Source organism: Odontesthes bonariensis, chromosome 10 (assembly GCF_027942865.1).
Source record: "Odontesthes bonariensis isolate fOdoBon6 chromosome 10, fOdoBon6.hap1, whole genome shotgun sequence".
Classification (NCBI taxonomy): Eukaryota; Metazoa; Chordata; class Actinopteri; order Atheriniformes; family Atherinopsidae; genus Odontesthes; species Odontesthes bonariensis.
Window position 1 is genome coordinate 29,142,833 of NC_134515.1, and position 52,588 is coordinate 29,195,420.

The window sequence follows — 52,588 nt, forward strand, 5'->3', positions numbered from 1 at the left end:
CAGATGCAGCACCAATCCTGCCACCTTTGTTAATACTACACGCAAGTGTGAATATCTGACACATGATTATGAAGCACCACTGCCCTGCAGTAGTATTCGAAATGTATCAGCAGCTCTCTGACCATGTCCCCTAGAGGGTCCTCATTATGGAGTGAGTGAGAGAGTGAACAAGTCGACAATATGAGCACAGCCTTAGAGTCCATGTTGGTCGGCTTTTTTCCAGCCACTGCTGCTAAAGACATCCAGTGGTTTCAGTATATTACCCCTTTAAAATCATGTGTCAAGAGGGGATTTAAAATTTGACATTTTAGTAATTTGGTACCACGATAAAGACTACACAGTAGCATTTCCTTTTTTTTTTTTTTTTTGTTAAAAGCAAGTGGAAATATCATCCGTGTGAACTATTTCTCATTAGCCTTTAAACACCTCTAAAAATGCCTCACTCCTCTCAGCTAGGTGGGAGAGGCCTGCCAGTTGGAAACCTGACAGAAAGTTGACGACCCTGTTTAACACCACTACAGGAGGAGTTAACTTGTAGTTAAGAGTGCGGTTAATCTTCTCCGCGCACTGCCACAGGCTTCAAAGTGCTGCCTCACAAGCTCCTCTCAGCCAGTCTGGAGTTCTTGTTCCCTACACAGAGCGAAACTTTACTCAGGGGATGAAAATATCTGTTGTGTCCAAGAAGCTGTGGTGCGTCCACAAGCAGCTGATCCTCCTGCTCACTCCACTCGTGTTTCTGCCTTTACTTTTTGCTCTACCAGAAAAGGTGAGTGACTTGATGCTATGTGTCTAACTTTATGATTCCATTATCTTCCAGGAACCATGTTCATTTGTCACAGTGAGGCAAAACGCAACTGTCTGCTCTGTAATTTATATATGACAGTAATGCAAATAATTGCTTTCAAAATATTTCTGAGATTAAGATTAGATTGACTTGCTTGATTTTAGTAATGTGGAGCTTATTCAAATGCAAATCATTCTTTTCTTCCCGTTTCTCAGATGAGTGGATTCACTTATTGTCCCATGTCACTTCATCACATGAAAATGAATATCTCTAAGATAAGGCTTCTGTTTAAGTATAAACAAGCATGATATTAATTGGGGATATTCTTAAAAGACTAAAAAAATACCAATCTAAAGCTGAAAGTTAGAGAATTTGATTAGGGTTATAGTATGGAAGTTTTTAGAGTATGTGTGTAGCTGGTATTCTGTTACTTATTTGTTATAAACACTAACTCAGTCAAATTTTCTGCAGACAGATGGGCATATGAATGTATTCTTTAAGATACACACACACACACACACACACACACACACACACACACACACACACATTTATATCATAATCCAGGAACTACCTGGTGACTGACCACCCTGGTCATATATACACCCTGGTATATATATATATATATATATATATATATATATATATATATATATATACATATATATATATATATATATATATATATACATATATATATATATATATATACATATACATATACATATACATATACATATACATATACATAGGTATACATATAGTTGTATCACTGAGAACCAGCACAAAGATGAAGTATAACATCAGCTGTGCCCCAAAATCCTGTGGGTCATTCAGCTCCCAATACTTTATTTACAATAATTGCAATACAATCATTTTTCTGGGTTTTGAGGTCAACTTTACATCAGCAATCATATGTTTCTCCCCTTCTAGGAAGGAAGATGCCTCTACGTGGTGTTGCTGATGGCTACATACTGGTGCACAGAGGCTCTGCCTCTGGCAGTCACAGCAATGCTTCCAGTCTGCCTCTTCCCAACACTGGGAATTCTTCCTGCCAAAAAAGTGTGCCCTCAGTACTTCATCGAAACCAACTTCCTCTTCCTCAGTGGTCTTGTGATGGCATCTTCCATAGAGGAGTGGGGCCTGCATCGCAGAATAGCGCTGAAGGTCCTTACTATTGTTGGAGTAAAACCAGCCTGGTAAGAACATTTCTTTACTGGAAGGCAGTTTGAGATTCTCTGTTTATCTTAATGTCAATAAAAATGTCAAAAAAGCTAAGCAGGCAATGACTCTATTCTGTCAACAAGGTACAGTATTGCCTGTTAGGAGCTCTGCTGTTGTCCTAAAAAGAAGTAAATCACACCAACAAATGCAGTGTTTACTCCTATATTAACAGGGTTTTTCCACAAAAAGAGTTTTTGGTGAAATGTATAGCTGAAAGTTGGACAAAAATCAGGTCTACAACTTCTTCAAATAAACTGAAATCTTCAGTCAGCATTAATTAGTCTTCACAGGCTTATAGATCAGTGCTGCGGGCAGGGTGGTGATTAGTGCTTATTGATTTTAGACAGTTAATTGAACTGTTTTCACAGGCTCATCTTGGGAATGATGATGACCTCATCTTTCCTGTCCATGTGGCTCAGCAACACTGCCACAACAGCCATGATGCTACCTATTGCGAATGCTATTCTAGAGAGCCTGTTTGGCGACCTGGAGACCTTGAAGCGAAAGTGCAAATCCCCTGAGGATCAAGACAGTTCTGTAATAAACAGTAGGTTGTACTCAAAGTCTTATTAATAACAAATGAAACACAGTGTCATAACTGTTCTAAACAATATTTCATTGATGGAAAATGAATGGTACATCTTAACATAGTAAAACAGCCTCTTTAAGCACTCTGTGTGATTAACACCCTTAAGAATGACCATCATCATTTGGCGCCACTGTAAAGTTTTGTAACTTTTGACCCATTGTTGGGGGGGGGGGGGGGGGGGTTCCAATCTGTGACTTTTAGTTCACATTTACAACTTTCATAGCTTCTCTGGCCCGCAAAAAAAAGAAGTTGTGATTAAGTCACGGCACCAAACAACAGACAGACAGACAGACAGAATCAGTTACTAGCTTGTAAATGTTGTAGAGCATTTATCTAGAAAGAGCTAAACATTTCCCAGAGGAGTTGGTGAAAATGGGAAGGTGGATGTGGATATTGGACATATCCCAACATGAATGAATCGCAACATTTCTTACATCAACTAAAAGGTTTAAATTAATCAGGGTCAGACACGAGTATTTTGTGTTGAGTTTGGTCCACAAAGATCTCTAAATATAGATTGGACAACGTTAATGTTGGTGTTTCACTTTTCACAAGATGTGTACCCAGACAAAGAAGATGGTTGTCATGTTGTTTTAACCTCTTCTTTAATATGTAATCTAATATGTGAACTTTGTGCAGTTTCTCCAATACATTGAGTCCCCAGATACAGAGTTAGTCAATCTCCAAGTAGTAATTGATTGATGTTCCTTCACCATATATCATATATTAAGTACTTTCAGTGTACAACCCTGTAAAATAACTTAGGTTTCTAATTTCACTAATGTTTAATTCTGCCTCAATTCTTTCAGGCCAGTCATCTGTTAAGCTGCATTCGCTGCCGTCAAAGCCTTCTGAAAAACAAATACTGTCAATGGATGGGTAAGGAGAACAGATAGTTCATTTGGTAGAGCTTTTGAAGGAATTCTAGCACTCTTGTCCTGGTCTGCTACAGCCAAGAGAGAGTTAGCTTAGCTTAGCATAAAGATAGGGAACAAGGAAACAGTTAGCTTGTTGGAAAGGTAAGAAGCAACACTTGTCATCCTTACTCTTCTGTTTTTATAGAAGAAATTAAAGAATAAAACTAAATTAATAAGTTTCAATGAGTGAAGTGAATAGGTGCATAAGTTTGTTACAAGCCATGCTACAGTATGTTCAATTACCCAAGCCTGGGGTTCTCAGGTTATATTTCAAATAAACACGTATGTTTAAAGAAAAGTTGCAAAACATTATGCAGTAGCAGAATGTTCCCTGCTTTTAACCGTTACACAGAGGTTCACAGGTTCACACAAGTGTTGGACTGGAACAATTATATTTAAAACACTCTAATTGCACAGAATCTCCTGGTGTTTAGCAAACCTAACTCTAATATCCTAAAGATTTCCAAAGATTCCTTGGAATGTAAGTGTTAGGGAACATTCCAAATAGGAATTTTTAGCAAAGGTTGGCTCAGGGTTCCTACATTACATACATTAGGAGAAAGCTGGGGAACCAAAAAAAATGCCAAGAGCATGACATTTACATCAGAAAATTATTGGTGAACTATACAACAAAACAAACTTTTGAGAAACATTCACACAACCAAAAAACATTCCTGGAATATTCTACAGACTGAAATGTAGCTGGGATCTTTTCCAGTTTTTATGTGAAGCGATGCCACCTGGCTGCAAACTGTAGCCTCATATATATGAGACAAGCGTGGAGTGCATGTAATAACTCACAGGTCATGTAAAAAATGACGTGTCTTTTAAAACTTCAGAAGTTCAGATGCAATGGAGCTGACTGACCTGAGGACAGCTGAGGAGATCCGATCAGAGTCGCAGTATCAACTGAAAGTGTGGAAGGGATTCTTGATCTGTATTCCTTATGCAGCTAGTATCGGAGGGACCGCCACACTGACGGGCACTGCACCGAACCTCATCCTGATTGGTCAGCTGAAAAGGTAACTTCTAATTTTGTGCTGTGTTCAACCCCAAAATAATTTTTTGCCTCGTGAAGACAACTCTGTTTGACAGTTGTGACTTGTTAATTTGTCATGACTTGTTGTCATTTGCAGCTATTTCCCGGACTGTGATCTTATAAACTTTGGCTCATGGTTTGCATTCGCTCTCCCACTCATGCTTCTGTTCCTGTTCTTGGGATGGCTATGGATCTCTTTTCTCTATGGGGGGTTGAATACAAGGTAATGTGATGTGGACTGTAATCTTAAACTAATTTAAATAAAAGTAAAGAAAAGAAGTACATTTTTATGTTTTATTTTGATATTTTTTTTATTCAGGCTGTGCTTCACAAAACATGACCACAGAGCCCAGGCAGAGGCCCGAGCCAAGGCTCTAATAAATGAAGATTACAGAAAACTGGGGCCCATAAAGTGAGGATTCGTGTATGTCTTCTTATCTCGTGCAAATGATTTGGAAAAAGTACATGTCTGTGACGGAGCATTTCATTCAATTTTACACTGCATGCTCAATTTCAGTTTTGCAGAAGGAGCCATCTCTTTTTTTTTTATTCTGTTTGCTGTTCTCCTGTTCACAAGAGATCCCAAATTTGTCACTGGCTGGTCTGTGTTTTTTAAAAAAGGGTAAGAAAGACACACTTGCAGTGTTATTAAACCTTTGGCTGTGCACCATATATGCACTTGGTTGGTGCCCGTTGGTTGTCTTTCTCTGGTAATTTTCTCCCCTTCTTCCCTGTCCTGCAGATACGTCTCAGATGCTGTCACTGGTGTGATCATTGTGTCCATCTTGTTCTTCTTCCCCTCACAGAAACCTTCTCTGAGATGGTGGTTTGACCCAAAAGGTCAGTGACCAGTAAATAAGTGCAAGTAAATGAACAAGCATGAGATACAACAATCTTGTGGGTTTCCATCAGGATGAGTCAAAAGTTAATACCTGTGACCAGATGCTTGTGAAATATTTATGCATTTCTCTGGAGCAACCATTGCGAAATACAGAAAATAGGCTGAGGAATGTTAATAACATAGATTACAGTCTTAGTAAATTTCCCGTCTGGAAGTGAAACTGTACTTTCTCTGTTTCGGTGATTAGAATAATCTCTCAAAGCTATGTAGTCACACATTTTGCATTTTGCATTGCTTACATTGGGGGACCATAGATCTGTTTACATGGTCACACTGTAGGGACTCGACTGTTTTTCAAGGAGAAAAAAACAAGTAACCTAAATCATAAAATATTCTAATGAAAAGTCAGAGATTTGGCAAGTATTATTTGGGGTTTTGGTCAGGGTAAGTGTCCACGCAATGAATGTAAATCAAAGTTATGTCCTCTGAAGTGAGGGTAGTAGAACTGTGTGTGTGAGAATGCACACAAACGTGCATAGAGCACATGTTTTGGGTCTGTTGAAGGCCACAGGCACGTGTGCATGCAATCGTGTATGTTATGTTCAGCTGGTCAAATAAACCACTGGACACCAGAAAAAAAAAAGCAAATCATGGGGTTCATCTGTCCCCCTCTCAGTGTGGGTTGAATATTTCAAAAGAATCAAATAAAAAAATCCTCATTGAACCAGAAAAAAGTATCAGTTTAAACTGCAGATTTTCTTCTTGGCTTTGATATCATTTTATTTTTGTACTGCCAAATGCATTTTATAATGCATCAGTGTTCAGTTTTGAAAATGTTCTAATTCTATCATCTTACATTTTTCCTCAGCTTTAAACACCCCATATGTTCCTCTCCTTTCGTGGAAAAAAGCCCAGGACTCTGTTCCCTGGAATATCATTCTGCTGCTCGGAGGCGGCTTCGCTATGGCAAAAGCTTGTGAGGTAAAGATGTTGGCCCAAGTGACATTTGCACTTCAATAATTGTCATACATTGCTAAATCCAATCAAGTCCTACTTGTTGAGTCTTCATGTTCTCTCATAACTCGACGCACCTATTTGTTTGTGATACATGCTCCTGTATCACAGGAGCATGGCTCATTCCAAGGAAAAACTTTGCAGAGAAATGCATTAATCATTTATCACCATCCATCACAAGTAAACTTCGATCAAATAGGTCAATGGAGCCAGCTGGTTTGTAAAACTCCGGAATCAGTAGAGTGAAACATCTGCTTCACTGAAAGAAGCACTCAGCGTTGTACTTTGCTTGTCTTTCTTCCAGGGAATTCTCTCCACAGTTGGTATAACTAATGCAGGAGCAGCATCCATGCTAACCTCTATAGAAACCCCTGCTGTATCTTCTAAGCTCTTCTGAGCATGAACTGTGGCTTCTCACAATCCCCACCACAGACTTTCAACATACATAAAGCAGGCATACTTTATTAAAAGTATCGATACTTTCACAAATCTGCACATATTTCGTTTTAACAGCTACTTTTTCTACACAGTACATAGTTATTTCACCATTTACAGCACCTATTCCCCGCCAGTCGCAGGGACAAACTTACATCTCCTGCAGTGAGTTTAATGGGATGAGAATGGTTGAGCATGTGGGCATGTCATGTGGATCTTTTTACATTTGAAACATGAGTTTGAAAATTGAGTTTGAAACACAGTTTTTTAAATTCCCGTCTTTTAACACATTAATGCTATTGTAAAAATATTGGTATTGATATCAGTATTGACAAAATCACCTTTAGTTTTACTTGGTTAACGGACCGAAATGAAATTAGTAATATCGCACATCAACAGTTTGTTTAGCGAGCAGCTTGAGTTCCCTGTGTCTTCAATTGTGATCTAAACTGGCAGGATTTATGTATAGTCCGTGCTTGTCTGGACTTTCCTAATGTTTGTCCATCAACTGAAGGACTTCAGTTTACATATTGACAATACCACCCTCTCACCAAAGACTTTGCTTCCTGTCTTGAGAGTTTTGGTTTTAAGCAGCAAGCCAACTTTCCCACTCATGCAAAAGTTTAGTTTGTTATTCCGATCTCAGCACCTTCAACTGTGCCGCTGAAGAACTGCCTATTGACGTTCATTTGCTCCTGTCTTTTATAATGTCAAACTCTCCCTCTCCATAACCAAGCTCTATATGATTTCATTATATTAAGAAAATTAACCCTCACAACCTTTCCTCTGGTAATTCTAGTCTCTCAAACTTTAGACAATCTATCCACCCCTGATGGTCCTGTTTTCCATTACAACAATAGTCTCAATAGCATTCTAAACTCTCTCATTCCTATGAAAACCAGATCTGTAGGGGCGGTCGGTGGTGTAGTGGGTTGTGCAGGCGCCCCATGTACAGAGGCTATAGTCCTCGCTGCAGCTGGCCCCGATTCGATTCCCGCATGTCATTTCCCCTCTCTCTGCCCCCTGCTTCCTGTCTCTCTTCAACTGTCCTGTCCATTAAAGGCATAAGAGCCCAAAAAGAAAAAAGAAAACCAGATCTCTTCTCAGTCTGCACCCTGGTTTACACCTGAATTAAGGCTTCAAAAAGCTAAGGGTTGACAACTTGAGTGTCTCCATCCCATTATCATCATATAATAAAGTGATATCCAATAATCACATTTTATATTACAAGGACTGTATTGCTCAAACCAAATCCATCTACTACTCCTAACACCAAGTCACTATTCTCCCTACTCAACACTATTCTCAGGCCCCCTCTACCCCCCTACTTGTACTCAGCTGCCTTCTGTAACTCCTTATTAGCATTTTTCAACGAGAAAATCCACAAAATCCAACAAGATCTGGGTTCAAACTTCACCCTCAGCACCTCCTCTGACACCCCTCTGCCATCACACCGACTCTCTGTTTTCCAGCTCCCCACTGCCTCAGATATCTCAGATCTCATCTGTAAGTCCTTCTACCTTTATTCTGCTATCATCCACTTCTCACTCACCACTGGAATTGTTCCTACCTCCTTCAAAACCACCACTATCAGCCGAGTTTGGAAGAAACCTAGATGCCATTTCCAATTTACCCTTCCTCTCCAAAATACTTTAAAAAAAATGAAACACAAATCCAACTCAAATCTTTCACTTCTCAGCCCTCCCCTGTTACTACTGGTGAGCTCCAGGGATCTGTCCTGGGGTCCCTTTTTTTCATTTTTTACCTCCTTTGCCATGGCAATATTTTCTTTAAATATAATATACATTTTCATTGCTATGTGGATGACAGCAGCTGTATCTCTCCAGTAAACCTAATTTCATCCTCCCACCTTCCTCCCTCACCCACTGTCTCAGTAAACTAAAATCCTGGTTTTCCTCAAATTTTTTTAAACTAAACAGTAAAGAAACGGAATTTCTTCTGAGCTGAACCAAATCTACACTATCCAAAACTGACATTTTTTCCATTACAATTGACAACTCCTCTGTTTCCCCCTCCCCTCAGGTCAAGAGTCTGGGTGTCCTCCTCGACAGTACACTGTCATTCCAATCCCACATCAATAACCTCACTTGGTCTACATATTTCACATCTATGCAACATTAATTGTCTTGTCCATATTGCCACTCCATCCTGCCCCCTCAGATCCTCCTCCTTTCTTCACCTCGACTGTCCCTTCACCCCGCCTCACCACCATTCAGTTGCTCTGCTCCTCGGCTCTGGAACTCTCTGCCACTGAACATCAGAAACATTAACCCTCTCTCTCTTTTCAAGACCAAACTCAAGACTCACCTGTTTAACATAGTGTACTCCACTCAATGTCTTCCTCAAATAAAATGTATTATTATTATTCTTATCTTGATCTTTTTGGAGCTGGTTTAGACAGAAGAGAACTAAGTTGTCAGCTTATGCATGTTTGAGTTTTGGTTGCAAGTTTTTCATTGACTGTTCTTTACCGGTTGCCAGAAATAAAGCTTAATATATTAAAGTGGTAGTTTTTCATTTAAGTTTCATCAGCAGGAAACTGATGCAAAAGCATTTCCAAAAAACACCAAAACAATTTCACAATTCAGTGATTAATAATGTCTCCTTGTTTTCCTTAAGATATAATCAAATGTGTCTCCCCTCTCCTCCGCTGGCTCAGTGCTCTTGTGCTTTGTTTGGGTCTGTTTTCCATTCTGGTTTATTATGTTGTGAGTTGATCTGTGACCCTTGACCTTGATCTTTTGGCATTCGGCAGGAGTCTGGCCTCGCCTCCTGGATCGGGGGCCACCTCCAGCCTTTGGCTGAAGTCCCCCCTGCAGCAGCTGTGATGTTGATCACTGCCTTTCTGGCCTGTTTCACTGAGTTTGCCAGCAACACTGCCACAATTATCATATTTTTACCTGTCATTGCTGAACTGGTAAGGCTCATCCTCTCTATAAAGATATGTAAAGCTGTTAATGTTTTTAGCTACTGCATGTGTTTCCTGGGTGAAATGGTCTTACTTGTGTGATTGGAGTTAAGCAACAACCCTGCAAAAATCCTGCAACAGGATACATTTTAATACATATTTATTTACTTATCTTAAGTGACTCTTACTAACTTGTGCTAAATATGATGGAAGTACCTGCAGTGATTAACTGGCTTATGTTAGACTTTAAGTTTGACTAGTTTTCATATCAGCATAATCACACTGATAAAGATGAAAGTCACAGAAACAAACTGGAGGGTTCTGTTAAAGATAAAGCAGTAGAAACTGATGAAGTGAACTGAGAGCAAGTCTTGTTGCTGACCTTGTCCTTTATGTTGCTCAGAGGCTTAGTGGGCTTGTTAAACTCTTGCAATAGATGTTCTCTTGTTTGTAGCCTGTTGGACATTAACTGCTGTTATTGGTAATCATTACCTTGAATTTTTGCATTTTGTTATCTTTACAAAACTTCAATAACCTTTTACAGGATATGTGGGTTAAATGAATTTGACTTAAAGGGCCAGTTCAACATAAACACAAGAAAAGTTGTCAGTTATCAACCACTGTCGTGTCAAAACTTTGTGTGGTACTTTAATCTATGATCAAATATGCTCAACTATGTGCCTTGTAATAGCAGAACACAGCAAACCCTACAAACCGAGACTGTATCTCTCCAGCCATCCCCTCCTATTAATTTGTCTCTTGCTACCTATATCTATGACCTTAGAAACAATGGGCGGATAGATAAGGGTTACCTGTAAGTAATAGAAAAATCTTTGTTCATTATTTCAGATGACATAGTTCACGGTGAATTATCCCTCATGTGAATAACTTTGAGGTTGACCATTAAAGGTTAGCGGAGATAAATCTTTAAAACTCACCACGTCATCTTACACCTTTACAATGGAGGTGGTATCAAGATCTATGTATAGTAGTACTGTGTAAAACCCAGTTTCTCCTCTATTCTGCTGGTGTATTGTCTTGTCACTAATTTTCAGTATTAAATCCCACCACTGAAAGCCAGGAAACTTTAGCAGTGCAGATGACAAAACTATCAACTTTTGTAACTGGAAATCTGTTCCACAACCCTTCACTTCTTCCCGTGTGACACCAAGAGGGTCTGATGAATTGAACTCTTTTTTTTTCAGCAGGATATTAAGAATTACATTTCTTGTATTTTAATTATTTTGTTCTCCATTTAAAGAGTGTAAATGTCTCTGCAGGCTATTCACGTCTCAGTGAACCCTCTGTACTTCATGATTCCTGCCACAGTGGGATGTTCTTATGCTTTCATGCTACCAGTGTCCACACCTCCCAACTCAATTGCATTTGCATCAGGACATCTCATGGTCAAAGATATGGTAAGAGGATGCTCTTATTGGCCCTTGACATTATTCACATTAATAACAATTTAAGCTATCCACCTGCTTTTTGTTCCTTTTTCTTTAGGTGAGAACTGGCATTGTCATGAACATCTTGGGTGTCCTCTCAGTCTCTCTAGCCATGAACACTTGGGGCGTCACCATGTTCGACTTGAACAGTTACCCAGAATGGGCTCATCCGATCAACAAGACTAACGTTCAGTTGTCATCTGTCCAGTCGCTTAATGCTACGCTCTGATTGCACTCCTAGGTGAAAATAAACATACAGTCATGCGAAAAAGAAAGTTCAATCCTAATGTGTCACAAATGTCATCTTAAAATGAAGTAAACACATGAAATTTTGCATACAAAATGCATTTTCTCATTATCTATGTAATAATTATTAGATCAAAATGCAGAAGCAGTTTGTGAAAAAAAGTGTACCTGATGATTCAGTAGATTGTAGAATTATCTTTAGCAGCAACAGCAAAACATTGTTATAGAGGACTTTGAGTCCACGCTTCATTACAGTGTTGCTTCAGTTATTAAGTCATTCAATTATGCACAGCTCACTTAAGGTCCCCCCCACAGTCTTTCAATCAGGATCAGGTCTGGGCTTTGACTTGATCATTGTAACATCTCGAATCCTATCATTTCAGACATTATGTTGTAGATTCGTTGCTGTGTTTGGGATCATTGTCCTGTTACATGAACCAATTTCAACCAAGCTTTAGCTTTTTGACAGGTAGTCTCACATTTGACTTTAGAATACTTTGGTATGCAGAGGAGTTCATGGTGGCCTCAATGATTGCAAGGTGCTCATGTCCTGTGTCTGCAAACAAGCCCAAATCATCATCATCCTCCACCACCATGCTTGACAGTTGATATGACGTTTTTATGCTGATATGCTGTGGTATGCTTTGGTTTAGACCAAATTTGATATGATAGCCAAACATCTCCACTTTGGTCTTATCCCATTTGTGAATTGTTTGCATGAAACATTGCAAACCTAAGCCATGCTATCATGTTTTTGTTAGACAGAAGAAGCTTTCTACTGCCAGCCCTTAAAAACAATCTATAGTTGTTCAGTCTTTTTTAAAGTGGACTGTCACAAACTTGAAATTGATGTGCTAAATGAGGCCTGTGGAGTCTGAGATGCAATTTCTCTGAGCATTTTATGGTCTGACCTTGGGGGGGAACTTTCTGGGATATCCACTCCTGGAAGGATTGGCAAGTGCTTGAATGTTTTCCACTTGTGAATAATGTTGGATAAATCTAGGTTGATGGATTCCTAATAGTTTGGATATGACATTATAACCCTTCCCAGATTGATGGGCTGCAACAGTTGCTTCTCTGAGATCATTGCTGATGTCTTTCCTCCTTGGCATTGTGTTAAAACACACCTGAATGCTCCAGACCAGCAAAATGTCTGCTTTTAAAAAATTGCTCACGCTTGGTAATGTTAAAGCAATACTATGTAACATTTCTACCTTAAAATAACAGCTTGAAAAAATTTGTGCGGCTAGAATGAGTTTTAATATTACGATTGGCCTGTCTCCTATGCCCTTCGGGAGTCTGAGTTGGAAAAACTGCGCTATGTAACTTTGCTGGACCGGCCCGGGAGTACTTCGACTTACTTTCTGGCACACCCACCGCAAAAACAAATAGACCCCTCTCACGCTCCCAGGTACATTTGATTACTCTTACCTTCTCGGTCGACATAGCTTGCACCTTCTGACTCCTCGCCGGTTCGTCAACAAACGTGAAACGTGAAATGTGAAAGCGAAAGGGTGTTGTATTTACGACAGTGTAACCGTACATTACCTCCAAGCCTGTAGGGGGAGCTCCATAATGGGCTTTTTGAGAAGTTACATTGTATTGCTTTAAGTTAATAAAGTACATTTGATTGCTATAATCTATTTTTTCTTATGGAGGCAGTAAGGGTATACTTAGTTCTTCACACAGTGCTTCTCTATTTTGGTTTATTCGTTGCTAAACCAAAAATGACACAATGTAATGTGCCATTTATTATTTTTCATAAGAGGTTTATTTACGGAATTTCAAGACCTAGAACAGACCAGATCTTTTTTTTTTTTTTAATTGGTGTTGTTTATATCCCAATATATAATTACCATAGAAGAACCATAAAAAACTTTAGAAATAAAATAAGGGTGTACTTTCTTAATTTCAACTGTTTTGGCCACTCCGAGTGTTTAAGATTTAAGATTAAATGGTTTAATATGATGCTGTAAGATAAATCCGAGACCATGGTCCTCGGCCGGAAAAGGGTGGAATGCCCTCTCCGGGTCGGGAATGAGATCCTTCCCCAAGTGGAGGAGTTCAAGTATCTCGGGGTCTTGTTCACGAGTGAGGGACGAATGGAGCAGGAGATTGACAGACGGATCGGTGCGGCGTCTGCAGTGATGCGGGCTCTGCACCGGCCCGTCGTGGTGAAGAAGGAGCTGAGCCAGAAGGCGAAGCTCTCGATTTACCGGTCAATCTATGTTCCTATCCTCACCTATGGTCACGAGCTGTGGGTAGTGACCGAAAGAACGAGATCGCGAATACAAGCGGCCGAAATGAGTTTCCTCCGCAGGGTGTCTGGGCTCTCCCTTAGAGATAGGGTGAGAAGCTCGGTCATCCGGGAGGGGCTCGGAGTAGAACCGCTGCTCCTCCACATCGAGAGGAGTCAGATGAGGTGGCTCGGGCATCTAGTGAGAATGCCTCCTGGACGCCTCCCCGGTGAGGTGTTCCGGGCCCGTCCCACTGGGAGGAGGCCCCGGGGAAGACCCAGGACACGTTGGAGAGACTATGTCTCTCGGCTGGCCTGGGAACGCCTCGGGGTCCCCCCAGAAGAGCTGGAGGAAGTGGCCGGGGACAGGGACGTCTGGGTCTCTTTGCTCAAGCTGCTGCCCCCGCGACCCGATCCCCGGACCAGCGGAAGATGATGGATGGATGGATGGATGGAAGATAAAAAACCCTGTTTTTTTTTTTTTTACTCAGCATCTTTCTAAAAGCTGGACCAGAGAAACATTTCAAATCTGCGGCAACAGCTTTTGATCTTTGGCTGCAGTGTTCTGTTTGTATTGTTACTACAGGGCCTATGTTGGAAGAACAAAAGAGACATCTGTGAATAACTCTCTGAATATATGCTTTGGTTAAAGTCACAAAGAGATGATGTTACATGTTTGTGAATTATATAGCACATGTTTTAATTAACCCAAACAATATTTTCAATCTTTTCTACTTTATATTGTGAATCCTGACTAATGAATGTGTACATTTTGTTATATAGTAAATTTATATAGTAAATCTAAATTTGTGTAATTTCTGTCACAAATAAATTGGAATTGTGTTATGCTGATTACATTGCATGTAATGAGTGGAAAGAGCAGACGTTTCCACACATCATGACACAATTTGGCCCTTGCAGACACAGTAAGCATGCTGTTGTAAAATCCTTACAGTGTTTGCTTGGTGTTGTAAATTGTCTGAAGTCACAAGGCCTGACAACAATGGCTAACTTGTGCAACACTTTGGAGGTTACCCAGTGTGTTCAGGGTCATGATAGACGGTCCATAGTATTTAGTCCAGTGATCAGGACTCATCACACCCACCTGTGCAACAGAAATAGCCTTTGATTAGAAAGTTTATACATTAATTCTCATTTGTCTCTGTTGAAATAATAAGTAGTTTTGAACTTTAACCTTAAGCAAGTGACGTTACTGTCTAAATCCAACAGGGAAGTGACAAAGAGTTTTAGTAAAGTGTCATCTCATTGACTGAATGTAACTCAGAAATGAGAAAACGGTTGTCACATGTCGTGCTTTGACTATTGCCGCACATTTGAAAACAGATGAATGATTTAAAGTGTTGCACTTAACATGCCTATGAGGATTTTGTGGCTCATTAAAGGAAAATATTAGCCAAACTGTTAGCTGTATTACAGCTGAGCATCTAATAGTTGTTCAATATAATAATTTTGAAAGTCAGTTTCGACATGTAAGGATTTTGCTGCCCAGAAAGAGTAATAATATGTTACTGATTTAAATCACTGTGTAAAAGATTTGCATAATTCCTGTCTTGTGTCTTTTAGTCACACCCTCAAACAGAAAATATCCACTCCCTTACAGTCTGCCATCATTATTTATTTGCAAGAGTTACTTGTTCCCATTAATATGTTTGAGCCAGAAGCAAACATCACAACATTTTGTTGATGATTTCCAAAGAGAGCATAATAATGTTCATGTACTCCTGACATTTGAGGGACCAGGACCCACGGGAGTGCTTCTATTTTTATTTTTAGAGGCACAATGGGACAGTCAGGAATTGTGGAAAGACAGATCTAAAAGGAAGAAACACAGAGAAAAGAAGAAAGATAAGAGGAAGAAAGACCGAGTATGGGTTACTGCGTTTTTATTTCACCGTTTGTACAAAAATATAAGCTAGTCAGCAGCCAAATGATGCTGTGAAGTAAATTATATTTACTTTTACATATATATATATATATTTATATACAGACATACTGCATATATTTGTCATAACATAGAATATACACTGATGTAACTCATTTCCCATTTTTGTAATTTCATCAGTATGATGTGTCACTCATGCATCACAATGAACAAACTTACTTACAATACATGTTAGAATATTATAGCCCCTGGTATTAGTAATATATAATTTTAGAAGTTGACACGGAGAGTTCAGTCCATTAAGTCAGAAAATGTTGAAAAAATGGAGTTGGCGTGATAGTGTTTTGACTGGGAGTCATCTGACTCTTGAGGTCACAAAGCCATTTTGGCAATCATCATCAAAACCAGTTTTCCACAAAATTATGCTGTCAATATTTTACATCCAGTGCAAGTTCTACACAGTCAGAGTTATCTGGTGTGCTCCCTATTAGAAATTTCCAGTCACATGAACATCCAGCTTGTACTGCCATGTGAGTGATGATTACGATCAGCTCCCACCATAAACTTCAAAATGCTGCTGTTTGATGGATCCATGAAATCAAATAAGCTAGAGTTTTTATTCACAACAACAGTTCCAAAAAGTTGGGACACTGTAAAATGTGAATGAAAACACAACGCAAGAATTTGCAAATCTCATAAACCAATTTTTTATTTACATTAGAACACAGAAACCATAGCGATTGTTGCTGGTGAGACCATTTAGAAATTCATGAAAAATATTAGCTCATCTTGAATTTGATGGCAGCAACATCTTTCAAAAACGTCGAGACGAGGTCAACACAAGGCTGGAAAGTAAGTGGTACTTAAAGAAACAGTTAGAGGAAGACATTACAGCTAATCAGGTTAACTGGTAGCAGTTCAGCTACATGAATGGCAATAAAAATGAGCACCTTAGAATTAAAGATTGGCAGAAGTTTAGCAATATGCAAAATACTGCATAAACATATTGTAAAACAATATTCTTCTCTGTAAAATTGTGAAGACTTTAATTATTCTTTCGTCCATAGCACATCGTATCATTAAAAGATTCTGAGAATCTAGAAACATGTTTTTCCGTAAGGGACAATATTGGATACCCATGATCTTTTGGCCCTCAGGCAGCACAGCATTAAAAACAGTCTGCTTGAACTGTCCTAGAAATCACTGCATGGCTTCAGGAAATCTTTCAGAAATCTCTGTCTGTGAACACAGTCCATGGTGCCATCCACAAATGTAGGTTAATGTTCTATCACACAAAGAAAAAGCCATATGTTAACACAATCCAGAAACACTAAACTTCTCTGGACCACAGCTCATTTGAAATGGACTGAGGCAAAGTGGAAATCCGTTCTGTGGTCAGACCAATTGAAATTTTAAATTTTTTTTGGAAATCAGTGTTATCATCAGTCAATTCAAATGCCTAAATTTCCGATGGTGTGGAGGTGCATCAGTTCCTGTAAAACTAACACCTTGCACATCTGGAGAGGCACCATCAATGCAGAAAAGGTCTATAGAGCAACATATGCCTCGTTCCACTATGCAGTCCAGTACGGGTCGGTTCAGAACAGTTCGCTTATTTCAATGTTTCCACTACCACGAAAGCGTACCGGTCCCATGGAACCCGTTACCATTTTTGTAACCCTTCTGCTTGGGGTACCTAGCACACAGGACCGGTTCCAGGCTCTGCTCTCCATTGTTGGTGAGGAGGCTGTGCAGTGGGAGCTCGATGGCGCTGTGCGAAACGAAAAAGTTTTCCAGCTGATTGCCGCAAAAATGGCAGAGAGTGGTTTCAACCGGACCGCTTCACATTAAGCGGAAGAAGCTTGGAGGTAGTTCGAAATGGATGTTATTTGTTATTTGCTGTTATTTGCTATTTACGCTTCGGCACGCACTCCACCCACCCCTGAGGGTCCTCTTTGTACAGTGGGAACGCAAGCTGACCCCAAAGTGACCCGACCCGTACCGTACCATTCTGAACCGACCCATACCGGACTGCATAGTGGAAACGAGGCTATATGCTCCCACCAGATTACATCTTTCCATCTCAGGGAAAGGCCATGCACATTTCAGTAAACCACGCACTGCATCTATTACAAAAGCATGGCTTTGTAGTAGAAGAGTCTGGCTCCTAGACTGGCCTGCCTGCATTCAAGACCTCTCACCATATTAAAAAATTTGGCATATAATGCCAAAGAAGACCCTGGACTCTTGAACAGCTAGAATCCTATATTAGGCAAGAACAGGACACCATTTGTCTCCCAAAAGCAACTGGTCTCCTCAGTTCCTAGACATTTACAGACTGTTGTTAAGAGAAGAGGTGAACGGTCCTGTCCCAAATTCTGAGACATACTGCTGCCATCAAGCTCAAGATGAGCTAATATTTAAAATAAAATAAAAAATAAAAAAATGATACAGTTAGCTGCAGATAATGGATCTTCAGTGCTGTAAATTGTTAACTCTGGCACGTGCATGACACACCAGCTATCAGTCTCATATGGTGTTGGGGAGGCAGTGTCCTGAGAAAATACTCAAAACAGGCGCAAATGGGAAGTGAATAAAAGCTGACCGTGTATGTTTGGTCAAAGATCTGACTGCTGTGTTCTACATAATCATCCAATCGTGAGTCATTCTGAAACTGCACTTTGAGTAATGTGACCTGTGTCACATTCTGCACTTGTATGCGTAATGCTCCTCTCCAAAAGATATAGTCACATGTATGGTTTGCATGAAGAGCAGCTGTCTATTTGTATTCCACGTGGGAACTCACTCAACCCACAAACACCAACATGACAGTGACTGTTCAGCAAAGTTCTGCTTTTCATCTTCATACTCCACCAACACATCCAAATCCAGTGTTTTTTTCCTCTTCGTAATTTCTGAGAGAAAATTAAGACAGTCATGGAGAAAGCTGTTTTTCCTGTCAGGTAAGAACTGTTCTTACTGGTACAATATTATCCATGTTACATATATTTCCATTATGTATCCATTATGGTTAATCCTTTAGCGATTATTCTTCAAATTCTCATATTCATTTGTAAACTCTCTTTTTTTTTTCCTTTAACTATAGAAAACTATGTGCTGTAGCTATTGCAAATATAGCATTTGGTTGTCATCTTCATTGCATCCACCACCAGATCTGCAACTTCCTTTTGTATATTCCTTTTAGTCCTCATTAAACTGGTGAAATAAAATCTGTTTATGAGCAATGCACCGATGTTGAATAGAAGTTTAGCAGGAGTTTAGTAGCCTATATGTCTAACTTTGAACAGAAGCTGCTGCTCCAGGCTTAATAATAGTAATAGCATCTATGCTTTAATGTCACTTACCCTCCTGGGTTAAAAAACAAGGACAGAGAGAAAAAAAAAATGCTAATTTGACTTGTTGCTGAGAGTTAGCTCAATGTCACTTTCATACATTTGTGTTAAAAATGAAGGTTTGGCCTGGATATATTAGCTTAGGCTGGCCACCTTCCAGCTAAAAATGCTGGCTCTACATTTTAAAGGGATAGTTTGGTTTCTTTAAAGTGTTGTTGTATGAGGTAATTGTGCACTGTCAGTGAATTACCTTCAGCAGATGTACTCAAAATGGGAGGTGGCCCTTCCCTGGAGGGATTCAAGTGGTTTCAGGCGAGGCTCTGGGAATGAAAAATTAAGCTGTAAAATAACATAAAATTTACGCTGGAGGAATTCAGGAGGGTTAGCAGTTAAATCAATTTTAGCCTACAACAAAAAGGCCCACGTAAAAAACAATCGAACTTGGAGCACACCACATCCTATGTGGTGTGCTCCAAGCTCTGCCTCTGAACCCATTCATGTCTAAGCACTGCAGAATGCAAGAATGGGTCTGCACTGCACAAAGGTCGGGCATGCCTTTCTTGTACTCTGCGCTGATGTTAAAACAATTTCAACTTGGGTGTAGAGCTCTCATGACAAAATCAATTGGAAGGATTCTGGGAGATCTCAACTAGAAGTAGCCTGAAGTAGACCTGGAAGCCTCATTATACAGCTGCAGCTCCTGGATGAGCCTATAAACTCATGTCTTGCCATGAGGATTTTATGAACTTACACCCTCTAAGCTGCCACATGTTCCCTCCTACCCTGTAACAGTAACAGAAGGGTTTTCCTCTCAGAGATACATCTTGCATCTATGTCTGCAGCTTGTAACAATTAGCACTGAACGTGGACACGATTTGCGTATTTCCAACCTTCTCTCCTGTTTTGTGCCCTAACCCTGCAGCGAACAATCATCAAATCTCATCCAAGTTTACCTGACAGAACATGCCAGTTCCTGCTCTACCTGAGCAGTTTGGGGTATTTTGTGATTTTGCTGTTTTAACATGTTGGTGCAGATTTAAACTAACCCTTTAAAAACCAAAGTACAGAAAACTTCTGTATTTATCCATTATGAAATAGATTTCTGTCAAGAGTCAGGCAGATACATTTTTCAAATTTACTTATCTTGTTTTTGATGAGCCTTGTATTTCAAGGTGGTTAGAGGTCCACTTTTTAGGGTGATGCATAACCAGACTTTTCAAATACGTGTAAACATGTTAGTCTGACTAAAATCATACAACATCAAGCTTCTCAAAGCTGGGCTAACTCAACCAGACAATGTCGCTAGGGTCATACACTCAACTAAACTGATATTAAAGTGCTTCATTCTTGCTCCACGGTTCCATGTTTTTTATCTTTTTGCAGCCTGTTTTTACAACAGTGAGATGTAAGTGTATATTAATACAGCCAAATTCCCAACAAAGTTGCTCGCGTTCACATATTGTTCTGTTTCTTTTCTCAGACTGCCAAAAATCAGCTCATTAGGACTATGTGTCAAATCGTAGTGGCTTAAAGTATTTCAAGACTGTCGCTCTTCTCTGATAAAATCCATTTTTTATAATTGCATCATCATCTGACAAAATCAGCACTAAGTAGCTTAAAGACAGCTTCTGTGAATTTGGTTAAACTTACATATGCAATGATTTCCCTCAGAGAAAGTTAGAATGTCAAAATGTCTTGAAACATAAACCATCGGACACACATCAGTTAATAAGCTAAAATAATAATCCTGTGCATGTGTAATGGAATAAGGACAGTGGTCCAATTCGAGCTTTACTGTTTACAGTTGCCTTTACTGTTACACAATAGAACTTAAAACAAGGTTTTTCCTGCTGACCGCATCCAACGCATTCATTAGATTCCATACTGATGCCTTATATAATGATAATTGATAATCACATCAAATAAAACCACTTAAAACAAACAAAACCACCAGTCATTTTAAAGGTGAGTATTATTCTTCCCCTAAACTTTTAGCAAAAGAGGAAATAAGTATATTTTCCACGATGATTAACTGTTCTTAACATATATTTCCTCCCTTTTAGGAACAGAGCAGGCTCCTGCAGACAGGCCCTGAAATCTCTTGTGTTTTACATCTGGGATGTTTACTCCACACCTACTCCTTCACGCAGAGACGCCATGGCTCTGCTGTCTGTGTGTTTCACATTTGCCATTATCACTGGTGGCCTGCTGCACCACTGGCTGTCAAAGACACTGAAATACAGCCACGATGCATCCATTCAGACTACCTGCTTCTACAGTCTGGCCATGTTCCTGCTCTCTTTCCTGTGCCACCCCCTGCGCTGTGTGCTGACAATGATCCTGCCCACTGTCTGCACCAAACAGGGTCGCAAGCTCCTCATCTCAGCTTCAATCATGATTTTAGTGTTGAACGTCATCCCCAACATCACAACCAATGTAGGAGCAGTGGCGCGCATCTTAAAGTGCACTGCTGAGGGTTTTACAAGGACTCTGTTAAACTCATCTGAACCCCTCAACAAAGCAAAGAAAGACCTTGTTGAGGAAGCCATCAAAGTGAAGAGGGATGATTTGAGCATTGTCACCAATTTGAGGACTTTAGATCATTTCACGCATGTTGATGTGTCTGAAGTCAAAAGCAGGTTTGCTGTGGTGATTGGTGAGATCGCAGGCAACATCTCACATGCGAGGAACCTGCTCAAAGAATGCAAACTGTGGTCAAACCGGATCCTTGCAGCTATTTTCGTTGCCTTACTAATTATTGAATCTGCACGCTACTTAATATCCTATCTGACATTAATTCATTTTGATAATGGCTTTCTCCCTAAAGTGCTCCCGCAAAAAATAAGCCATGCTGGGAATAAAAGGCAGACCAAAAATAAGATCAATGCTTGCAAAATAACAAGTCAGGAATGTACCTCTTGTTTCATAACGCTGGTTGTAGTAACATTATATTTCACTGCAATAACTTTAATAGTAGTTTTGGATCATGTTGTGTATCATATAGTTCAGATGATTTTGCCATGGGTACTGGATTTCCCACCTACAGCTGCCAGTATAAGTGTCAGTTATAAGGTAATAGTTTCACCACTGCAGCTCCAAATATATCTTCGCTTTTTCCTTTTTTTCCTTTTCATGTATTTGCTGTTTTTTTTTAGGTTTCCTGGTTCCCACCTGCTTCTTGTATCATCCCACAATGGTGCAGGAAACAGGAGCTGACAAACTTCAACAGGGATTACAAGTGGAACTTCGACCCCGAGCCGTCACTCTGCGATGTGACAGCCACAGCTCCGAACATGGGGGTCACGCTTCTGCTGGGATGTCTCTGGCTCATGAGCTACTTTCTGGTGTTCCTTGAGGTTTACGCCAGACGACTCCGCAGAAAAATCTGTGCGTCCTTTTTCAGAGAGCAGGAAAACAGGAGAATGGCTTACTTGATGAGGAAAATACAGGAGAAGCAGGATAAAAAGAAGGAACAAGGGACTGTTAAAAGCTGATATTTCTGATTATGAGTGAAATGTCACAACTTTGAGATGTTGCTTTGAAATCTGGATCACTCATTCAGGTTCTGCTATACTGTTGAGCTGCAATCATTCTTTATTTAGTGACATTTCAGAATTAGAAAAAAACTGTGATGTGGGTAAAATTGGATATTGTATTGTTGTCATCCATCCAGCTTTTTCATGGTGCTGTGTTTGGGGCCTTACAGATCACAATTGATGTTCCATAAAAAAAAAAAACACACACATTCAGAAAAAAGTAAGACACAGACAGAATAAATCATATTCCCATTAGTTTCATTCATACTTTGCTTTCAGCCCTAATTAACAAATGTAAGCATGCTCACATTAGATTCTTTGACTTTGGTGAGCAATGTGGAAACCTCCTGAGCATGTTGTGCTGACATTTAGCTCTAAGCATCATATAGCTTTTTGTTACCTCAGCTTTGTATCATCCAGTGCCCTTACCATGTTTCTGCTTTGGCAAGATAGAACATCCTGTTTATGAGTCACTCTTACAACACCTTCTCCTCTGCAAGCGTATCAACACTCAATACTCTCCACTGTAACACTGACACTTGTGGTTTCTGTACATGCACTGCTACATTTGCTTGATTTTGCAGCCCCCTCATTTTGTTTGACAGCAACACTTCTGTTTTTTCCACCCAAAAGTCGCAGAAAACTTTTTTTTTTCTGGGTATTTTTCTGAAGATCATATCTATAGTGTTGTTTCAGTTTGATTTAAAGTACTTTTTACCCCTCAGCTCCACTAGATGCCACTACAGTGCTTTGGACAGACGAAATCAGAGAGCTCCTGACACAGTTGCTCCTGTCAGGAAATGAACAGTAACAGTAATAGCTTGGATGTTACAATTTTAGGATTATTGTATTGTCTTAGGTAGTTTAAATAGATTAAATGAATGACTTTTATGCATATTGAATACTTAATTAATAATTAAACAGCCTATTTTAATCGGCATGTCCTAAAAAAAGCACTTCCTTTCTCTGTAGAAGTCTTTTGCATATCAGTACTCTCCTACTTGATATTCCCAAGAGGTTTATTTTAAGATCTCATCCCAGAATAATTATAGACCTAAATACATCTTTACCATCTATTTTTGTACCAGACTTATTGACCACATCACCATGTCTCTTTAAAGTCAGCAGCCTGTGTAAAAATACACCAATCGTGTTGATCCAGGGATTGTCACATAATTTTATAAAATACAACTATGTATGTGACAACTTGGCAGTCGTGCAACCGACTGTAACTGTGTTTTGTTGGAAATACACTGATCCGCAATTGTTGTTAAAGTGTGAATAAACTCCATGCAGATTGTATGGCTGCATTATCACCTGCTATGACTCAGAAATACTGTAGATTTTGATATTTTTATCCATGATTCCTAAAATTCCATCAGGCATGTCTGCGATCTTGACATCTGTTTAGAAAAAACAACAGTTGTTTGGAAATAAAATGTAAAGAAACAGTAGAAACACAAGGGAGTGCACAACTGAATAACAAATGAAATGTGGATCAGACTTCTTTACATGCAGCAGTGTAATCAAACAGTTACTGGACAAGGACTGGTCTGCGGGATTTCTTTTTTTTCTTCTCCAAAGCTGTTATGTATTCATTCATTACTAACAGCCTGCAGACTGAACGCTCCTCATCTGAAAACACAAGAATTTACATTGGTATTCACAATGATGACTTGCTCATAGATGCGGGGTTAAAGACCTTTGGTGGACAATCAGCTTTCATTTCATTGGCTTTCAAGAACAAATGTACATCATAGAGTAGCAAGAATCTTAATCCTAAGAAATCAGTTTATCTCACACAGACACACATAAATGAAATGTAAGATTGATTATGTCTGTTGGTGGCAAAATGAGAGAATAGTTTATGGTTCATTGGTTAAATTCAAGGCTACTTCCTCTGACCTCTCAGTGATTGCAAGCTTTCTAGGATGGTAAGTTGCAAAATTGATTTCTGGGATGAAAACAGTACATGTGCGGTGAGAGGTGCATGAGAGAGGGAGAGGTGGACTGTGAAAATAGGGAGGGAGAGAGACAGATGTGGATGAGTAGAGCGACTCCAGAGAAGGACAAAGCACTCGTTGGTGTTTCTCGGTTGGCTGTACTCGAGAGCAACTACCATGTCAGAGTGAGAGCTACTCCTTGCAACTTATGGTAAGCTGCCCATTCACAATTATTTACTCTGTCATGATTTTATTTTTCTTACTTAAATAATTTGTCAATATGTTTGTATTCTTTTTACATGAGGGAAAAGGAGGGCCTTTTATTATTAATCTCCCTATATTTAAACCTAAATGATTGTCAATGAATATTTTTTATATGCAATTTATATGCAACTAATATCAATGACTGGATAACAATTTACTGTTTAAAAAAAATTAATTCTCCATCACCATTCAGGTAGCTAATAAGACCAATATGTCAGCAATAAGAAATGAGTATTGTTGACACATTCTGACTTAAGTTTCATACATTGCTAATGTTACATTTGTCACTGTTTTCAATGCAAGTATAGGCTCCTGTAATGAAAATGAAGAGACAATGAGCACCATGAGTCATTTACTCACATTTTTACATTGAAGAATATGAAAGCTTTGCGGAAGCCATGGTAATTGAGATATGAGCAGTGGAGAAAGATTCTAACACCAGAACCACCAGCTGAGTGCAATGTGCCAGTGCAGGTTCCATAATATAAAAATGTCCCTGTGTTTCTCAAAAAGGATCAGGGTTGATTAATGTTTCAATTAAATTGTGGTTTCTCTCAGCATTTCACAATAAAGTCTCAAAAAATAGAACAACTATTAATTAATAGTACATGCAAGCTCCTATGTGATGATGTCCACTTCTCATGTTCATGCTCATGTGTTGCTAGTGTTTACTTGGCCATAGAATCTTACACGGAGGTGCTAATCCCCAAACCCTTATCAGTACTCTTTTGTGCAGGAGTTTGCTGGTTTGAAACTTGTTCTGCAACATGTTTTCAACAATCATTGAACTTTCATGCATGGATATGGTGTACAAATAGTTAACAGCTCACCGGCATCAGGCATTTTTCCCAAGTCACTAAAGACAGCTGCCATTAAGCCACTCCTAAAGAAGAGAACTCTTGACGCATCTATGATGAACAACTACAGACCTGTCTCTAACCTCTCTTTTATATCCAAGATTATTGAGAAAGTTGTATTTAACCAGCTCAACGACTTTCTGAATGAAAGTGGAAGTCTTGATAAAATTCAATCAGGCTTAGGACGTCATCACAGCACTGAAACAGCTCTAGTCAAAGTGTTAAACGGCATTAGGTGGAATACTGATTCTGGTTATGTTTCAGTCCTGGTTCTGATGGATCTCAGCGTTGCGTTTGATACTGTAGATCACAGAATCCTGTTGCACAGGCTGGAAAATTGGGTTGGACTTTCTTGATCGGTCCTTAACTGGTTCAGGTCCTACTTAGAAGGCCGGAGTTATTTTGTTACAATTGGCAGCTATGAATCTGAGCGAGTGGCCATGATTTGTGGAGTCCCCCAGGGGTCAATTCTTGGACCTCTTTTGTTTAACTTGTATATGCTCCCTTTGGGTCAGATGTTAAAGACCTTCAACATCAATTATCACAGTTATGCAGACGAAACACAACTTTATGTGTCTCTGTCACCAGATGACTGCAGCCCAGCAGACATACTGTGACAGTGTCCGGAGGAAATAAACACGTGGATGAGAGAGACTTTTCTACAGCTTTTTACCACCTCAGAAACATCAACAGAATTAAAGGTTTCCTCTCCCAAAAAGACCAGGAGAAACTCATCCATGCATTCATCTCCAGTAGACTTGATTACTGTAATGGTCTTTTAACTGGACTTACCAAAAAGAGCATTAAACATCTGCAGGTTATCCAGAACGCTGCTGCTAGAGTTTTAACCCGGACTAAGAGATCTGAACACATCACACCAGTTTTAAAATCTTTACACTGGCTTCCAGTCAGTCACAGAATAGATTTTAAAAGCCTGCTGATGGTTTACAAATCCCAGAACGGTTTAGGCCCAAAATAAATCTGTGATGTGTTCAGAGAATATAAACCTAGCAGAGCTCTTAGATCAAAGGACTCAAGTCAGCTGGTTCAGTCCAGAGTCCAGACTAAACACGGAGTAGCAGCATTTAGCTGTTATGCTGCAAACAAGTGGAACAAACTGCCAGTGGAGATTAAACTTTCACCAAATGTAGACATTTTTAAATCCAGGTTAATAACATTTCTTTTCTCATGTGTCTATGCATGAAATCTGCACGGTATCTTTTAAATTATGCTGCTTGTTTTTAATGATTTTAATTTCTTATTAACTATTTCATTTCTTTCTTTTTATATTCTTTTATGTAGTTTTAATGCCTCTTCCACTCCCTGCTGCAATGCTTTTATTTTATGTAAAGCACTTTGAATTGTTTTGTACATGAAATGTGCTATACAAGTAAATTTGACTTTGACTTTGACTTTATGTGTTACAGCATACATCATTAGACACTAAGAAATAATCTTATATATTTTTGCTACGTAATTCCTGCCACATGCCCCACAGAAAACAACAAGCCTGTGTGAAATGTTACCATCTCACAGTTTACAACCATGGATTGTTACTCTACAGTACTAGGTTTTGGACAAGTGGGCAAGAAATGTACAGACAATTTCTAGTAAATCTGGACTTTCCTGACAAACTGGAGGGCATGCATAAACCGTGCTTTTGTTATTTGATTTGGAGGACTAAGATTAATCTCTCTCAAACCCTCTCTCGCTAATTCCATTTATTTTCATACTTTGATATTTTTCATCCATTCCCTAATAACTTTGTCCTCTCCATTTTCTATCTTGAGGATTCTCATTTCATTCCCCTGAAGACAGACTAAATTGTGCCTATTGGACTTGAACACGATGGAGAACAACACAACCATTTTTCAGGATGTCACTCGGGTTTTAAATCTGACAGAAATGCCTCTGAACCCTCTCGAAGAACAAGTCATAACAATATTTTTGACATTGCTCATTTGTGGAGTTGGAATTGCAGGGAATATTATGGTAGTGCTCGTTGTGTTGCGTACGAAACACATGGTGACCCCAACTAACTGTTATCTGGTCAGCTTGGCTGTTGCAGATCTTGTAGTGCTCCTGGCTGCAGGCCTGCCCAATATCTCTGACGTTGTGGCTTTCTGGGTTTATGGCTATACAGGATGCCTGTGTATAACTTATCTTCAGTACCTGGGAATCAACGTGTCATCCTGCTCCATCACAGCATTCACCATTGAACGCTACATTGCTATTTGCCACTCCATAAAGGCGCAGTTCATATGTACGGTTTCTCGGGCCAAGAGGATCATAGCTGGAGTCTGGATCTTCACTTCACTCTACTGTACCATGTGGTTCTTCTTGGTGGACACTGATGAGACTGTCTATATCAACGGGGTGGTAGTCAACTGTGGCTACCGAGTCTCCAGGAGCCTGTACATGCCGATCTACTTCTTGGACTTCACTCTGTTTTACGTGGTTCCTCTTGCTGTGGCCACTGTCCTGTATGGCCTCATTGCTAGGATTTTGTTCATGACCCCTCTGCCGTCACATCTGAACGATGGAGCCGGAGGAGGATCAGTTCACCAGGGTCACTCCAACAGCACCAACAAGGCCAACAAGGGCGCAGTTACTGCAAGAAAACAGGTACTGTAAAGGACTGACACACAGTTGAGAGTAAGGGCCATTTCAGACCAGGGCGGCAAAGCGTGGCGGAACGGAAGCGATTTTCACCGGCGGAGGTGAAAATACATGGAAACAGATCTGTCCTTGCACACCGACGCGGCGGTAGTCGGGCGGTAGCGGCGCGGAGACGCCTCCGTCCCGCGCTGCTTTTGGAAAATAGAACTCGAGCGGAATTTGGACGGCAGCGGCCGGCGGCGGCCGGCGGTGTCCCGTTGAAATGAATGGGGAATGCAGACAGGGTTGGAGCAGAACTACCGCGGCCGCGGACTGTCCGGTGTGAAAAGCCAAGTTGAACACACCGCCTGATAACCGGCGTAAGACTGCCGTCGTTTCGCTACCGCCACGCCACGCTCTGGTCTGAAATCAGCCTAAAATGGAAATGGAAGAAACAAATTTATAAAAAAATACTAAGACCTAAATGTGAATTTAAAGTTTCGATCATGCTTCCTGTCAATCCACTTTGATCCAGACTGAAATATTTCAATAGAAATAAAATGAATTGTCAAGGAAAGGACAGAAAGAATGTTCATCCAGTAGTTAATCTTAAGATTTTTGGGTCTTTTGGTTTCAAAACAGCAAAAATTGTGTTTTGCTGTTTAATTCCAAAAAGTCTTTATATAAATAATAATCCAATCAAATCTATCCCAAACATCTTTAGCGTATCCCTTTATCAAAGTTTTTCATTTCATATTTTCCAAAACAAGTTTTCATACATTTAAAAGGGATTTTTTTTTTAGGTAAAAAGTTCACTTGGAATTTAGTTTGGTGGAATTCAGTCTTTAATACACAAGATACCTTTATCATAGGAAGTCAGAGGAGCCTCACCAGGCAAGTTCTCAAAATCCAACATGGCTAACCCTCATATAAAAACTTATGAAAACTGGAGTAGTAAACAGTTTATTATTGTTTCTGCCTACTTTATCTCAGTCAGTCTCATACAAAGTACTATACACATTATATCTGAAATCATACTGGGTTGCCATGTTGCCTCAGTGTTTGTATGCACAAAACAATTAAATGTGTTTTGGTGTTGCTAACAACAGCCAATCTGATCAATAAGCAAACTCCACTTGTTATGAGACCTGTAAAATAGAGTGCATCCTGCTTGAGAGTAGCATCACTGCTATTGACTTCAGATGTGAAAAGGGAATAAAACAATACTGTATCATTTCAACAAAAATTTTAAAAACTAAATTAAAAAAATTTAATTTCTTTTGACTCAAATTTTATGTAATTTGTACATTATAATGTATTTTTAATGGTAATATTTTCATTCAGGTGCCATCTTTATAAAATATATTCTTCCCATTTAAGGCAGATTCTCCTAAAAGTTTATTATATAACAAGCTGATTGAAGACAAATATCAGATGCCCATTTTTGAGCAGTGTAATGAGAAAAAAACATTTTGGGTGCATGCATCTTGGCTTTATATGAAATTTGACATTCTGACCAAGACCTCACACATCCGTCCCAATTAGTTAATAACAGGCATAACTTTGCTGAAATAATTTCTCGGTAGTTTGAGCTCCTAAACTTACTCAGTAATTCAGTTGAACATTATAAATCAGACTTGGATAGATACATCTAAGGATATGGGGTGAAAAAGACACTACTAACCCCTGTGTATTTGCCTTTCATATATTTTTTTATGATTTTTAATGAAAAGTCACAACACATATTTGATTAATTGCAGTGAAATTGGCTGGTTCAGCCAAGGATGATGTTTCCCTGAGGATGAACTCCAATCACCTTGGGGATCATGCAGCTTATGGAATCAGTGAATGTGTCAATTTTGTCCGAACATTTGGTTAAAAAAAAAACTGTGTGCAAAAGTAGAGCTGTACTTTGTGTTTCAAACTAAAGAGCATTTCTGTGATGACCATATTTCAAACAATGATGATGGCAGGCTCCTAAAACACTTTAGTTGACCGATTTAGGCAATTTCTTAAATGTTATTTACAAGCTGAACTCAGTATTATCATTATGAACATATTAGCATATTGACATAGAGATTTATCTTGGTACGGCCTTTGAGATCAGCCTTTTCCTCATTCCTTTTCCCTTCCAAAAAAGCATCCTCTTGTCAGAAAAAGCATATGATGAATGCACTTCTTTTTCTTGCTCATTGGTGTATTTGTCGGTCTCAATAGATAACAAAGATGCTGGCTGTGGTGGTGATCCTCTTTGCCCTGCTGTGGTTGCCTTACCGAACACTGGTGGTTGTCAACTCCTTCATCGACCCGCCTTACAACAATACCTGGTTCCTCCTCTTCTGCCGCATGTGCATCTACACCAACAGTGCCATCAACCCAATCATTTATAACCTAATGTCTCAGAAGTTTCGAGTTGCATTCAAAAAGCTCTGTAAGTGCAGCTGCGGACACAGGGAGGCTAAGTACAACGTGCCGATTTATTACAGTGTGATAAAGAATTCGTCACATGGGAGCAATGAGCCGGTCACAGAACAGGAGGAAGTCAGTGGCAAAGACACCAACAGGTTCAATGTAACAGATGATGACACAAGTAGATTTAGCATTTCTAAATGAAAGCTTTTTTTTTTTTTTTTAAATGTGTGGATAAAAAAATTCAATGTATAAATTCCTCATTTTAGTGTTCAAGCTTCCTGTGTAGTTTCTATTTGCTATAAACAACTAATTGAAATCTGCAGATATTCTTCTTTATAAATGTGTCTGCTGTTTCATGTATGAAGTTGTATACGTGGTGATTTTGCATTGGTGTTGTAGGTATGCCGTAAATACAGTTCACTATGCCAAGCCAGTCTTCGGTGTGCTTCCACGTGCTAAGTGGACCATAGCAGCGTTATCGTGTGTGTCAGTGTAACACAAAAATCAGTAGTTCTTTGAAATGTATTTGGAGGTTTTATGTTCATCATTTAAGCACACATTGAAATATGAAGAAAGAATATCTGGAAATTATGGACATTTTATGTGTGGCATGTTGTACTGATAAATATTTTGCAAACTTTGTATTTTGCCTTTGGATAATGTCCAGAGATTATGTTAACTAGTTTTGTCAAGAGCCAATTCTGCACAACAAGTCCTTTATCACAGTATGTGTGTGTCTCTGTGTCTCCTGAAAGCACTTGTGCCTTTCATGTGTTAAGACCATTTTATAAACTGAGTGCTCTATAAACTCAGGTGTTTCACACTTTTCAATAGCAGTTGCGACACACACAAACTACAGTCAATTTTCTGCCTTTTCCGGTATGTAATAAATGTATCTAATTTAAATAAACCAATGCAAACAATACAACAGTCTACAGAGCCAGGTTATACTCGTATCATTTCATGTGTGACATCATTTGAGTGCAACTTCCATGCTTTTATGTTTTTTAATCAATACATTTCACAAGCTAACTCTGCAAGTGGACTTCTAATTATACTTAGTTACAGCCTGTAAAACAAGAATGAATAAGATGTCAAATGTTTCAAGTTGAGTTGTTTTGGATGACAAATATTCGTCTCCGTGGACCCACTCTGAGTAGGTGTTAGCTAAGCTCATCCATAAGAAATGGTTTCTGCTTCTTCTAAACTGAAAGAATACAGTCCTCTGTAAGACATTGTGTACTCTTCAGTATCTCACACAGGCAGGCTTCAGACAACTCCTTATAAGGCTTTATAACATCTTCATTTGTCCATCTAATCATACTTGATATCTGTCACATTAATATGGTTGAACCTGATACAAAAATGTGAAAATTGCTTTTGAATGAAAATGTAGGCAAATTCATTCAGAATAGATTTTCACTGATAAACATAAAGCTCAAAACTAAATTAGCTTTTTAATCCAATGTTAAGGAGTTTATCTAATGTTAATCTGCTACACATCAGCATTTTAATTCGTCATTTAAAATGATTCATTTAGCAGGCGCTTTTATTCAAAGCAACGCACATGTGAGGAAACATTCAAGCTTCAGTGTAGGAAAAACCCTGCTCCTAATCCAAATGACTCTGTCTAAATGGCAAGAGAATAAGTAGAACAAGTACAAAATGTCACGTAAGTGCAGGTTAAGCCTTGTGCAGACAACAAGATTTTCAGCGCTGTCTGATCATCGCTTTGTTTACACTACACAACAACCACCATCTGGTGTTTGAGCCTCTTTTCCCCACCTGGTTAAGGTGAAAGAAGCAGTTCCTCTCCACAGCTTTTCTCTTGAGTCTGTTATGATATTGTAAACAGGAAACATCAAGGAAGCACGGAAATATTGGTGAGTGCTTTCACCAAATTCTGCTGTATTTCCTAAGTACAGCATAGTTGTTTTTTTTTTATCATGCTCTTTGGGGCTTTCACACATAGTAAATGATAGCTGCCATTCAAACTTAGAGTGCAACGAGCAAAATAGAATTCTGACTTTCTATTTTTAGATTTTCAGTTTGACAGCCAGCAGTTAATGACCGTGAAAACTCCAACTGATAATAGAACACCTCCAATTTAAAACATCTGCACATCTAGAGAATGAAAATAAAGTTGCTGTTTTAGCTACAGGACATGTATTAAAAACTGTCCTGGCTGACATGTCATCTGCTGTAGTCTCCTTGGTCTTGTGCTGCATTGTTATATGTCTCTGAATCCCAACATATTCAGTCCCCTTACATGGAAATGTTGTCCATGTATAGAACACATTCTGTTTATTGTATCTATATATTCTCTACTTGAATATAATATGTTGCAAATAGGCTTAAAGCTAAACTGAGGCTTGTATACTTTTTACAGTTGGAGATTTATGACGAAAGAATTGGTGACAAGCTACAGCATCAGAATGAAAAATGAGTTCTCATGCAGATGTTAACATGGTTCAATAATATGCAGATGTGTACACATCTGCACACATTGTACTGTACACATTCAATAATGTCAAATAATAAAAGAGTTTTCGTTTTCTGTCACAACAAGCTCATCTGTTGTCTTTTTCTGTACAATTTATGTTATTTAGAAAAAAAAAGACATTCCTCTTATAAAAAAAATGTCAGTACATGTGTATCATTCCTGAAATCTCAACACCACCCTGTGCTTTTCCAGTTCAATAAGGTGGAAATTGTCTTGAAACATTAAATGCATGACTCCAAATAGCCCCTTTCTGAAGAGATATGCCCTCTTTTAAAGCAACAACTCGTAACAGGTTACAAAACTTTGTCTTGTTTGTTTGATAATCTGCTCAGTACTGCTACTTCTGAACATGGATATGTCAAATCAAAGATTTATTCAGTCGACTGTGGAAAATAACCAGTAAGGTGATGTTTGGAGGGCACTTATTTCGAAATGAACAACAACAATTCATAACAAGTTTAAAGTGACAATCAAGCAGATATTATGTTAATTTCCCTCTTGTTGTTTTATTCATTCACATCCTATGACAGAACAGACTTGTCAGTACAGACAGTTTGTTGTTCATTATCTGGTGAGAACTGTTTTTCAGTTTGGTGCCCAGTAATTTTATACTCAACGCCTAACAACATAAATGACATACAAGTCTCACTGAAATACTCGTACAAATACAGAAACATCAGCAGGTGCAATTCTTTCGTAACATTTAGAAATTTATGAAGTGGCTGATTTGAAATTCAAATTTAACTGAAAAATGAAGAGGTTTCAACTAGAGGGCAACCAGGTTTGGGAAGGAGAAAGAATGCTTTCATACATAGCTGAAGATCCTGATCCCAGTGTCACAGTTTCTGAAGCTTATAGCATTCTGACGTTCAGAATTTCCTTTTCTCTGACAAAAATCTAGTACGTTAGGCAGCTCATCTTAGAAAACGCAACCCTTGTGAGAGTTAAAAATTAGCGGTGTGCAAGTGCAACATATCCAGGAAAAGTCACAAATATTCTTTTCAATCTCTGCTGGCCTGCTGCAATCCCACACATGTTAGACCTAAGTAAATGCACTAAATGACTGATTAGTCTTAGCCACCAGCAACTGGTTCAGTTTTAATCAGATAACAGATATTCATGAAAATCTTACCCAATACGTCACTGATATACTTCCAACAGTTGTTCATATTTTTTCACTGAGCAGTTCTTTATTCAGTCTATGTGGATTTTGTTTGCAAACTGACTGTCTAACGACAGGAGTGATTTCAATTTTCTCATCTAACACTCAGCTATTGCAAAAATACAAATGTATATTTAAAGTGAATAAATAAAATTCAAAGAACAGTTAAGTTACTCTTATATTTATCCCTTATTTTTTATGTTACTTTATGTTATGTAGCCAATACTGGTGTATGTGCTGTGAACTTGAGTCTCCACATTTTAAGCTCACACCTCTTATGCAGTAAGCCTATCACCCACCATGCATTTACACCAGATACATTCAAGGCTTTAATGAGCAGCTGCTGCGCAGATGTGTAGTCAGAAAGCATTATGGATGTGTTTGCAGTTATATCAGTTATATCCATCCAGCCACTTTCTACCACTTATCTGGGAGCAGGCTGTGGAGGAAAAGATCTGAGATCAGGCTTGTTTCTCCTTTGCCACCTCCTCCAGCTCTCCTGGAGGGATACCAAGGCAGCTGAGAGATATATCTAATCTGTCTGGAGGGACAAGTCTAATACTGGAGGAGGAAGGTTACAGTCTGAACAAGTAGCCAGTCCATCAGAAGGGAAAACAGGACCACATCATCAGTGAAAAGAAAAGATACGATCTTTAGCCAACTGAACTGGAAACTCTTTGGCTCTTGACTGCACCCAGAAATTCTGTCCATAAAAGTTCTGAATAGATTTGTAACAAAGAGCAGCACTGGTAGAGTCCAATGTGCACTGGGAATGAGTCTGACTTACTGTCAGCAATGCAAACCAAACTCTAACTCCAGTTGTATAAAGACTAAATTGCACAAGCTGAGGATTATGATCCACCACACTTTTGAAGTACCTCTAACAGGACACCCTGGGGGACCCCCTCTTCCCTGGGTTTGGGACCCATCCTCGGGTCCCCCCTCCACCACCCTGTTCTGCCAATCCTGAGAAACTGTTCCGACCTTCACACAATGTTGAACTATTTAGGCATTAAAAGCTTTGTGCAGGAGGTTTGTTAGGTTGCCCAGATACTTTCACATGTCGGCCGCATGCACTCCTGGCTGTTCTTGTTGATGAAAAACCAAGTTAGGCAAAAAAATGTGATGCAGAACTGAAACACACATCCCAATGAGACACGTTACTTTGAATGTGTCTGTGTGTGGGAAAATCAGCTCATATCGGCTATAATAATAAAAAATAGTAATAATAAAAACGCTTTATTTGTTTATTTGCACTTTTCTTAACAATTTTGCAAAGTTTCTTACAAAAAAGAATAAGGTGAGTTAGAGTTGGATGGATGTTCACAGAAAACACAATAAATTGTATCAGATGTTGCCACAGGCTCTTCTCGAGAAGGAAAGTTTTAAGGAGGGACTTGAAGGTAGCTATAGATCTGTTGTGTCTGATTTCAGTGGACAATGAGTCCCATAAGATGGGGCGCTAACTTAAAAGGCCTGATCTCCCTTTGTAACAAGCTGAATCTGCGAATAGTTAGCTGGGAAGTATCTGCAGATCTCAGTGGTCGAGAGGAAACATAAGTCTGAGATGTATTTTGGGGAAAGGCCATTTAAGGCTTTGAGGGTGAGCAGTTAAGATTTTAAAATCAATATGACATCTAACAGGAAGCAAGTGCAGGGAGTCAAGCACTGGGATGATGGACTCTGTGATGAGTCTATCTGCACTGTTTTGAATCAACTGGATATGACAAGCAGAGATGTCACTGATACCTGAGTGTAACACATTACAGTGGACAAAAATAGTTAAAAACGTACCTTTCTGTAAGTCAGCAGTTGAAAGAAATGAACCCGATTTTTGAGATCGTCTTAAGTAGGAAAAAACAAGACTGCACAAGTTTGAATTGATTGTCAAAACTTGAGTAGCCCTCGGGTGGATTGTATTTGCTTGTTGAGAACCTTTATGCCTTTTCTTTGTACTCAGTGCTTTTTTTGCTGGCATGATCTCTGCCTGCCTTTGGATCTTATTTTTACCTGCTCCATGTTGGTCTTGTATTTTTTATTTTTGCTGAAATAAATGTTAGATTTTGGGCTTTAATACTGTTTTCAGTCTGATTTCTATACTTGAGTTAATTCCTGATAACCAACCATCATAAATGTGTAATTATGATCGGTGTCATTCATTTGAAAGTGTTGCTTTCAGTAAAGGTTTTTGCAGTCATGTCCTTATCAGTGAGATATATATATATATATTTTATTTTTTTTTTTGGCTCTTTGTTGAATCACATTATCTTTACCAAAAAATAAATAGTCTCAAGTGGAGGATTTGAGGATAATCAGTCATCTCAGGATGTTAAATGAGGCTAAGCTTGAATAAATCATAAAATAAGTAACAGCAAGGAAGATGGGTGGTAGCATCAAGTATTTTATAATTTAATCCCTTTTGATAATGGAAAAACACAATGAGCTGTTCATCTGCAAGAATGAATAATTCATCTACTGCATCTGTCAAGAGCTCTTGTGTTGTCAGCATCAACACAAATAATCAAAGGGCAGCTAGAGTTGTTCGTGTGAATTCAGGGGACCCATTATACTGCAGTGAAGAGACTGCTTATTCTTTCTTGACTATTAAGCCTCGCATTCTAATCTCCTCCAGAAGCTCCTTCACTGAAAACACAAAGTACAGCGCGGACTCTCTTACAACATGAGGCAGGAACACAGGAGATGGGTTTGAGCACATGTGACATTTTACTCCAGTACCCTCGAATGCAAAGTTTTGCTTTTGTTTTGTGATACAAAAAATTTCATCTGCATAAATAAGTGTTGGAGTTGGAGTTGTGGTCTGGCCAGGGTGCACCCCGCCTCTCACCCAGCAGCAGTTAGAATAGGCCCAGCTTCCTGCATATTATTGAACCATGTTAACATCATATAGCTCAAAAAGCATCTGCATGAGAACTCATTTTTCATTCTGATGCTGTAGCTTGTCACCAATTCTTTCATCATAAATCTCCAACTGTAAAAAGTATACAAGCCTCAGTTTAGCTTTAAGCCTATTTGCAATATATTTTATTCAAGTAGAGAATATATAGATACAATAAACAGAATGTGTTCTATACATGGACAACATTTCCATGTAAGGGGACTGACTATGTTGGGATTCAGAGACATGTATCGGCATTGTCTGACGTTTATGTTTTTGTTTTAGCTGTATGTGTTATTTGACCGTAAAGCACTTTGAACAACTTTTGTTCTTGTTTTGTATGAATAAATTTAAATGAATAAACAGTGTTGGATGTACACACAATTGTTGCTGCAGGAATTGAAAAGGGTACGGAGTGCAAAAGCTGTCTCAGGTGAGTGTAAAAGGCGTCGAAGTCCTTGCTGTTGCAGGCCTGCGATTCAGTCAGATCCTGCGCTTTTCACTTAATGTCATTCCACTTTTGTCTTTCCACATTTTTCTGTTAAATACAGTCCAAAATTTGTGCTTCTCAGTATCAGAATTCTAAACAGACAACTTTCAGTATAACCAGCCCACATAGAAAAAAAGACTCCAAAACTTGGCACGTTTCTCAGTTTTCATTGGTAAAAAACTTTTTTGATGATAGTTCTCTTTATTCATCCACGAGTACTCTGCAAACTCACAAGATAGTTGTTTGCATGTTGCTAAATGTCAGGCTGGTTTAATGTCAGGGTGTCAATCCATTGGAAACAAAGAATATGCAGCAATAACACATATCATGACTTCCTGTGCCACTCATGCTCCGATACCATGCTCCCACAGTTACTGTTCAAACTGCTAACCCTCACCTTATTGCTGTGAACTTACTGAGCCACATATAACCATCATAAAACCTTCAATGTGTTGTATCTATTATATCATATGCGTTTATACAAACACACAAGTCTGTTATTCTCAATACACTGGACATATACACAAAATCTACACAATGTATCATCTGTATTTCCTCCCTTTCTGAGTTACAGATGTGACACAAGAAGTTAAAACTTTCATCCAGGCAAGTAGCAACAGTAAAATGAGGCATATCGGTGGTTTTTGAAAAGGAGCAAATAAAAAAAAACTGAACACGAGTTGATACTTGCCAGGCAGGCTCTGTAACTGATCTCCTTTTGAGAATAATGCATTTCAGCATATCATGTCCTCAAGATGTCAGAAGATGTTTTATGAATATTTGGATATAGAATTTAACATGGAAAATTATCACAAGTGAGTGAGCGGCTCAGCAGATTTGCACAGCGGTCAACCTCACTTTGCCCAGCCACAGCAAACAGTACTGTATTGACAAGTTGTTATCACAGTGGTGTACTTTGAACTTTTCTATGGCCTTCTGGTTTTAAATCAATACGATTGTCACAGATGTTTTGCTCACACTCTTTTAAATGCTCCAGTTCTCTCACGGACATCATTAAAGTTAACAAAGAACTTTGTTGGTTATACCATGTGAGTCTAGAATCAGATAAAACGTAAAAGAAAATGTATACAAAAAATATATTTGCACTGCTTAAAACACACATTTTTGTAAAAAAAATAATGCCATGCAACACTTCATAGGTATTCATCTATTCTTTCATTTTCCATGCCTGATACGTCCTATTCATGGTCTCGGGACTGGAATACATCCCAGCCGCTGTTAAGCGAGAGGTGGGTACACCCTGGGCAGGTCTTCAGTCCCTTCATAGATACATTCAGTGCAATTTATTCTCTCACCGGGGAACGTTTTTTTTCTTTCAAAACTCATAGAATCAATATGACCTTCTCATAATGGGTCTTAAAACCAATCAAGTGAAAGGCACAGTTCAATTAGAAACGTGAAATAGTCAGCTGGGATCGATACTTCCCACACTGCAATCACACCTCATAAAGAATGACACACAGTGAGTTCCCATGAATCGATTCATTGTATGTTTTCATGTTTCAGGGAGCAACAGCAACATCATTTATGTGCTATAAATTCAAATTTTATAAGTTCCTGGAGGACAGGATTTTCCTTTTCATCCTCTCAATGTTTACTATCATTTGAGGTTTATTGCGATGCTGTACGTTTTCCAGAATGAAGTACCTTGAAGGAGACACATTATTCTCTTTTTTTTAACAAGCTGCCACAATTTCTTGAGGTCTTAATGAAATGCCAGTGATGGGCAAAGAAAGGAAAGAAACTCCAATGCTTTCTTAAGTATCTCCTTTAGTATCTGCTTCGCTATCATTCTTTATGAGATAAAGGAGATCATTCTGTCCAACACTTCCCTGCGGACACAACTTTTATAGCAACGCGCATTATTTTCATCCAGTCGTAACTGTGTTTAATGTGCATAAACATTTAGACGAGAGGGCAAGCGTGAGCAGCTTGTGACACTCTAAAATTTTTCTTTCCTTTATTTGGTTAAGAACTTTGATAATAAAGTAATATTCTGTATTACCTCTCATATGGCATACATAATACATATGACATAAACTTTTCTGTAACAGTGTGATAAGATTGCATTAGACGAGGTATCTAAAGCTCTTTTTGCAGAATATTTATCGAACATTTATTGTAGTTTCAGTGCTGCCGACCCACATGTTTTTTGTTTTGATTTTGATAAAGTTTGTTTCTTCAAGCTTTTAGATCCTGTTCTCTTTTTCCTCAAGCCACACATGGTGACAGCTTTAGAGCGTCGAGTAGCCCACCAACTCCAATCCACACTTCTCATTGCCAGAGTCAGTTTCTTTTGAGATGGATTGTATTCAATAACCCTCAGATTACATTATTTTCATATGAGAGAGCATACGGTTTATAGCCTGAGAACTCAAACCAGCGCACTGAGCAAACAGAAGTCAGACAACCCAACACCAAACTGATTTAGCAACAACTGATTTAACAAAAATTACTGCCAATTCAAGTCTTCAATGCTTATGTTTCCCTGACAGCAGTCCTGCCAGTTGGTACTTATCACTGTTTGTGGCATAATCTGGTTGCAAGCCATCCACTGAACTGGCCCAGTTTGTTAAAACACTGCAATGCAAAATATATACATATATATATACACCAGTCAGCAGGTTGAGACTCCAGTCCAAGCATTTCCTTTGTCGCATATAGGCTCAAATTCCGGGCTTCACTGTCTTTCTGTCCCTGTGTTGCAAGTTTTTAGAGGCTAAAATTGAACAAAGTCATTTTAATGATGTCAGTGCTGCTGATGGTGAATCTAATCATAACTGAAAAATTGGAATCGCTAGCTTCATGCTGGGAGAAAATTGAATAAAGTCTTCAAGTGGATATATAAAAAAACATTAGAGGTTCATTGGGCAATGTAACAAGTCATGAGAATTTATTCTTAATACCAAAGCAAAGGGACTAGCAAAAGAGTTTTGACCTCCAACTTACAAGGTACAGCGAATGCGGGATAATTTCTCCATGTGTGGTGCTTTTTTGCAATGTATTCATATCTAAAAACTGTTGATTTTAGTTCCACTGTGACTAAAACATTGGTTTAAGAGATATGTAAATCATTGCACTTTGTTTTTATTTACATTTTACATAGAGTCCTGACTTCGTTTTTTTTCTCTCAAGCAAAATAATAAGAGAAAAATAATAACTGATGAAATTCAGTGTTTGGAGACTGTATCTGAACATAATGTCATGGCAACAGTTTCTGAAGTATTTCAGCCGCAACCAAAACACTTGATAGATTCAGCAGCAGAGGGATGATGCAGTTTCTAGAACTGAGATTGAATGGCCGAAAATAAAGAGACCCTCCACATTTTATCACAACGCACTTGTTTTCATTTGATTCCTTAACTTTAAAAAGCATGCTGTCCTTTTATCTGCTAAGATAGAGAACGGAAAGCCATATTTGACTGATGAAAGAGTACAAAGGCTTGCACTCTTTATTATGTCTCAAACAAGCGGAACTTAATTCTGCTAGACAATACAATTTTAATGCCTGGGTCAAGCTTATTGCAGCTCAGTGTACCAGGAGGTATACAATAACATGTCATTATTAATCTGCTCCTTTCCCCCTGATATTTGATGTTTGTGCCATAAGACAGTCACACTATTCAGAGACAACACGGGAAGCCGGACAGCCTCTCCCATTCTCTGGCGAAATTGCTACATCTTCAATGTTAAATTGACGATAAAACAGTTATTCACAAAACACAAGATATGCCCAATACTGCATTTACTTTCATAACTACAACATGTTGTCCTGTAGCTTAATGAAGTGATTTGTTCTCAAATCGCCGCCGTTCACTGAGGAAATCATGTTATGAAGCCGCCACTAACAGCCAGGCTTCCGAGCCGAGGGCTGCCCGGCTTCAAGGAGGGGGCGGGAGAGTCAAGTTTTTTTCTACAATTCCAGGTCATCATTGGCTAAATCGTCAAAAACTCATCACTTCCGAGGCTGCTCGGCGTCTCTGGGGGTAGATTAGACGTGGGCGTGTCAATATGAGGGGCTGTGTCGTGATGATTGGAGTAAGTGTTTGTCCATCATGAGAGATGTTGTGGCGGCCGAATTTTTAAGTGGGGAGAAGCACGCTGGAACTTCAGTCCCAAAGCGGATACGAAAGAGACTGGTTGTCTGTGAAAATGCTGTTGGAGTTTCACTCATTTCCCACCGTTTCCATTTCCATACTCACACACATACACTTTTGTAAATATTACATTGTAAATAAGAAACACATCCTTGTTTTTTAGAAGTTTTGTCAATCATATTCCTGTTGTGCATTTGTTTGTCGTGTCAGCTAGTAGTTTTGTCACAATGGCGTAATATGGGCTTCCCCTGTTTTAAAAGTCAGCAGCCGCCACTGCTGCAGAGTATTATATTAGTGTGCTGCTCATAAATAAGTTCTGTTTAGATGCCTAAAATACTTCTATATGAAATTCACAGCCTTGACATCACTCATTCTTTTCTGTTCCAGTAATTTTCTTTCAGAGTAGAATACCACATTACTGAATAGAGAATTGTTTTACATAAAAAAGGAACAAATAAGTGGGAAAAAATTCACCCTATGGTTGTAAAGATTCACAGATATTTAATTGATACAAATGTAAAATGCGGATTCATTTGACACTGTCTTCTGAAGGAGTTTTTGCCTTGTTCAGATTTGATCTGATCCCAAGTGGACAGCACTGCATACGCAAATAAATGCACTCAGAATGGATTGAGGACGTATTCCGTTCCGATTTTTTTTGTTCATCTCTGCAGCAACAATGAACAAAGCGGCTTTGTGTACAGCTCCAAATCTCAGAATCTGTTCCGTCAGTTCTTTGAGCTGCATTTCAACGGGCCTTGTCCAGAATGTTTAGAGCCAAGCCATTGATATTTCTGCTCCTCAGAACTGCAGTTTTAATGCAACATAGTGGAACGAGTGTTCCATGTTCCATGCCTTTTCAGAATGAAAACTGCAGAGTTTAAAAGCTTTTTATCAGCAGAGATGAGCATGACACGAACAAAGCAATAGTTTAATTGTTATACATATGTTTTACTGTTATATAAGTTGTGTTGGGCACATACGTTTTTCTTTTTTGTGACTCATTTGTTTTTACTTTTACTTATTACTTTTCCAATTTCCCTTTTATATTTATTTTGCTATTTCCTCACAAGTTTGCTTTGAGCCAGTTGCGTTTGAGACACAGTCAGTCCCCACACACGTAGTCGGCTGAGCCAATTAGAGCATTAGTTGTCTGCTTCTTCCCAATCCATTGCATATTTCACCTCAATCTGTCTATGAACACATTTGAGGTGGGAAATAAACACTATAATTGTCAATTCTTCACTCGTTTCACATCTACAGGGACTGAGTGAAAGACCCTTTCACTTTTCCAAAGAGGAAAGCCTGTATGTAATCCATCTCACATTACATCGCTGGCAGCTCTTGTCGGCATATAAAGTCTGCCACAAGCAGCCAAATGTGTGTCCAAATGCACCTTATATTTCTGCATAGTTCTTGGCTCCAGGCCACAGTGCATGATGGTCCATGTCATCAGATTAGTTTACAGCTTCTGTACGCTACTTTTGGTGTCCCATGGAGCAAATTTATAGTGCACCATATAGTAGAAAAAAAGGTTTCGGTTGAAATTTTGAACAGCGCTACAAAATGGCTGACTCTCTACATAACAGACTAAATAGTCAATAAGTAGACATTTGGAACACAGCCTAGCGTTTAGCAATTGTGCAGTCTTAGTTCTGCAAACGTTTACGTTCGCGCTAAAACACAACACTGTTCCCCCGAGGCTAATGAGAATGGCATTCTCATAGAAATCAGTAGATCACCTGCCTAATGTAATGACAACCCATCCATTAACTATGACATTTTGTTCCTGATCGGAAAGGTCAGCCTCATAGTCCTCGTCCCCCTAGTTTGGGGATCAGTATGATTTTTCTGTTTAGGACCTTTAACGTTGTGACAAAAAATTTAATTGTATTAAATCAAAAATCCCTCCAACACTAAATCCAAGCCAATAGAAAGGCTAAAACACATGTACATATTATTAATCCTTGTATAGGCTATCCAGTTTAAATGGGATTGAAAACAGATTCTGCCGGGAAACTTTGGTCCCAAAAGAATTAAGTCAAATCTGGGTCCAAAGTAATATCCTTTTATCTCAGGCTGATTTTAATTTTAATTCAAAGTTGCACTGAGTGAAAAAGAACCAATAAAGGGGCAGAGACAAGGCTCCAATAGGATTATGGACAGTGAGAGTTGAACTCCTAGCTGGCTCGGCCTTGGACTTGGAAGCTGCCTCATAGTGACGTTAGGGGCAGATGGCCTCTCTCTCAGGCGTCAGGCATCAGCTGTTCACAAGCACAGATGAGGGATTTAGTGGTTGGACGCTGTGTCTAACACACAGTTCTCAGAGGGAAACCAGACATTTAACTCCAGACTCCAAGCTCCCTGTTGGATTTACTGGAATTTGACTAATCAATGAAGACATTTTGTTTCTCTCGTAAAGTTCGCAGTTACAGAAAGATATGAGTCATTGCAGGTAGGCTAAAGAAATATGATTCTTCTTTTCATATTTTCATTGTAGGCATTTTTATGTTTCCCGTGTAATTATTTCTATCTTTATTATTGTAGCTGAAAGAAAGAAGTTACAGAAATAATTATTTCCATTTCTCTAAACATTTACAAACTAATAGAAAATGAATCATTTAACCTGTTTCATAGCTGGGATTTATTCTATTTCATCACAAATGTTTAACTGTTGGAAAGTTTTTTTTGTTTTACACTTACCTGTGCAAGAGAATGCACAGTTGAGAGGAGGATCACTCATCTGCTAAAGCTCCTTTAATTCCATTTGCTGATCGTAGGATCTGCCTGAACAGCTTAGAATGTCTTTGCAGTAAGGCAGACCGCAGAGAAACTGTTGCACTATCAGCCAAGATAAGATGAGTCTGTAAATGTGATTCATGCCTCCACATAGATGAAAATGTTTAGTCACTTAAGATAAAAAGATGTATTTTTTTGTATTTTAGTTTATGGCAATAGTAACACAAAGAAGCTTCCAAGTGGGGAAAAGTAACTAAGCACATTCACTTTAGTGTACTTAAAGTATATTTTACAACTGTATTTGTGCAATACCTGAAGACAGCAACTGTCCTCTGCTTTATACTTGTAGTATACAGTTCAAAGCCATGGAACCTAACACTTTGTTAACTTTAGTCATGATAGTTGAAGGTTCAGGTTGAGAAATAATTACCTATTATTATTGGTTCTTTACCAGTTGTAAGTACAGTTACTTGCATGATAATTAAACATATCTTAAAGCAAATATTAAGTCCTGAAATAATGTGTCAAATGCAAGTTTTTCAAGATCATTTCTCTCGTCTTCCTGTTTTGTTCCCTCCTTCTTTGTTTACAATATTACAACCCAAGCCACTTCATGTCTCACATGTCTCACACAAAAAACGATATTTGACAAGTTGAGCAGATTTATATGTAAATTGATTATATCTTAAAAGAAAAAAGGGCTGTCCCATATTAAACTTTTCTAACAAACATAACAGCTTCAAAATGTCCTTATCTTTGAAAAGTTTGAACTATCTACTGAAAAGTCTTAGCTTGTTCTTCCAGTGGATAAGAAAGAGTAGGGTTTCCAAATAAAAGTAATGTTAATCACAAATTCAACATTTTTGTTTTTGTTGAAGAAAATGAGAAAAACAGGTGTTCTAGATTTTCCTTTTCTTTTTCACAAAATTTGCAGTTTTCTCGTTGTTGAATTTTAATATCAGAAGTTCATTTGTTTGGATGAGTTATTGCTTTTTTAAGCTTAATTAAAAGTCCTGGGAACTTCCATTCTTGTTCTTGTTTTACTGTCCAGGTGTTTGTTTTCATTATATCATTTAGCAAACAGAGTACAAATCCACATGCCCTGAACAATGCGATGGCACAAAGTCACCGGGTCATTTCCTCATCTGCATCCTGTTCTTGAACAAAACAGAAACTTGGAGGGGATCCCTGGTTTCCTTCTGTGGTTCGCATGGGAAAGAGACATATCCTGTTATATTTTTTTTTCTCTTTTTTTTGTCAATGAATATGTCATTTGAAATCATGTTGAAATTTCAAATTAGAAATGGTATATTTCCAGGACAGAAACAATCGATGATTGATAACTCTCAAGTCAGCAGCCTTGGTCAGAGATAGAACTGGACCTATGTTTGGCCCATGAAAGCTAAAATCTGTCTTTTTTTATTGCAGGTGCACAACAGGAAACATTTTGGTGCATGCTCTTGATTTAGGAGCTTCCTCTTTCTCTAGACCCCATCTGCAGGATGTTCCAGTTTTCCTCCTTCAATGAACAGAGCAAATTCAAAGCAGCTGCACAGCAAAAAAGGCAATAATCCTCCAAGATGGCAGACACTTCACTCTATATTACAGAGGAGCCTGGAGCTGGCTTAACTGAGGTGGACATATGTACTCTTGAGATTAATATACAATATGAAGTCATCCCATCTATTGTCTGCTATGTTTGCCTTTCATTCGGCCTCATCTACTGCTTTTTTGGTATGTACTCAAAAACACATTTGATGCCAATATTTTGCAAGCTTGCTTCCATGTCATTGTGTTAACAACACCAACTGTTTTTAATGTTTCATCAGCTCACCTGATTCCTTAAATCCTCAGAGGCAGGTGTCTGAAGGCTGCCAGGGGTTTAGTGTGGATAAGCCCAAAGCTGGAGGGGCAGATGGCTAGTTCTGTGCCTGAATTTGACAGAGGCAGCATATATGAAGTACCACCTGTTACACTGACTGACATGGTTTGAAACCTGACAGCATTGATGCAATCATTTTGTATTCTATGAGCCTAGAATTATGGAGTTCTGAAAAAGAAATGCAGTATTATTTGCCCATCTGCTTTCACTGAGGGAATATGTGGAGAAAAACTCAATAATCATGACCTCCTTCCTAAAACGTGATAATATGCAAACACACAAGCTGCCAAAGTCTATTAGAGGACAAGTGTTGCCTGTGATGAATATCGTGAATGTAAATCATTGTGAATGTGAAGATAAATAACTGTAAGGTGCAGGCAAAGAGTTGTTGTTTTTTTGCTTAGGTTCGTTGTTGTGTGGACCAACTTTTTTTTTTATTGGATTTGTTATACATTAATTCAGTTTTTCATGTTAAAAAGATATAAAACATTTATATGTTGGTACACTGTGTAGAATATGAATCTTCACCTTATTGCAGTGGAGGAGTTTCAATGCCCCAGGGATCCCAGGAGCTTTGTTGTTGGGGAAGCTTGCCCCTGTGCAGGATGAAAGGCCAAATGAAGTGCGTTTCAAATACCTTTACTGTTGATAGAAAATTCATGGGGCCTAAATAGCTCACACAGGTAAGGGAGAGCCTTGTGGTCAGACCTATTTCTATGGAGGAGGTGGTGGTTGGTGCTTGTCATGCTGGCAACTGGTGAACCTGATGGTGCACACATGAGGTGAATGAAGCCAACAGACTGAAGAAGTCCTACCAAGCTTGGTTAGCTCGTAGGTGCCTTAGTTTGTGGGAAGCTACTGGGCAGGTACTGACAGGCCATGCAGAATGTGTCTGGGGCAGTTGCTGAAGTTTTGTGAAGCTATGGGAAATTTATTTTGGTTGGCTTCAAAGATATTCTGGCAAACAATCAAGCAGGGGAAGCAGTTAACAGTTAAGCAGTTGCTGACTACAACTGGGGATGTTGTCTAGCAACTGAAAGGATACTTTGAGGATTCTTTCAACCTAACTGATATGCCTTCCACGATGTAAGTAGAGGCAGGGGAGTGAGGGGGGTGAGGTGGGGTATTGCCAATCACAGAGGCTGAAGTTGCTGAGGTAGATAAACAACTCTGTGAAGCCTCAGAAGTGGAGAACCACCCTGAGTTTCCGATGACCCTGGATGTTGTTGGGCTATCCTGACTGACACTACTGTACGACATTGCACAGAGGTCTGGGACAATGCCTCTGGACTGGAAGACTGGGATTGTGATCCCTGTTTTTAAAAAGAGGATGTGCTCCAACTATAGGGGGATCACAACAAAGGGCCCAAGGGTTTCCAGGGTTTCAGTCAGCTTGGGATTGCATATTTGCTTTTTGCAGATGGTGTAGTCCTGCTGGCTTTAACAAGAAGAGGCCATGGTCTTCTTTCAGAAGATGGATTATCCATTCCAGGTTGGGGTTAAGTTGCTGCCTCAAGTGCCTTCAAGTTAAACTGAGTCTGGGTCTTGTTCATAAGTGTGGTTAGAAATGAGCCATAGATTGATAGGCAAACTGGGGAAGCACCTGCAGTGATGCAGATGTTGTACCAATCTGACACGATAAAGAGAGAGCTGAGTACAATGGCAAGGCTGTCAATTTACTTGCTCTACGTTGCAGCCTTCATCTATCTATGGTCATGAGCTGTGGATATGACCAAAAGAGATTTTTATCAAAAATACAAGCAACCAAAATGGTGGCCAGGTTCACCCTTAGGGATAGGGTGAGGAATTCGGTCATCCAAGGAGTGCTCAAAGTAGAGTCGCTGCTCCTCCGCTTTGATTGGAGCCAGTTGAGGCGGTCATTTGGTCACAATGCCTTTCAGAGACCTCCAATGGGAGTAGGAGGCCCCAGGGCAGATCCAGGACCCACTGGAGAAATGATAACTCTCAGCTGACTTTGGAACAATTTATTATTAATGTGACACAAGAAAGTATAAAACTTTAAAATGCATGTCACACTGCATACACTCAAAACAAATATTTGAAACAATATTACAATAATCAAAAGAAACTTCTTCTTTATCTCTTTTTTCTTTTCTCCACAGCCACATATTAGTATGTAGTTTTATCTTGATGATTTCATTGTTATTTCGCAGAAGTGACATAATCTTCAATATGGTCAACATAAGGAGAACTGCAAAAACACAGATTCATTGATACATATGTGGCATACTTAGAAATTCTGAGAATTGCCTCACTTTGTTTTATATGTCTCACTTCAGGGCAGTATTTTGTGCTTAAAAGAATCCATGTGGCCTATTAAAATATTACAGATAAGTTGAATTTGTACACATGCATTTTCAAATGGATTTGAAAATTCAAACTTTGTTATATTTTGACAGGTTATCGCTGCTTCAAGATGGTCATGTTCTTCTCAGGCTTCATGTTTGGCTCTACAGCTGTGCTCCTGTTTTACCACCATGAGCCTACATTAAATGCCCAGCTGGCACCAGAGACAAAGGTGGGCATCGGCCTGGGTGTGGGTGTGCTGTGTGGACTGACTACCATGCTGGTTTCCACGTTGGGACTCCTCTTCAGCGGCCTGCAGCTGGGAGGCCTTCACTCTCTCTTCATCCTGCTGATTATTGGACAGTTTCACAGCCTTACTCCAGTGTGGGTGCCTCTCATTGCCATACTGACTGCCAGCATCATCATTGCTGTGTTCACACTTCAGTGGCAGAAGCTATTCAGCATAATCTACACATCTGTTTTTGGAGCAACAGCTGTGATGCTGTGTGTGGACTACCTGTTTGGGACGTTTAGGCTGCCAGATCAGGTGTATGATATGTTTTGTCAGGTTGCCCCACGGCCACTCTGCTGGTTTAACTGGGCAGTCACTGGGATCTGTCCTGTTTTGAGTCTTGTAGGTGTGGTGGTGCAATGGTGGTTAACTGCAAAAGGAGTATCACACACAGAGGGTGAGTTTCATTCAGTCTGCACCAGTTATTTCTACCAAAGCTCAAAACCTCAGTCTGTGACACTGTACATCCGTGAATCATTTTTTCCTAGTTGCACATAAAAAACAGAAGAAACATGGCAAGAAGCACAAATGTAAAGAGTCAACGAGAAGACCTGAACATTACCGTCGGCGGAGACCTCCACCCCTGAAGCGCTATGCTGGGGACGTCCTGGCACCGGTCAGTCCTGAAATCAAAATGTATCAAGCATGATGCATGTGCTTACCACTCAGTACCTGACATTGTCTTTTAAGTTTCTGATTTCATGAAAAAATAGTTTAATGTATTGTATAACAATGCTTCTTGCTCTTGTCCGCCTTTCAGAGTTATCTCCAGATCCTAAAGGAACGTCAGATGGGAACAGGCTCCTCCACCACTAGCGTCAGCACCATCACACACACTCTAATTGACTTTGACTTTGAGACGGGCTCCATGGTGCCACTAACTGCTGCCTCCCCCATCTTTTCAGTGTGAGCAAACACAGCATCAAGTAATTGTAAACTATCTTAGGAATCTATTCCTGGTGATTAAATATTCATTTTGAATTGTTCTCTTGACAACTGTTCAAGCATTTCAACTCCTGGTTTCAATCCTCTTTGAAGAATCCTCTTTGGAGATCATCTCCTTAATGATTGCAAAACAAAATCTATGCAACAACATCCACAGTCGTCAGGCTCAACAGTTTATCTCACACTTTCATTATCTTTCTTAGACAAACCATATTGTTTCATAGAGTTAATTTTTTACAGTAATTGTTTCCTATTAAAAAAAAAAAGATTAACGAATCCGATATTAAAGCATAAAAGGACACATTTATACCATGAAGTGAAATTGTTATCAGGATATATATATATAAGAAATGTGTGATTCTGAACAATAAACCAATAAAACATTGATTTGCTGTTCAGGTTTATGGCCTGTTGGTTTTTTTTTGTTGTCGTCTTAAGTTAATGTTAATTTACGAATAAAAATTAGGCATTTAAGATTTTTTATATTTGTGATATTTTATATATGTTTGTGTTTTATTTACTCCACACAAAATAAGCAGTCAGTGTCATGGTTTAGCTCTCCACAATTGCAATTTTACAGTGATGATATAAAAATAATAATAATAATTTAAAAAAACTGGGATGGATAGGTTTGTCAAGCTCAGACTGCTGCTGGAACTGAATTTGTTTTATCCATCTAAAAGAAAAACCTAAATCACTTATTTAAGAGCCTGGCAGAGTGAAGACCTTCTGATTTGTGAACTATGGTGACGTGCTGTGTTTTGTCTTTCACCTTAATGTTCTGGCCTCACTGTGCACAATTTTGAAATAGGTGACTTGGCAATGTCAGTTGATGATGAGGATGACACCCATTTTGTCAAAAAAATACCCAAAAAATAAATGTTGAACGCATTAAACACCAGTGTTTGAAGGTTTCTGACATCAAGAAAAAATCTGACAGTCCTGCCGTGAGTGTGCGTTAGTTCATGAATTCAACATTGCAAGAGGACAACTGGGATATTGAAAAGCTGCTGTGTCGTTTTAAGGGTGCATATATTCTTTAATGGATGGTGAGTCAAAAAGTGCATGCTCCCTTCAGCGTCCCTCCAGAAAAGCATATTTACATTAATCATTAGAAAAGTCTATGTTTATGCCATCTGAAAATTCTTCTAACAACATCAGGATGATCCATCAAGTGGAGCCTAATGACTGACGAACCCCCCCTGCATTAGTTTTGCTTGCAAATCCATTTGTTTACATATTTTTAGCTCATCCTTTTCCTTTAAAGACCCTGCGTGTACCACCACACTGGTGTTTTCACCTCTATCCCTGTGAAATGCCTGCTCAGGTAAAAGTAAGACAGGAATAATCGTTAAACATTTTCTTCCATTAGATTTGTTTATTTGAAATAACCAAGACTTTATTTACAACCATGCTGAGGCAGCGAGGTCTCTGACTGGATGATGAACAAGAACTCACAGTAAACACATTTTATACAATCCACATGAACAACTAAATAAATATGCTAAAATGAATACAGCACACATCCACCAGTTGACATTCTGACTCATGGTGTCACACATGGTAGTTAGCTACAGTCCACACAAAACAAATTTCAAAAAGCAAAAAGGGGTATATACGTAGCATTTGTCATATGTTTGATTATGAATGACAGCTGCTACTGACTTCTAGGAACAGTGATTAAATCTCCTCGATCATCCTAAGTATTTCTGTTACTGTGGAGGAGGTGCAGTAATACATGAAATTCTAAAAATAGAACAAAAATGTTTCATAGATTTTATCAAGACAAGTTCGATGACGTGAGTTCACAGATAAGTGAGGCAGACCCACACACCCACACTTCTTTTTTTTTACTTCAGTTAAACTAAATCACTGTGCAGATCAGGTTTGTGTTGAATCCCTGGTGACCTCTGGTGGCTTAGTCATCACACTGCATCCAGTGTGCAGCGGTGTCGAGGGGATATTCCTTTTCTACCGCTTGCTTCTGCTGGTTTACACGCCATTGCTTGCTGCCTTTAAACATGTACACATGGCCATCAGTCCCTGTTAAAGCAGCATCAACGTTGGTGGGGGCCCCTTTGAAGAGGTGCCCGATAGATTTGGGATATGAACGCAGGTCCGTTGGACCAATTTCATCCCACTGCCAGTATCCAGAATCCTAAAAAAAAAAAAAAAAAAAAAAAAGTTATTTAACAGAAGGTGACAGTTTAGTCACAAAAATGTGTAATTTTAAAATGTCATCTTTATTTTCATTACTTTGAAAAAGATCAGTTTTTTGGTTTTAGGTAAGTAAAGGGCTGAGTCAACATTTGCAGGGATGTTGGCCAGGCGTCTGGGATAGCCGCTGTCTAGTTTGAAGCCAGTGTATCTCCACACTTTGTCTCCTGTAAGAGGACATGTGCTGAACACTTGCCACATTTACATAAAAATGAAATGTAAAAAGAACATTTTTAAACGATTCAATGAATCCACCTTTCAGAAAGTAGGACTTGCCGGTCCGCTGAGAATGAACAGCAGCACCGAGGCTCCCTGGCAGCTCCTTCCACAGTGAAGAAATCCCAATGGGAGTGTTGTAGCCAGAGCTGGATACCGTCCACACGTACTGTCCACTGAAAACATAAGTCTTACTCGAAGGACCTGAAGTTACACAACGCAAGAGGAAAAGTACCTATAAAAACATCTTCCT

General features: G+C 39.1%; 5 protein-coding genes across 6 annotated transcripts in view; 4 read left to right on the top strand and 1 right to left on the bottom strand.

The window, feature by feature from the left end:
• The first annotated feature begins 538 nt into the window (after positions 1–538).
• Positions 539–13,620, top strand: slc13a3 (solute carrier family 13 member 3). The gene is made up of 13 exons (XM_075475177.1): positions 539–766; positions 1,718–1,983; positions 2,377–2,555; positions 3,407–3,476; positions 4,354–4,536; positions 4,651–4,776; positions 4,873–4,965; positions 5,071–5,175; positions 5,296–5,393; positions 6,263–6,375; positions 9,620–9,781; positions 11,053–11,190; positions 11,279–13,620. The coding sequence occupies exons 1-13, from the start codon at positions 659–661 to the stop codon at positions 11,447–11,449; spliced, it is 1,812 nt and encodes a 603-aa protein (XP_075331292.1). The 5' UTR covers positions 539–658; the 3' UTR covers positions 11,450–13,620.
• A 4,842-nt stretch (positions 13,621–18,462) lies between these two features.
• On the top strand, positions 18,463–23,778 carry ocstamp (osteoclast stimulatory transmembrane protein). The gene is made up of 3 exons (XM_075475771.1): positions 18,463–18,568; positions 21,022–22,030; positions 22,114–23,778. Exons 1-3 carry the CDS (start codon positions 18,543–18,545, stop codon positions 22,450–22,452), a joined length of 1,374 nt encoding a protein of 457 aa, XP_075331886.1. The 5' UTR covers positions 18,463–18,542; the 3' UTR covers positions 22,453–23,778.
• Positions 23,779–24,546: 768 nt separating this feature from the next.
• LOC142390361 (thyrotropin-releasing hormone receptor) lies at positions 24,547–31,655 on the top strand. Of its 2 annotated transcripts, XM_075475772.1 has the most exons (3): positions 24,547–24,648; positions 27,349–28,183; positions 30,374–31,655. In XM_075475772.1, exons 2-3 carry the CDS (start codon positions 27,407–27,409, stop codon positions 30,767–30,769), a joined length of 1,173 nt encoding a protein of 390 aa, XP_075331887.1. In that variant the 5' UTR covers positions 24,547–24,648; positions 27,349–27,406; the 3' UTR covers positions 30,770–31,655. The 2 variants fall into 2 exon arrangements, with proteins under 2 accessions (XP_075331887.1, XP_075331888.1); XM_075475773.1 differs by lacking the exon at positions 24,547–24,648 and having other exon boundaries at positions 26,870–28,183.
• A 12,372-nt stretch (positions 31,656–44,027) lies between these two features.
• On the top strand, positions 44,028–50,304 carry LOC142390362 (transmembrane protein 198-like). The gene is made up of 5 exons (XM_075475774.1): positions 44,028–44,192; positions 45,905–46,210; positions 48,779–49,354; positions 49,446–49,573; positions 49,718–50,304. The coding sequence occupies exons 2-5, from the start codon at positions 46,057–46,059 to the stop codon at positions 49,865–49,867; spliced, it is 1,008 nt and encodes a 335-aa protein (XP_075331889.1). The 5' UTR covers positions 44,028–44,192; positions 45,905–46,056; the 3' UTR covers positions 49,868–50,304.
• Positions 50,305–51,820: 1,516 nt separating this feature from the next.
• Positions 51,821–52,588, bottom strand: part of LOC142390363 (matrix metalloproteinase-19-like) — a 2,647-nt gene continuing 1,879 nt past the window's right edge. The window contains exons 7-9 of the mRNA XM_075475776.1: positions 52,375–52,539; positions 52,159–52,286; positions 51,821–52,060 (exon numbers count right to left, since the gene is read on the bottom strand). Of these exons, the coding sequence (XP_075331891.1) occupies positions 51,821–52,060; positions 52,159–52,286; positions 52,375–52,539 (533 nt within the window). The remainder of the gene's footprint in view (positions 52,061–52,158; positions 52,287–52,374; positions 52,540–52,588) is intronic.

Coding starts and splice junctions, on each gene's coding strand:
- slc13a3 (XM_075475177.1), top strand. CDS start 659: ATGAAAATATCTGTTGTGTCCAAGAAGCTGTGGTGCGTCCACAAGCAG. Junction 3,477..4,353: donor CAAATACTGTCAATGGATGG/GTAAGGAGAACA, acceptor TTAAAACTTCAG/AAGTTCAGATGCAATGGAGC. Junction 4,537..4,650: donor CTGATTGGTCAGCTGAAAAG/GTAACTTCTAAT, acceptor TGTCATTTGCAG/CTATTTCCCGGACTGTGATC.
- ocstamp (XM_075475771.1), top strand. CDS start 18,543: ATGGAGAAAGCTGTTTTTCCTGTCAG. Junction 18,569..21,021: donor AAAGCTGTTTTTCCTGTCAG/GTAAGAACTGTT, acceptor CCTCCCTTTTAG/GAACAGAGCAGGCTCCTGCA. Junction 22,031..22,113: donor GTATAAGTGTCAGTTATAAG/GTAATAGTTTCA, acceptor GTTTTTTTTTAG/GTTTCCTGGTTCCCACCTGC.
- LOC142390361 (XM_075475772.1), top strand. CDS start 27,407: ATGGAGAACAACACAACCATTTTTCAGGATGTCACTCGGGTTTTAAAT. Junction 28,184..30,373: donor CAGTTACTGCAAGAAAACAG/GTACTGTAAAGG, acceptor CGGTCTCAATAG/ATAACAAAGATGCTGGCTGT.
- LOC142390362 (XM_075475774.1), top strand. CDS start 46,057: ATGGCAGACACTTCACTCTATATTACAGAGGAGCCTGGAGCTGGCTTA. Junction 46,211..48,778: donor CCTCATCTACTGCTTTTTTG/GTATGTACTCAA, acceptor ATATTTTGACAG/GTTATCGCTGCTTCAAGATG. Junction 49,355..49,445: donor AGGAGTATCACACACAGAGG/GTGAGTTTCATT, acceptor ATTTTTTCCTAG/TTGCACATAAAAAACAGAAG.